Source organism: Pinus tabuliformis, chromosome 2_1, assembly GCF_031772625.1.
Source record: "Pinus tabuliformis cultivar Carrire ecotype Pingquan chromosome 2_1, CPIR1, whole genome shotgun sequence".
NCBI classification, from domain to species: domain Eukaryota; kingdom Viridiplantae; phylum Streptophyta; class Pinopsida; order Pinales; family Pinaceae; genus Pinus; species Pinus tabuliformis.
The window spans coordinates 105,953,265-106,025,353 of record NC_142299.1 but is presented as its reverse complement, the minus strand read 5'-3'; positions in this window follow the sequence as shown (position 1 = coordinate 106,025,353).

Genomic DNA, 72,089 nt, shown 5'->3' with positions numbered 1-72,089 from the left:
ACACGTAGATCAAGAACACTTGAAAATAGAGGATCGAACTATATCGAGTTGTCAAAGCAGGCCAACTCCTTCACCAGGGCAAGTGGCTCACCAGGGACCAAGTTCAGCAGAAGTTTCCTCATCTCATGGAGGAACTCAACGCAATGGGGACCATTTCTTCCTAAGGGGGAGGAATGATCCAGGTGGATATTGGTGCCCACCCACCTATTCCAATTGGTTCCCCACCATTGTTTCTTTTAGTTTTTCAGTTTCCTTATTTATAGCACAATTTACTATTTTTGGCAGTTTTTCGAGTCCTGAACTTCCAGAGCTATTTTGAGGCCCTAAACAACATTTTTTGGGAAAACTAGGAGTAACATGGGTCATAGGCCAATGTTTCTCACTCAAAATTTGTATTCCTTGGATAGATATTTCTAACGAGGTATTGTATGCGTCAAACGAAGATCGTATGCCAATGTTACGACCCCGGGAATTTGATGTACCAATTTATCGAAATGGGGCCCATAGTTTGGCGCTTCATCTCCTAGGGTTAGGTGTTTGGATGTTTAGGGTTTTCCATTATTTCTCAATAATAAATACGTCTTGGAGCCTCATTGTAACACAGTTTGGAGGCATGAAGATGCGACATATCTTCTCAGAGATAAGCTACCATCGCCTGAGCTAGTCTTATTTTCATTCTGTTTGTAAGCCTATTTCAGTGTTTGATATTAATGAAATGAAGTGTTATTTCTACTGCATCTTTGTACTTATGGTTATATCTGTAATCTGTTGCATTCCTGGTTAAATCTGGATCAATGCGCATTTATGGAAGGGAGTTGGGCTAGTTGCCTAGGAGATTTGCGCAATTGCTAGGCAGAGCAACTGTCTGCTACCAAGGATTGTGCAATTCTTGGGTTGATTAGCCCTTCTAGGAAGAATTGTGCAATTTTCTAGATGAAGCGTGACTGGCAGAATTGCATAATTCTGGAGCCCAATAGGCTACTAGACAGAATTGCGCAAATTTTGGAGGGATGTTGGTTTCCCTCCAGAATTGTGCAAATTTTTGAGGGAGTTGCTCAGCCTGCAGCTGGACCAAGTCCGGGAGAACAACCTGTGAGGGAAGTGCAACAAGTTCTAATGGACAAGTTGTCTTTCTGCAAGAAAACCAGTGAAGCTTGTGTACTTGACAAAGCAAGACATGCTACTGCGAAAGGTTGGTAGGGAGGCTCCAAAACGAAGTTAAGGAAAAATTTTAGAGAGTGGTTGTAGCCGCTACAACACTTGGCGACACACTGGTAGAACTCTAGCTCTCTGAATGGACCTTGTACATGAAAAGAAATTCTAACACCTCTGGAAGTATTGTTCAGTTCTCAGTTCGTCTTGGTTTCCACACTTTCTTGATTGTAAGATGTAGCATCTGCCAAGCTCTTGGTTGATTGCCACACACTCCTAGCCAAGTAAAAATGGTTGTGTCGATTGGGGTTGAGGAGTATATTGGTGCACAAGATAAATATAGTCGTCAGAGTCTTAGTTTCATCTCTGGTGTTGCTCTGTTGCCAGCAGGCCTCAAGAGTACCCCGACGGAGTCATATAGGAACACAAGCATGGCTCTGCTTCCAGCGAGCCTAGTCAGTACCCATGGAGTTACTCGCATCACCTCTCTACGCAGGAAGCCTTTCACTTCTTTTACCTCATTCATTTTCATTTTTTTTAACTTTTCTAACTTTTTCATTTTTTTCTTTTTTCATCTTCATAACTGTTCATAGCATTTATTCATTTCAGAGGAGGAAGAGGGATCTCGAATTATTGAGAGAAGAAGAGGTTGTTCCTACAGAGAAGTAATTTAATATACCTCTGACGTTACTAAAGACAACAAGTTCTTTCATAAGAGAGCGGACAATAGATAACCAAATATTGATAACTGTACAAGTCCTCTTGTACATTACCTAGCTTGTTTCAAGAATCACACACGGTCCATGTGAAACTAACCTATGGACAATAACAAGCAAACAAAGCAAAAAGCAAAGCAAGAATCAGAACCAAATGCGGAAGCAAAGCGAGTAAGCAAACAAACAAACATGGAAAGCAAGAAAGCAAACAAGCATGCAAGCAAGCAAACACTATTCCTACTCCTAAGATAATGGTGCATGGGCCTAATCACGTGAAGTGATACTTCCAATGCAGCCACCGGCACATTGGTTGACCCATGTTGGTGAAGGCATGGTCCGCAAGAAACACGGTTTTACAGACCAGCAGCTGTGAAAGATAGAGCAATGAAGACAGACACACTCTGAGCTTACTAGTGTCAACAGAACAAAAATGAGTGAAAGTGCATGACATGTAGTCCATGGACATACCATGATGTTGTGTGACACTACATGCAGATGTTAAGCATACGCACACTCTTGACTATGATATGCAAGCATACGTGAGAAAGGTAGACCACTTACGTTGTGCAAGTGTGCTTGTTGAGTAAGATTCCTCCAATGCATGAGCAATGGGATTGTGTACTTTGAGTGGAGGAAGTGAAATATGAGTGTTATATTAATCTTTAATGCATACAAACAAGTGATGAGGAACCTTGAGTGTTTGAACAATTTCCTGGTCAGCAGTGAAACCAACCTCAGGAAATCGAGGGCCTAACATAACCATAAGTATGATGAGCAGGGTTTGAGCTTGAAATTATTCTTGGGATTGAGATATTGGACAAAGTGGTACTTGAATCTGTCAATGAGATACTGGAATTTCATCTGACTTTTCAGGGCTTCAAACATGAATAGAAAAAAGCACTCCAAAAACTCCATAGGTGATTCGTGCGTGGCCTTCCATTGTTTTAAAAAAAATTTATCAAACACTTCAGGATCAAAATGGTGGAAAATAGATTCGATAGATCGTTGAACTACTTGAATGGGTGGACAGAGTTATGAGGTAGTGTGCCACACCATTGTGATGGGTGGTCGCGAAGTGCGTGTGCGAGCAGTGAACAAATCTATATTTCATTAAAACCTTCCATGCCTTGCATGAGTGCATGGAAGTCGTATAAGTGCTCAGGCCAGGCCACTTCGCCTTCACCATCATACGTGAGTTGTGACAAGTGATTCCAAAACTCCTTCTCGACGTGGAAGATATTTCCGTTGGACAGACATTTCGGAGGGCAAGCTATAATAAACTCCAAGATAGATGTGCAAAGATTCAAAACAGATGATGAGGGCTCAGCTTGTCATCTCGCCCTCCTTCTATCACAAAAATGTGGACAGTGTTGGACCCGCCAACATGTAAGGGGATCTCCCCAATAATAAGTCCCAATTAGACCTCAGACCGTTTGGTGTAGGAGTCCCAACAGTGGGTCGTACGGTAATGCCTTAACCATGATTTCACACAAAGGAAAGTAATATAACTCTATAGGTAGCAAGGGTGTGACAGCTGCAATGAGTCAAGGAAGGTGCATGAGAGGTTTTAACACATGGGGGTTGAGATGAGTGCACCCCTTGAAAACCTGTGATTGCACGCAGTTAAGAAGGGAACACGCGAGCAAAGATGCATCACAACATGGAAGTCAAATTAGCTAGCAATCCAAAGTGATGGTTAAACCAACAACACATTCTAAAAGGCTTCATACATACATGCATACATACATAGTTATACATGCATGTGTAAGTAAACATATACATATATCATTTAGAGTAAGCCAGATATCATATAATACAATAAAACATATGCATGAAACATGTTGGCTCTATTATATTAAGAAGTGCAAGTTCCATTCATACAATACATCCATGTCTAACCACTATTTCTGATAGAGGAACATTACAGCCACAACCGCTTGCTCCTCTAAAGAGATATACTAGCTCTACGTAGTGGAGAAGCCAAGGCTCGTTACAATATTGTCCAAGCTCTCTCCAATATAGTCTTATCAGAAGCTTGGCTAACCAAAAGCCTTTACAATGAGTTATGAGGTTCTATTTATAGCAAAGGGTGAGGTGACCCTTGACATTCCCTTTTGTGATAGTTCATCTACCCTCATGACTCTTCATCTACTCTATGACTATTACATCCAACTATCGACACTTGAACTTCCACTTGACAAGACATTACATTACAATGCACATGTGCTCTTGTGAGACAAAATGGCTTGAGCAAGCCATGCAAGACATCACTGACACTCGGTTTATTGTGGTAAGACCAACTCTTTGACATGCTTGTGATGGTGAAGGTGCTGAGTTGATGACAAGCTTGGTCGTTCGTGATGGTGTGCATGGGTTCCATGGTGAAATCTTGTTGAAGCGAACTATTGCCTCTGTTGCATCCGAGCGCATTGGTGTGGCTCCTCTGCCCAACTCATCTACTAGCATGTTCATGGTCTTCTTGGGTGCGTTCGAACTAGCAACACACTGATGCATAGTGTCCGTGTTGATATTCGAGTGTGTGTTGGTGGTCATGCACATCAACTGTCAACTACATGTTCATCTCTAGTTGGACTTGATTCTTGTCATTGCCTCAGTGAGTGTGCTAATGGGTGGGATCGCATGTGTGCGCATAATGACATGCATGTTGTTGAATTCCCTTACAATTAACAACACTTCTCACCATGTCTACTCGCACCAGCTATTGAGATGGATCTATAACTTGTATGGGTGCAGTTTCATCCATGAGTGCACGTTGCACCCACTGCTGTACCTATTCCTGCTGCAACTTGTTCTCTCATCTATGCAACTCTTGTTCTTCCTTGAGTTGTTGCTTTAGCACATGCAACTCCTTTGTTTGTTCTCTATCTTTGCACGATCTTCATGTCGTGTCGTCACTTGATAGCCTAGGTCTCCAAAATTGCTTTCATCACAAGTGGATTGGCTTGAGCTTGCAACTTTGTTCCGCCTCTGTGTTGTCAACAACCTTCCTCTTGTGTTCGTTGCATTTGGTAAGCTGCCTTTAGTTTTTGTTCATGGTGCTCCTTGTTGTGATGTTGCTGTCATCATATCTTGATGTCCTTGTCTATGAACAACTTGATGTCTTCGTGGGTAGGCAAGTCCATAGACACTCAATTGACTGCATCCCCAAGTGTGCTCTGAACAATGTCTTCGACTCTGCTCTAATAGAAACCATTGTACCTGTACTCCTAAGAGGCAAATGAACACTTTCTATACCCGGAGACATGGAAACACTCATGGCAAGAAATATCTCAGTCAAAAACCAAAATGAACTTGAGAACTGACTTGCAACATACCTGTGTGACTCATCATGAAGGTTGCGCAATTTCCATCGGGAGGTCGGGAGACTGACTGCCAAGACTAAGCAAAGCACAGTCCAGGCTGTCAGGAGGTTGACTGACCACTAGAACTATGCAATTCATAGTCCATCCTGGCTGCTAACTGCTGGAATTTCACAATGCGTAATCTCAACTAGCAATGGTTGCAGGCTCAGTGACTGCATTGCGCTATTTTTTGGGCTAATAGTCACTGTCGCTCATAATTACGCAATGGAAGACTGGAGGACAGTCACTGGGCAGAAATGCACATTTCCTGAGAGGAAGGCAGAGCCTTCCCTCTCAGGATTGCGCAATGACGTCTTGGTGAGGCAGAGTCTGGGCCAAGGCTGCCCAGACCCACCGACAGGAAACTGAAAGTGAATGTGAATGTGAATACATGGCGATATTGAGTATAAGAATAAGCTAACGATTGTGCATGCAAACAGTGGATGAAAGATTCAAAAAATGGAACAACATGCATGTGGGTGAGGCAAGTCGCCAAATCAGAGACCATTCGTGAAAAACATTTTCATGCATGCGAAAGGAGTGAGATGTTAATGAAAATTAAAATGGTGCTAGCACAAGCTAGTATGTATCAAAATGATAGCAAGTGCTCACTGAAATCAAGCAGACAGCATTCATACGAAACGAAACGCCAAAAGGGCCAGAAATGCAACACAAGACATGGAAAGTGGGCTTACCCCAAAACAACTGAGCTGAATGTGCCGACGACTCGTAGATGCGATGTGGGATGTCAGAGCTGCAAGGTCGATGTGAGGAATGAGCTCTGCAGCATCCGATTCATGAGTTTTGATCACATCAAAGATGTGACACACATGCCACAAATCTAGGAACAGCGACACTTGGTGTGAGGTTTCTGAGATGATCCTTGGATGCAGCCTCCTACTGCTAAAAGTAGATCCCTGAATCAAGGGATGCCTTTGCATGCTGCCTTCGGAGAAGAAACCCATGCATGCAAGTCAGTTTTGCTCGGTCCTGGAGGGAACCGGTCAACTCAACTGCACATGCAAGAGGCTACTCAACTACTGGGAGAAAATGCGCATTTCTAGAAGGGAGCTGGGCTGAGTGCCCAAGAGATTTGTGCTATTTCTAGGCAAAGCAACTGATTGTTGTCTAGGATTGCACAATTCCTGTGCTAAGCAACCCTACTGGGAAGAATTGCGCAATTTTCTGGATGAAGCCTGACTGGCAGAATTGCGCAATTCTGGAGCGCAGTAGGCTGCCAGAAATAATTGTGTAAATTTTGGAGGGAAGTCTGGTTTCCCTCCAGAATTGCACAAGTTTTTGAGGGAGCTGCTCAACCTGTAACTAGACCAAGTCCAGGAGAACAACTTGTGAGGGGAGTGCAACGAGTTCTGATGGACAGGCTATCTTTCTGTAAGAAAATTACTGAAGCTTTTGTACTTGACAAAGCAAGACATGCTGATGTGAAAGGTTGGTAGGAAGGCTCCAAAACGAAGCTAAGGCAAAATTTTGGAGGGTGGTTGTAGCCGCTACAACGGAAAGGATGCACTAGTTTGTTCAATTTTTTGCTACATCCTCTCATAGGACTAGAGAGATCGCTTATGTTCGCAGAAGGGATTGTCTTCACAATAATATGTTTTGTAGATTTCGTTCATATGAAGAATTTTTCTAGAAAGCTTGAAAAAATTCCCATGAACAACACCATTTTTTTCTTACATTTAAAGAGGAAACAAGAGCATCCTTACCTTTGATTTTGCAACAACTAATGGGAGAATCCAACACCACACAAGCCTCCACATCTGAGGTGTTGGTTACTATTCCTGACAAAGACCCATGTTTGAGAAAATTATTACATAATTCACTGATGAACTTCTTAATGAGGACATTGAAAAAGGGCTGCAACTTTAATTAATATACATGAACAATGGGAGGAATTCTCGAAGATGAAAACATATGTTTCTCAAACAAAATATCTCCCAGAGGTTCCTCCTCCAACTTCTACTCATGTGTAGAATATAAAAAAATACTAGATAGGAAAACATCAATTATATGTTCCTCCTTTCAATGTTGATGCTTGCAATGGAACTTGTTTGTCTATTCACAAGTTCCTGATGAAATCTCCCATATGTTCCCTCCTTATTAGTAGTTTACAGATAGAAATATTGGCAACCTCCTTACCCACAATTGATATGCAATATATTCCCCTACATTATGTCTTTTATAGTTCTCAAAATAAGGTCAATATGAGGAATAGAATAAAGAAGATAAAAAATGAAGATGACAGAGAAGAAACGAATAGGGGAATTTTTTCAGAGAAAACTATTTACACTGTTGTAGGGGGATTTTTCTATAGAATTAGTTTTAGACTTAGATCTAAGTTTCAATATACTTTTTGGATTCTTAATTTCGATAATAAAGGGGAGATTTTGCATTAATGTAGATAGACCCTTTGAAGGAAGAGTTCATATTCAAGATGATGGTTTCAAGGATTTGGTAGCAAGAAGAATTATTTGGTGATTTGAGGTGTATGCTTTGTATTTAAATTTGAATGTTATCATTAATTTAAATATAGTATTAATTCTCAGTGTTTTCTATATCATTTCCAAAATTTGTCTACTATGCATTGATGTTATTTGGATGAGTTTTTTTCCATATGATCAACTACTTGCCATAGGGTTGAATTTATTTGTCATTAGTTTTTTAATGTGATTATATCGGTTAATGGAGGTCCAATAACTATTTTTTTTAGAAATTAACTATTGTATATATGTTTTAATGGTTATCGAATTACGAATTTCGTTACAAATAGTTTGAGATATCTCCCAAATTAAGGAGGATCAAATAGTTCAGGAGTTCTAAGATTATTTTATTGGGGATTATGCAAATTCCAGCATTGACCATGTCACCAAATTGAAGGAATTTTTGAAGTGGAAGGATGATAAAATCCCATAGTTGGAACAACAACAGTCTGAACAGGGAAATCATCTCCAAGCTTAGTTGAAATTTTGAGAAGAAGTCCAAAAAAAATTGATTGAATTGTAGGTTACAAATTGAAATAAAGATGCTCAATTGACTAGACAAGAGAAATTCTCTAACAACTTAAGTCTCTCTCAACTCAGCAGAGACACACTAAAACATTCTTCAACGATATGATTGCCAACGAGATAGAGTATGAAGAAGCGAAAGGGAAACTGAATGAGCTAATTTCTTTGAAAAATGATGAAAGATAAATCCTTACTGACTTACCCCAGCTCGATGTGATGCAAAAGAAGGCAGTCCTAAAATCCTGGAAGGCTAATTTTCATAATTCTAACGAGTTTATCAAGACGGCACAACAATTTTTTTCTCCATTAAGGAAATCCATTATGTAGGTAATCATGGAAACAGAGTTAGAACTCGAGGTTTCAAAAGAAAATATACCAGAAGTAGATGAAATAAGGAGGAAGGTGCACGTTAGTAGACGGGAACATTGAAATGGGATTGAACAAATTCAAAAGGTTGACCTACATTCCATTTGGAAATATTTGGTGATGCGATGAAGCCATGTTCTGATGACCAAATTAGCTAATGTCAAAATTGCACAAGATTTGTCAGTGATGGAAACAAATATATTTGACTTTCAAGTTAATAGTCAACTTCATCGTCCTATAGAGCTCACAAATATTCTATTTAAATGAATTATTATTTTATTTCCAGTTGATTTATTACTATTGATGAATTGGTAGATCTATGTCTCATGTTTATTTTTTTATTTTATATTTCATATACGTATTTATTTTATATTTCACATACATATCACATACATAAAGTACTCAAGATATATGTATATATTAGTTTAATGATAGAAATAGTTTTAGATTAATATGTCTTGTTTTCATTAGATTATAATTACATTGTACTTTACCTTATTTCCTTTAAAAATATTTAATTCATCATCTACAACAAGTTTCCATTTGTTGGATAAAATGCCCATAGTTGTAACCAAAACCATTTAATCAGTTGAAGTCACTATCCCAAACGCAAAAGGGTCTAAATGAGATCCTAGTGAGATGATTTCCTAACTGTTGATTTGTTCAATTGTGGCCATCAAATGACTACAAAAGCTTAGATAAGGAGCTCCATTGTATCAAACACAATCAAAAGTATTGACACCGAGGGTCCATAGCATAAACTCAAGGTCATGTAACACCAACTCCAAGTGACAAGCTCAATAATGAGCTCTAGCGTTGCCCAGTTAGCTATATCATGTCCAATAACTACACACTTCCTAGAATTAGTCTTGAATTCTTCTTGATACAAAATAGAACTAATGTGAGCCAATGAGATAACTAGCTAAACATAGTGAGGTAGAGAACGTGAGAGAGTTTGATCATATCCTTTTCTCCCTGTGTCTATTTATGCTACTAGGATAACTTGACTTGGCTCTTTAATGGACACCACTTTCTCTTCCACTACCCCAATCCAATCTCTTAATGACTATTAATAAACTCTAGCAACTCCAATTTGAACCTAATGAAATCACTATGAAATCTTGTGAGGAAATGGTTTCGCGAGTTTGTAATCAACTATGCCATTAAATTTGGAGGGTATGTGTCATGACTTTCCAAAATAGGTGAGAAAGCATGCTTCCCTCAGACCAAGGATCCATAAGGTTTTCCAACCTTTAGTTGCTTTAATTACTTAATCTTAAATATTAACTATCATATGCTTAATTTGGTTTCTACATGTCATGGTTCTCCATACTAGTGTTACATTCACAATTATTATTACAAGGAATTGGAGTATAACAAGGGGATGTTACATCTATGCATTTTCCAAATGATTTTAAAATTAATATTCTAACACTACGTTTTTTAAAATAAATGTTAACTTTATATATTTATATATACTCAAAATTGATATTGCAAATTAATCTGTGTCCACTGAAATTGAAAATTATATCCATTTAATTAAGCATGTGAAGCACTACATTCCTTCCCTTATCTTTAACTAAAGTGGTAACTATTGTGCTATGAAGGATCACATTCAAATATGTACAAAAAATTAGTCATATATGAACATGTGACATTCCAGTGGCAATGTCCCCATCAATAAAATTTTTGCATGAGTTGAATTGTACCTTCAGAAATAATTTTAAGAAAATGTGAAATGCTCCAAAATTGCAATAGTAAGTTGCAGGACCAAGTAGCCAACAAACAACCTTGCTATATAATTTGAAATACTTAATGCATGCTATAAATTAGATAAATACTCAAGTGGCATATCATGTATCTATAGAAAAAAACGAAATTTGATAACTATATGTCTATAAATGCAATTTAGAACAATATTAATGTTACAACATTATACATTTAATCTAGATATTAATCTAAAAATGTCTTAATGATGATTCAACTCACATGAATTATAAAGTAATATCATCATGTGCAATTCAACATCCTTTCCATACTTGACTTAAGTCAAGGGCTTATAAATTCCTTGTCATGCCTTTTCACACATATATTATTCTTTGAACTTCTTTGCTTGATTGAGCAAAGTTTTGTTAGTAAACTTCATCTTGGACTAGGCTTCCTTTTAGAAAGAATTGTTTTATTGGACTAGTAGAGTGACTATAATATTGTATAATTCTATTTTGGGTTACAAAATTCAATAGAAGGCATGATATATCAAAGTTTAGTGGACAAACAAATGTTTTTACTAGTATCACAGTGTTATGGATTAAATTTCCCTATACCGGGTCAGGCCATATTGTAAGTTTTGTTTTATTAGATATCCCTAAATACTGATACTCAATACTAAAAGTTTCATTTGATAGGAGAAAGTAGCTTATATAAAATTTATGTCATTATTACGATAGAAATGTATAGACACTTTTAGAGAAAGGTGTCTTTCTTGATTTCCTAAAACTTTGAAATATTGAATTGCTAACTACCAAGATTATTGACATTTGATTATTGAATTCTCGATCACCTAGTATCCAAATCTCTAAAAAGCTTGACATTTCAAGGTTCCACATATCAAAATGGGATGAGACTTTGCTAGGAATTACGGGAATTTTGAGGTATAAAATGGGCCTCCTAAAGAAATTATAAAATAATAGTGGAAATAATAAAATAAGATTAGGTTACATCATCAAATTTTAGAGAGAAAAAAGAAAAAAATATTTTTCAACTCGTATTTTGAACTTATCTCCCTATGGGTTTACTCAAATTTTGAGTGGCAACACTCGTTGGATGCAAAATTTGATTCTTAATCCAAGGAGTACCCATGTTTCATACTTTCGATGGACCCTACTACACGAAAAATGAGAAATACATGAAAAACGTCATTGCAATCACGTTTCCATGTATTTCTCATTTTTTGTGTAGAAGGGTCCATCGAAAGTATGTAACGTGGGTACTCCTTGGATGAGTAATCAAGTTCTCCATCCAATGAGTGTTTCCACTCGAAATGTTAGTAAACCCATAGGGAGATAAGTTGAAAATACGAGTTGAAAAAGTAGTCTTATTATCTTATTATTTTTTAATTTTTTTACTTTTTTACTCCAAAAATGGCGAATTGTTCCCCATGGTTGACATCATCATCTTGAATCTTATTGGTTCTTATAAAGTTTAATTTGGATGTACATTTTTCTTAAGAGGCCCATAAAACAATATTGGTATGACCTAACACATTAGGTGGCACCCGAAATTGCAATATTATGTGGAATATGGTATTGACATGGAGGTTAGCATGTCATGCTAATGTGGAACAAAGATGTCATTGATGACATGGATTCACATAAAGAGTTCATAGATGATGTGGCATGCAAATTTGGTGTGGACATGACATTTTGATGTGGACCCTTACGTGGCCTTCTTGATCTTGGATATTGGTTATTGGGATATTGAGACTCATGATATTAGGATATACATATATCGAGAGATTGAGATGTTGAGTGTAACAGAGTTATGTTTGGGTTATGGACGTTGGTGGCAAGGTGTGTGGTGACTGGACTGTTGACATATAACATGGTTCACATATCGAGAGATCAAATCTCCTCTCTATTATCAAATTGTTAGTGATTGAGGTGTTAGGCTATTCAAAAACTCGAGTCTCCTTTTCATAGCTAGATAACTCGATGACCTAGTATGCCTATGTGGGTTGACTGCCATGCTGACATGGTCCATTAGGATGGGAACATGTGGACAGTACAACTAACAACATGGAATATAAGGAAAAACCTTCTAATGGGCATAACATGGTGTCTAAGGCCTAGACTGCAGGTAACATCTATATCATTGGAAATCTCTTGATGAGTAAAAGACAATGCTAGACTTAAAAAATAAATTAAGATGGTTATAGTAGGAGGAGGAATTTTATAAACACACTTCATTAAGGTGATATATGAGGTTAGAAATAGATATCCCACAACCTTTGTTAGGAATTAAGGGACTACTTTTGTTTCAAGATTCCAAATTGAGATATAAATATACCTAGGAAGAGGAAATTTTATCGTGATGGAGGCAATGGCAGGGGTTTTGGTTGTGGTATTGAAAATGGTAGTTGTGGCATATTATCTCACAATATCAAGTTTCTACTAAGACTTATTTTAAAAAGTAAAGTCTAAGAAATACCTCCTCACAGTCTCCATGTGTGATATCTCAAATTCTTCCACATGGAATGAAGATTATAATTGCGTGAAAATATAGTCTAGGACCTTTCAATTAATTGTAGATTATTGTTAACATATTTTAACATATTTAAGGTGTAAGTGCATCACATTCTTCAATTTTTTGTGTATAAATGAGATAAGACTCAATGTATTTTCAGTAGTACAAAGTTTATAAATTATTAAATTAATTTTAAACATCGAAACATGTGAAGGATGTAAAAAGACTTCAAAAAACTCTTGATGCTGAAATATTTTAACATGATCATCAATTAAGAGGATAAGATGATGACAGTTAACAATAAGGAATTTGGCCTTAGAAGAAGGGATATCCAATTATCCATGTATCAGTGTCTCAAGCCCTAGTTATTAGGTTAATCATCCACCTCTTCTTGCAAATCGCTTGACGCTAATGGTTCCGTAATAGTTTTTCCATGAGTGGGAACACCTCCCCATCATCCATTGGATATCAATTATTATCTATGAAGCGCTCCCCCAAGGTCTCACAAGTGTGAACTTCAGTGCTAATGAACTACAAAGTCCTTTGTAACCATTATCTAACTACAATGGAATTGGGACATCACAATTATGTATAGAAGATGTTGGAAGATGAGATGGGAGAATAGTATGAATTCATCGATCATTTCCACCTAATACTATCAAGCCCAATATTGGTCTAATGTGGCATGTTGGGTGGCACTTGATCCTCAAGATATGGAATAGGCCAATGATATGGAAATTAATGTGTCATAATGATGTGGTGTTGATAAGGAATACTGACATGGACTCTAACATGGCCTTCCATATCTTGAGGATCGAGTATTGGGAGATCGAGGGATCAATATTTTAGATGTCAGATATTGGGAAAAACCAAATTGTGTTTGGATTATGGGTACAAGTGGTTGAGGTATCAATGAGTCGACTATAAATGTATTGGATTGTTTACATATTGGGATGTCAAATCTCATCTCAAGTATCAAACTATTGGGGATCAATGTGTCAAGTCGTTCACAAACTCAAGTCCCCTCTTGATAGCTAGATAACTCAATAACCTTATATGCTTATGTGGGTGCAAAGTGAGCATGAAATGGTATGTTAGGATGGTGACATGTTACAACATGAATAATGACATGGTAGAGGATGGAAAACCTTCCAATGGGCATAATTTGGTGTTCGCGACTCAAATTAAGATAAAATTTATATGATTGGAAAGATCTTGATGCATAGAAGATGATAGTAGACTCAAAAATGAGTTTTAATATGATTGCAACATAAGGAATGTTTTATAGCCACACTTCCTTAAGGTGACCTACGAGGTTGGGTCAGGATAACCTACACCCTTAATCAGGCATTAAGGGGCCAAGTTTTTATTGCAAATTGATATGTAAACATACTTAGGAAAAAGGAATATTTTACAAAAGTAGAGTCCATGGTAGGCTTCTGGTTTTTAGTCATGCAAGTGTTAGCAATGGTGTATTAATGCATGAGATCAACATTATACTAAGACTTGTTTAAAAATATAAAACCTAAAAAATGTCTCTTCATAGTATCCATGCATCATGATTGAAATCTCACATGGAATGGACATGAAGCTTTCATGCATCATGAATGAAACTCCACATGGAATGGACATCACCTTTGCATGCAAATACAATACCATACCTTTCACCTTTCAACATCTCGAAGGTGGAAAATACGACGTTTTTTTAATTTTTTTTTATGTACAGATTAGATAACATTCAATATGTTTATATTAAAAACTAAAAATTTAATTAATTTTGAAATTAATGTTCAACATCAAACCATGTAAAATTTGTAATAAATCTTGAAATATATTCATCAATCAAAGTAAAAAATAAAAATTAACAATATTAAAATATATATGTATTCGTTAAACATCAAAATTTCCACATAAATATAAAGTAAAGCACAAAATAACATAAAATAAAAAACAAAATCATTGTTTACATTTCTAGCATTTTAATAGGACCAATAAAAAAGTAGGCATTGTCTAATTAAAAGATAAAATGGATTTAGAATGGATTTTCTTTCTAAATCCATCGACAAGTGAGATTGTGAATTTTTGTTACTTATTTAAAATGAGTTTTTGAATGCATCAATGGATTTAGAACCTTGAAAAAACCCATGGGACTCAAAATATTGCAAATGAGAAACCGCGCGACAATTAAACCATTGCAAATAAGACAACTGAAAGTTATGCTGGTAAAAAATATTTATATGATTTTGAAAAAATTCCTATAAAATGTGCCCTTTATTTAAGGAGCCCTTATTTTTACCATGGTAAATTGGTAGCTCATTATAATAATTTGGCTGAGGCCCAAGATCAAACCTAGTGACAAAATAATAGAAAATCCTGGTAAAGAAGTTTTTTTTCCTTTTTTACCATGATGAATGAGTAACTCATTGAAGATCAAACCTGACAATTGCCACTATAACAACAAGAGTATATCCAAAATATCTAAAAATATTCCTACAAAAAAATCTATTTATTTTTACCGTGGTGAATTTGTAATGCATTGGAGTAATCTGACCTAGGCCAAAGAAAACCTAGCCAATGACATTACAAGTAACAAAATTAATGGAAAAAAAATGCCTGGAAAAGAAGCCATTACTTTTTACCGTGGAGAATATGTAACTCGTTGAAGATAAAACCTAGTAGCTGCCACTATAGCGCCAACTACATACAATAACTCACAAGCTAGGTATACCAGTAATTTACGACTCAAGAGTGTATCCAGTAACCCACAAGCTAGGTATACCAGTAATTTAGGACTCAAGATTATATCCAATAATGCACAAGCTAGAAATAAAAGTAATTTATGACTTAGCAAGAGCCTATAACGTGAGGGTGGGGGAGCCTGCTTCTTGAGCCTTATCATAATGGGCCAAATATATCTCTCGTGAGATTTGAAACTAAGTGAAGGGGACAACATCCCATCATATCAACCACTCGGTCATAGCTAGAATACTTTATAAGGTAGATATAAATGAATATTTAGGTGACCCTTTATTGGTCATAAGATGTTGAAAATCTTTGGAAATGTAGTGATGTGGCTCTAAATTCTAACTATTAGAGAAATTGTGAGGTCTAAAATGAGCCTCAAAACAAAAATGTACAACCAAAATAAACTTTATATGAACCAATCAGATTAAATATGATTATGCCAATCATGTGCAATGATTCACCATTTTTGGAGTAAAAGGGTAAAAATATAAAAAAAATATAAAAATAAAAGCTATTTTTTCAACTTATCTCCTCACGGTTTTACTCAAATTTCGAGCGGGAGCACTTGTTGGATTGCAATCACAATTTTTCATTTATTTCTATTTTTCATGTAGCAGGGTCCATAAAAATTATGCAACATGGGTAATCCTTGGACAAGGAATTAAATTTTGAATCCAACAAGTGCCCCCACTCGAAATTTGAGTAAAATCGTGGGGAGATATCTTGAAAAGACGAATTCAAAATGTAGTTTTTTCTTTTTTTCCTTAAAAAGTTTGATGATTTCATCTAATCTTATTTTATTATTTCCAATACTATTTTATAATACTCCTTAGGAGGCTTAGACATCAAAATTTCTCTAATGAAAGTAACATGTGAAGATGACTATTTATTATGTCTTATTTGGATTTGCCACTTAGCAGTGCAACTTCATACATAATTTCTGCTTTGATTTTAGAAGCATCTACATAATTGAGACTAGTAGCTGAGAAGGAAAGGAATGCAATTACAGTTTACGTGATATTACCTATTATCTCTATATTTGTAGAATCCAACATTTGAATGAATGATGTGATTCGAGAGGGGAAAAAAGGGTTTCCTTTTACATTTTCTTCCTTGCTCCATATGTCCTCGAGTCCATAGAACTTGGTTTGAGTTTATCCCAAGTTTTCCACGATGGCCTCTATTCATGACTTGGGGGTAGGGCATGATAGTTCCCCCTCTGATAAAATTTCACATGTAATTTGTTTTGGCTCTTATTAGGGGACCACTTACTTACAAATTTAGAAGGAAGCGAACTTGAATTTTTGCAGCATAAATCGACTGTGGACATGGATCCACGTACCATAAAATCATCCTTCTTTCCTTTGCATTATTTTTGCATAAGTCCTAAATCTAGAAAGAATGTCACCATAAGAAAGAAGCAGGGGACAAAACTTAAGAAAGGTTCTTCTGGTGATTGTTGGGTGCAATATTTAAGGATATTTCAAGCATCCTTTCACCCATTTTTGGTAATTTTCCATCATTTGAACCTACAATCTCCCTGATACAATGTCACCCCCTCTGATAGAGAAGCAATCTTTTCTTTGACGTGTTATTATGTTATTTTCTACTAAGTATTGAATGAAACGATGCTCCTTTCAGATGACTAACTAGGGTATATTTGGAAAAGTTCTTTGCAATGTTTTTCTTTTAGGTGCTGACATAGCTACTGATAGCCATGGATGAATGATTGTTGTTATTTCTTGTTGTTACACAGTTTGAGTTTCTATTACACCTCAAGTTTGTCCTTTTCTGTTGTACACGGTTCGGGTTGTTGTTACACTATGAATTGTCAAGATGATAGCTAATATTTTCAAATACAACTATCAGGGGCCGCATAAAGTAATTCCACACAGACACTTAAGAAGATCTGAGTAGTTACAATTGTGTCTAAAACAAGAGTGATGTAACCACAACAAATCTTTATTGAAACAACTTTTAATAGTTTAGATCTTTTTATTATTTATGTTAGCTTAGTCAGCATGAGAATCACAGAATCTCATGATTGATTTGTTTTCCTGATTTTGGGACTCTGTAAAGACTTTATAAAAGTATCTTAGTCTCATGTGAAGGGGACGAACAGAATGGAGACAATACCGACATTTTGATCTTGTACTCTTCAACTATTTTGAATATAAGCTTATCTGGTGATGTTCCTGCACCCTGCTAGGGAGGAAGGGCCCTCCTCTTTATCAGTGATCACAGTGTTGTTAGGATATTTATTTCTTTCATGTGTTAAGCATGGATTTCTTATTATCATTGTGAATGTTTATTGTGGGATAGATACACTTTTGCTTCTAGATTTATTGTGTGTTGTTACACAGACTAATCAATTCCATGTTATTTAGTTCATGTTATATATTTAGTTGATAGTGTACGGTGCGCCTATATTTATTCTAAAGCTTTTATGAAGTGTGGATTCCTTCCTTGCCGAGTGTGTTTCATTTTTGCAGTGTGCCTTTTTATTCACGCTAGTTTGTATTTCCATTATGAAAGAGTATTTTAATTTCTGCAAGCATGTTCAATGACATCTTTTCTATTTTACCTAGTTGTTACAAGTATTCAGCACAGAAAGTGCAAACACCTTTGAAATAAAAATACCAACCCTCGGTGATAATTAATGATTGTCATTTAGCTACTTTAATAACTGATAAAACTGACCAAACATTTTAGCATCGTTGTCGGGGAAGGTTGTCAATTGATATAGTCAGCCAACACTTTCTTTTGAATTTCTTTTTGATAAAGTGTTTCTAATTTTGTAGGCATTGGGCGGTAAGAAGAGAGATAAGAATATGCACATCCCTCTAATATACATGAGCGGCCTCACCACTGTAATGATTAGAACACTTAGGGTATGTAAATTTTTGAATTGCCTTTTGATAGTGTGGCTTTAATTTTATAGGCGTTGGGCAGTAAGACGAGAGGTAAGAAACTGCGCATTGCTCTAATATACCTGAGTGAGCTCACCACTATAATAATTAAGACACTTAGGGTGTGGAAACAATTACACATGGGTTCCATGTGTAGAATGTATGAGTGAAGAAGAAGCAAAATGTAGAGACTCTAATAAATCTACAGGAAAAAGGGGTCATAAAAAGAACAAGAAAAATATTAATCAAGGGAGAAAAACATTTATTCAAGAATTGATCTGAAAAGAAGAGAGAGAGTAGTCAACACCACATAGGGACATAAGACAAAAAAACCCACAAAAATATGCTACTTCTACATATAAAACATGAGTATCTGCTTCCTCTATTTTAGGACCCCATTTTACTCAAACTGACCTACAAACTCCCAAATTTGTAAACTCAACCTAGGAACAACAAGGGGAACTAGTGTCATGATTTTGGATTAGAAGGAGAAGGGGAAACCAGTGGGAAACATCAAGAACCAGAATCAGAAGAACATTCTTTTACTTTCCAATACCCAAACTCAGGCAGTGTAATAAAACAACGAGTCCCAGAAAAATCTAAATCATTATCAAAAGAGTCTCTATCTAGAGAAAATTTGTTTGGACAATGTTTAGGAGGATACTCACCATAACAAGAACCAGGAGAAATTCCAATGGGGGATAACAACAACAATAACAAGTTAGAGGCCATTGTTACCAATTTTTAGTTTCCAATAAGTGATTTAAGGGGAGAATCCCCTATGAAAAATGACCCTCTATCAACCCTTCCATCTTTCCAGGAATTGACTGTAAAAGATTCTGATAATTTCTAATTGAGCTTTATGTTATGTGTAGGAGTTATGACTACACTTCATATCCTCAGAAGCTAAAACCATTTCCTGCCACTCTGAAATGAGGGGTGTTAAGATGGTTTAAGGGACTAGATTTTGCCACTATGCGAACATGGGGAGATATGAAGACTACGTTTCTAGAAAAATACCAGGACTATTGCTAGACTAGAGATCTAAGAGAGGATATATTTAGAATGTGTTGTAGTGGCTACAACCACCCTCCAAAATTTTGCCTTAGATTCGTTTTGGAGCCTCCCTACCAACCATCCTAACAGAATGTCTTGCAAATTCAAGTACATAGGCTTCATTGGTTTTTCAGTAGCTTGTCAGCCTGTGTATGATATTTTGTTTCACCCCCTCATAGGCTACCTTTCCGGTCTAGGACCAGTTGTTGGCTAAGCAACTCCCTCAGAAAAATGAGAAATTCTAGAGGGGAGCCAACCTTCCCTCCAAAAATTGTGAAAATCTGTTGGGAAACCTGTTGGCCCCAGAAATTGCGCAATCCAGTCAAAAAACCTTCCTCAAGAAAACTTGACAATCTGTCCCAGTAGTGTAGATCAGCCCAAAAATTGAGCAATTATGGGCAGCAATCAACTTCTCCTCCGAGAAATTGCACAATCCCTCCAGACAACTAGCCCAACGCCTCCCATAAATTGTGCAAAAATCCCTCTCAGTCAATCAGGTTGTTTCATGTGCCTTTAGGTTGACCAGTTCCACCTGGGACCTAGAAAACTTGACTTGCATGCATGGGATTCTTTTTCCAGAAATAGAGAAAAGCTACATGCAAAGATCGTTTTAGAAACTTTCGTCCAAGTGTCACTTTTTCCTAGATTTGTGGCATGCGTGTCATGAGCCTCAAACTTATTTACTCGACGCTTCAGAGCTCATTCTTCACATTGATCTTTGAGATCTAACATCCCACATCACATCCAAGAGTCTTTGGCACATCCAACTTAGCTATTTCCATCTTAGTCCGCTTTACTTGTCTTTTGCGTCATTTCTGCCGCTTTTTGTGTTTTGGCTTATGTGAGTGTTGTCTGCTTGATTTTTGTTAATGCTTGTTGTCGTTTGCATGCATGTTAACTTGTAAAAGAACCATTTCATTTTTCGTTTGCATCTCACTGTTGTCGCATGCATGACACTATTTTGCATGAGCGATCGCCGATTCAGCAACTCGTTTCACACACATGCATGTTGTTCTATTTTCTGAATCTTGCACTCAATGTTTGCATGCATGATCATTCACTCCTGCCTACACTCAACATCACCATGCATTCACATCTTCATATGCTTTTAGTTCCCTGTCGGCGAGTCTGAGCAACCTTGGCCCAGACTCTCCCTTACCCGAATAACATTACACAATTCTGAGAGGGAAGGCTCTGCCTTCCTCCAATAAGAGGTGAAAATATGGCCAGATAGTGTCCTCTAGTCTTACTCGTGCAATTTTGAGAGGCAGTGTCTGCTAGCCCAGAAAATTGCGCAATGAAGTACCTGAGCCTACATCACTTTCCAAGTGAAATTGCGCATTGCACAATCTCAACATCCAGCAAGGCAGTCTGGATTGTGCATTGCGTAATTCCAGTAGTCAACCAACCTCCCAACAATCTGGGCTACCTTTTGCGCAGTTCCAACAGCGAGTCTCCCGCCTCCCAGTGAAATTTGCACAATCCTTGCTAGCAATTCCACAAGTATGTTCTATGTCAGTCCTCAAGTTTTCTTTGGTTTTAACTGACAAATTTCTTTCCCTGCATGTTGCCATGTCTCCAGATATAGTAGGTGTTCTTCCGTCTCTTAGAAATCCAAGATAAATGGCCTCCACGAGAGAAGGGTCAAAGGACATCGATAGAAGCACAATTGGAGAAGTAGTTGAGTGAGTATCTATGAGTTTGTCGATATATGCAGACACCAAGCTGATCGTAGACAAAGAGATCAAGCGAAAATGGAAAGAGGTCAATGATGCATTCTGAGGCATAGTTGGGGAAGATCTTGAAGACTACCAAGTCTATGTGAACATTCACAAGTCTAGCCTATACCAGATTGCATGTAGATACCCTACGTTCCCATGCGCGAACATGATACATTAGATCATCTTGCACGTTGATCTTGAGATGATGGCATTAAGCAGTGTCAGCGGGAAAGGGATTTCTACCTTCATGGCACACGATTATCAGTAGATGTACCACTTACTGAAGCTAGTGATCACCATGGAGACCCCCTTCAACATACCCAGCAATACCAACTCCAGGGATATCTTGAAGAACTGGGTGAAGGAGCCAGCCAAATTCAGGATGACACCCAAGAAGATTTATAAGACGAAGATACTGCAGAAGGTGTATTAGTAGTTGGTCTTCTTTTCATGTCACTTGTATGGCCAAGAGAGCACAGAGACCTTCCCATATAGTTGGGTGATCGCATTGGACCAACTAGCTAGTGAAGGAAAAGCGTGCAACTAGTCTGCCATGTTGGCTCACAAGCTGAAGGAATAGGTAACAGGAGCTCGCCAGCCACCCAATCGTCAGTAATAAGAAATCTACATGTCTGTTACATCTTGGATGCAATCTGTGCCCATCAGGAGTTGCCGAGATTGAAGTGGGTATGGACATCAATGGAAACCTCTGTGAACACTTAATGTAAAAAAATTTCTGAATGAAGCTTCCACAGAGTCATCACATAGTTGTTAGATCATTGTTTCACTCTCGTGTACAAGATGATATTTGAGCAAGATCCACCTTTCATGTTGAAGGAAGTAATGGAGGAAATGATTGACATAGCGAATTGGTATGCCTCACCTCTTTGCACCTTCATACGGATGTATAGCGTGGGGAAGCCTCTGCATGTTTTGTTGAAGTTTTCCATGGACAAGCTCATCATGCAAGAATTGTCATACCACATCTCGACAAGACCATCACCTAGGTTGCACCGGAAGAAGAAGGCACCTTGGCCTACTCTTCCATTGTGGATCAGGTTGTACGAGATAAAAAATCTCAAGCATGCATATTCCGAGATAGAAGAGTTCAAGAAATTTACTTTTGACACCCAAAGCTTCAATCCATATGACCCGCATTGTTTATGAAGAATCACTGCACGAGATTACGGTTTCCGTGGATCCACGGGGCGTGTCATTGGGCTGAGGAAGACCCATGGATATATTGTCACATCTTCTCTATGCCCAATGAACCGGTAGGCATCACTATGGAATGGTTAGCAAAGCAACATGAAGTAGCATCCAGGAGAGCACCAGCAGCAGAGGTAAATATATCGGTGCCTGACAAAGACAAGGGAAAGATTGTCGACAGCACAAAGGCATAAAAAATATGTAAATTTAGAGCAGACCCACTTGTGCAGAAAGTAGCTTTGGCAATAGAGGCGAAGAGCCAACAACGCAATATGAGGATCATGAAAAGGTAGAGAGAAAAACAGAGGATGGAGGAAACAGTGAAGGAGTTGCATGAGTTGAAGGAGAAACTTTGGAATGAACAGGAGTTGCACAGACTGGAGTAGGAAGTGCAGTTAGGACAGATACAGTCAGGGGTGCAGCATGCACTGATTGATGAAATTACGCCGGTAAAGGTGGTAGACTCATCTGAGCAGCTGTCACAAAGCAGGCAGGGTGAGTCGTCGCAAGATTATGACTTTTCTCAAGAGATTGAACAACCACTTGAGCAAATGGATACAGGGATGGAGTAGCTAGAGTTAGAGCAGGACATCAACCTCATGCCTTACCACCAAGAGGTCGACCAACCGGCTTCACCGAATCTGGAAGCAGAGAAGGTCCCAAGCGACCAAGGAGATACTGAGATCCTTGGCAACAATCTAGAAGAAGAGATGCACAACATATCATTCGATGAGTCACAACATAGAGTTGTGTAATCACGCGGAGTGTCTAGTCTAGATGACCAAACATCTCCTGTGTAGTTTGAGGAACGAGTGGTCGTATCTGACGTGTGCAAGCATCCAACATTGGCTAGTGATACCAGAGCATATGCTAAAGCCACTAGCTCGAGTGTTCACTTCTTGATAGTAGAGAACAAGCGAATGGCTAAGCAGTTACAGATGACCAAGCAAGGAGGAGAACTAGTTACAGCATTCGCCCGAGCAGAGTTGAATAAGGTGATACTGGATGGAGTATTTTCCCTTGAGATAGTCATTCGGGCATTGTATTCCAGATTTGGTACCATGCATAAGGCAGTTTTCCATCTCAATAGTTGGCAGCAGTGATGTGCTAGTAGAGCACGTATCTTTTCAAACGTGCATACTGATGTTGACCATATGCAAACATGGACAATGAGATACAAGGGAGCACTGTTACACTTGCCTACGATGATTAAGCCCAGAGCGGTCGAGTTGAAGGCACATATCTGGAGTTAGATCCAAAACTATGAAGAACTCTCACAGCTCATCACCAGTTTGCAGGCTTCCCATGGACGAGTGTTCGGAAGCATGGATGTTATTGTGCATGCACATGCGATCCCATCTATTGCGACACTCACCGAGGAAAATACAAAGGCACAAATCTGAATGGAGCTAGACTCATACTTTGATGAGTTAATGCACATAGCCACTAGCGCGGACTTGGTGATTAGTGAAAACACTATGCATTGGTATGTCACTGGTCCGGTCTCACTCAAGACAATGATGCACATGTTATTAGACAAGTTGGACAAAGGAGCCAAAGCAGTGTACCCAGATGTAATAGAGGCAAGAGTTCGTTCCCAGAAAGATGTCACCATAGAGGACACGGAAACCATCATAGAGTACCAAGCTTGGCATCAATTTGCCACCGTCAAACATCATGAGGATGTCGAAGATTTGGTCTTCCCATAGTTTTCCGAGTCATAGTGATGTCTTGTATGGTTTACTCAAGCCTATTTTGTCTCACATGGGTACATGTGCATATTATATGTAACGTCTTGTCAAGTGGAATTTCAAGTGCCAATAGCTGAATGTAACAGTCATAGAGTAGTTGAAGAGTCATGAGAGTAGATGAACATTCACAATGGGGAATGTCAAGGGTCACCCTACCCTTTGTTATATATAGTATGTCATAACTCATTATATAGGATTTTGGTCAGCCAAGCTTCCAATAGGAGTATCTTAGAGAAAGCTTGGAGAGTATTGTAACAAGCCTTGGCTTCTGCACAATGCAAAGTTAGTACATCTCTTTGGAGGAGCAAGCAGCAGTGATTGTAACATTCCGCTATCGGAACTAGTGGTCGGCTATGATTGTACTGCATGATTGGAACTTTCACTTCTTAATATAACAAAGCCAGCACATTTCATGCATATGTTGTTATTGTATTTCAGCTATCTTGTTTACTCTAATGATATATGTATATGTTTTCTTACTCATACATGTATGGACTCTTTCTGTATAAGTATGTATGAATCTTATTGAGATGTGTTGTTGGTTTAACCATCACTTTGTATTTTTAGCTTACTTTCTTTCCATTTTGTGATGTATCTTCGCTTGTGTGTTCCCTTCAAGCCACATGCTTTCACAGGTTTCCAAGGGGTGCACTCACCCCACTTTCCATGCGTTAGAACTATTTAGGCACCTTCCTTCGCTTGTTGTGCATTTCACACCCTTTCTACCAACAAGGACATCTTACTTTCCTCTGTGGGCAACCGCAATCAAGGCGATACTATATGATCCACTGCTGAGACTCCTACACCAAACGGTTTGAGGTCTAGTTAGGACTTCTTACCAAGGAGATCCCATGACATGTTGGCGGGTCTAGCACCATACAAAAAATTACACGTAAGGAAGAATAAAATTTGCAAGATTACGTGGAACAGTTCCATTATAATCTACAAAGGTCCAAACATGGTGATAGATATTTAGAGTTTTTGAAAATAATATTGATTCGAGGAATGAGAGATGATTGCCTTGATATGTTGAACTTATTAGGAAAAGGATATATATCTCAAGAGCCATACGATGATAAAAAGAAAAAAAATTCTTAAGGTGTTCATGAGGATCATCATGAGGGAGAAGTATGGCATAGGATGCCTCTGTTAAAATACATAAATTTGCAAATGGAGGTGTGACCAGAGTTGAGATTGGAAACCTGTTTGAGAATCTCAAGATTGATCTTCTCAGTACCTTGTCTTCTCAGTTGACGATAGCACAAGTGAAAAAGACATAGGATGAAGCTGATAAGGCCTTGGTCGTGTTCTACCCAAAATGTAAAGAGAAACATTCCCTGAAGGAATGCAGAGTCAACAACATTAACTTGTGTAATCTTTGTGACCTGGAGCATTCTACATGCTACTGTCCAGAACTCCCAAGACTGAAGGCAACACTCAAGGAATCAGGTGAGGAGAGTCTTTCTTCCTACTTCATCAGGTCTAGGAAGCCTTGGAAACCATGACCACCAGGTATGTCTCAAGATTCTTCTTTCAATCCATGGAATAATGTATATAATTCTCATAAATTTCCATGGAAGTATCCCACTCCTCCTCCAACTCAATTTCCTTCACCATGGAACCAATGGTATCCTTCTCCACATTTTCATTACCCTCCATCTCAACCATATTCTTGGCCCTAGAATTGGAGGGCAAACTCTTTAGGCCTAGTCACTAATGTGTTACCAGTGCAACAGTAATTGCAACTTTCACCTCTCACATCATCTGCTACTACTCCGTTCATATGCCCCCAATTACCTGTACAGTCTAACCCTAAGCAAAATAATCAGGCAACTTAGAATATAGAAGGCCCCACTTCTTTCCAAACTTACTACATTACCCTTATTGGATGCAATGAGATCCACCTTCGATTAGTAAAAGTAGTAGACTCAAACACCTCCCTTGTTACTACTGAAGAGGAATGTGAATCACGTAGGGATGATCCTTTGGATTTTGACCAAACTGATACACGTGTAACAATTGATTCAAATAATGATGACACATCTGTAACAACCAATCCAACTGTTATAGTAAACAAGGATCCTCCATATCCGCAAATACTAGCTAAAACTAGGATGATTCCACAACCCGAATCTGATTTTCTCTAGCAGTTATAAAATCTACGCATAAGGATTCTCTTGGTGCAAGCCATTAAGGATGTCCCCATCTATGCGGAAACAGTAAGAGACCTATGTGTTAAGAAACCTGGAAGGAAGACCAAAGATCCTGTTACCATCCATGTCTTGGGAAAATTGTCGAAACCAATGATTGGTTTGCCTCGTTTGGCCAAATACAATGACCTAGGGAATCCTACAGTGGTTTTTTATATTCATGGGAAGCCCATTCTGATTACATTATTTACTTACGGGCAGCAATCAATGTAACGATTAAAGAAATATCCACCACTTTAGGAATGCACGGGCTAAGACAAACACCTATAGTGCTAGAACTAGCAGATAGGTCATGTGTTAAACCTGAAGGAGTGGTAGAGGATGTAGTCATCATGGTATATTCCTGGAGGTATCGAGAAGAATTTCTTATTTTCAAACCAATTCAAATATGAGGGGACATCCCCTAATATTAGGAAGGCCTTGGTTGGCCACTGCAAATGCATTCATAGGTTGTAGGTCGGGCTTCATGACGATTTAAGATGGAAAAGCCAAAAAGAACCTTAGCCTTTATGCTCTTGCAAAACCAAGTAAGGATTTGACAAATCCCTTATGGGATGAATTTGAAACTGATTCAGATCATTCTCAGCCACTCCTCACTCTTGGCAAAGCCTAGTATTTTAAGGATGAAACCGAGGATGATAGTTTCAATGGATTTATCAGTGATTCCGTTGTTGTTACTTCTATTGATGATTATGGGGTAGAAGATACCATGGAAGACTTGAGACTAGAACATATGAAAATCACCCCTAATCTCAATAGAATTCTAGTCAAAATAGAGTGAGGCAAAAGTTTGAATATTAATCCTAATCTGACTTGCAAATAGAACAAGATTTTATTATAACTGTTATAAAGTCATAAAAAGGCGTTTTCATGGGATCATACAAACATGAAAGGAATTCGCCCTAACCTGTGTACCCACCACATCTACTTGAAGGGAGGTCGCAATCAAGTTAGGCAGCCACAGCGACACATGAACCCAACACTTAAAGAAGTAGTAAAAGAATAATTACAAAATCTTCTAAAGGCCAACTTCATTTATCCAATTTCTGACAACCAATGGGTATCTCCACTTGTTGTTGTTCTAAAAAGAAGAACAAGTGGAGTATCTTTGTAGATTATAGAGAACTTAACAAAGCCACTCAAAAGGACCATTTCCCCTTTCCATTATTGATCAGGTCCTTGACACCTTATCTGGAAAAAAAACTTTTCATGTCTATATGGGTTTAGTGGTTATAATCAGATACAGATTGTCCTAGAGGATCGGGATAAAACCACCATTACTTTCCCTTGGGGGATTTTTTCATATAGAGTTCTCCCCTTTGGACTCTATAATGTGCTAGTAACCTTCCAGAGGTAAATATTAGGGATATTTGCGTATTTTCTATATGATTATTTAGAAGTATTCATGGATGAATTTACACCTTATGGTGATTATTTTGAATCAGCATTAACCAATCTCGAAAAAGTGCTAGAGCAATGTGAACAAACTAATGTTGCTTTAAACACTGAAAAATGTCACATGATGATGAATGAAGGAATTGTTCTTGGGAATTATATTTACGTTGCAGGAATAAAAGTAGACCCTACTAAGATAGAAGTAATTCTGAAAATTCCAAGTCCCAAAACATAGAAGGAGGTACGTAGTGTTAGAGTCGGTTTGGCCAGCCCTCCATCAGAGATCAAAACTCTTTGTGCATTTCAATTTTAGGTGTCCCGCTCCATTCACTCTGCTGTATTTCGCTAGGGGCATGCCATGATCTGATGGAGAAATTCATACTAATCATTTTCCCTCATGTCTGGCTCCTGCTGGCTCAGGTCTTTGTCTATAATCACCGAAAGTTCATGACAGTCAAGGTCTGATCCTTTACAGGACCAAGTCAATTTTATGTTTGGGTCTAGGAATTCATAAATTTAGTCTTTGAAACAATGTTCAGAACAAGCCATGCAGGCCAGAGGGAGGCCCTTATACAACTATGGTTCAGAGAGCTTCATCGTCACTTGGCTAGACATCGACTCTTCTTCAAAACACTCTTTTGAAGAAAAGTCAAACAAGGTCATTTATGACAAATATTTTCTAAAAAATCACCAGTTTACTTTTGAGATGCAGTTATGATTTACATGGCCAAATTCTCTATCATACAGTCCCTACAAAGAGGTGCCAAAAATTTCATCATTTGAGCCAAAATGTCAAAGGGAAAGTGAAAATCAGTGTGTTTAAATGTCAATGAAAAAGTGCAAAACCCAACATTAGAAAAGGGGTTTTCAAAGAGGCAAAAATCAAACCCATCTCCTCCAAGGCTATAAATACAAGTTTTGACCCAAAGAAAAGGCATTGTGCAGCTACAAGACTTGGAGAAGACATTTGCAAAGGCGTGAGGGTGAGATTGGAGAGTTTGAGTGATTGGGAGCAGGTTCTAGAGCGCGCGGCGCAGCGCACTCACCGGGCGCGGCGCACTCATCGGGCACGGCGCACACGCAGCCAACCCATTGTTGAAAGATTGCACAGGCGCAGCGCATACAAGGCGCGCGGCGCACACAGTCCAGCGACCAAGAAACAGTGCCAAATCACTTCAAACTTTGGTGAAGGCTATCAAATTGAGAGGTAAGCCTTATGACATCACCTGCTCATCAAATGTTTTCAAGGATATGGTGTTTCTGAAGAGGTTTGAATGTCACCCAAAATGCATAATGTCAACCATGTGAAAATCACCAAGAAAACGATGGATGGGGTTGTAAATTTATGTTGATATTGCCAAGGTTTCACTCCACCCACTTATTCCCCTCACCTATCATTTTTTCCCCATCCTCCCTTGTCATTTTTCCTAAACCCCTGCCCTAAGTCACTACCAAACCCTCTCCCTTTTCCTCCACTATTTAATTAATGAAAAATCACCATAGGACCAGCTTATTGGGCAAGCAAAGCTTTGGGAAAGGGATGCATGGTCAAAGTGTCAAAGAGTTAAAGATTAAGAGAAAATTTGAGTGTTTTCATAGCGCGCAGCACACACACCAAAGAGCGCGGTGCACTCATTGTGTGCGGCGCACACAGGGCCCGTCCACTGTGTAAATATAACACTGGCGCGACGCATACCCTACGCGCGGTGCACTGGGCAGAGCACGCGGTGCACAGAAATGCAAGGCCCAGAAACTATCCAATCTGCCTAAAAACTTTTGGATGCTCAACAATTTTGAAAGGTAGGCCACCTACCTCCATTCTTGCACCAAAATTGAAAGGGATAGCATGGTTGTAGAGGTAGAAATCAAATGCAAAAAAAATTTGTAAAGCCAACAAAAGGGAAAGAAAGAAATCATTGATCCTAGGGTTTATGCTACAGTGATAGTGCTGCCAATATATTTCAAACCCTACCCCATCAACCCTATACCCAAAATAGTCCCAAATCCCTGATAAATCTCTCCCTTTAAACCCCTATTCCCATTTCATCATTCCCCTCGTAATACTCCCTGTTTTATTGTACCCTTGGTGGAAAATTTTCAGAGAAACTACCAGCTTCATTGGAATTCAAGTGCAGCATAAAACTCAGGGTACAAACAGCAGTAATGGCATCCGAAGTTTCATCAGAGTATGAGGAGGAGACCCACAGTGACATAGCTTCGGGAGAAAGGGCCCAAAGGAGACATCACTGGAGTGGCAGACATCTTCGAGACGAGCCAAACAACCTCACCAAGTTGCAGGCATGCCCTCTTGCTTTGTCTTGCTTCCATCACTTAGCATGTTTCGAATTTTGTCAGAGGGTGGCAAATGTCAGAGTTCATCATGAGTTGGCCCGACTTTTTGCACTTCACCTACATGGAGGACAATCTATCTTGGCTGGGGTCACTTTCACATTGACACCCGAGACCATATCAGTGGCAACAGGCATACCAAACATTGGAGAGAAGTGGCATAAGAAGAAAAAGGTGGAGAGGCACCATTATGAGCCTTACATCAAAAACAGATATTTGAGCCACCTCACGAGAGTTTTTCCATTCAGATTTTTGAAAGATGAGTATGCCCTGCTCATTAAATTGATCATGAAGTACTTCAGTTGTGAGGGGAGGTTTTCTCGCCTTTATGCCTATCACGTCAGGTTGCTCATACACTTTACCAGGGTGTGGATGATGAACCTCCCATTTTTTATCTGTGGGAACATAGAGAGGATGAGAAATTTCATGCAGCACAAGACCCCTCGACAGCAACTCAACAGTGTGTATCACTTTGCCCTTATCCGGATTTTGGTAGACCATCAGTTGGGATTGCAAGGTATTGCTTGGGAGGAATTCATCTCCCGTGACTTCTTCAGTGCTCCACAAGTGGTTGCAGAGGCAGAGCATGAGGTAGGGGGACCATCTCATCAGTATGAGCGACATGAGACTGCCACTATGCCAGTATATATCACCTATCAGAAAGGCAGTAGACCCTTATTTGCAGCAGCAAAGCGAGTGTTATCTCCACCCAGGGTGGAAGGGGCCTCGCTTCTGACATTAGCATCATAGGAGCAAGATAAGGGTAAGGAGCCAGTGCAGGAGGAAGGGCCATCAGGTGAGCGAGAGACCGAGTTTGTTCTTCTCCAGGACGATGAGACAAATGCAGAACCAACAAATGAGGAGCTCACAGAGATCATCAAGGAGCAGCAGTCAGTGATTGACTACTTGTCCCTTGACTTGGAGAGGTCCAAATGGAACATGAACTACCTGGAGTAGAGAAAGAAACAGCTTGAGGACCAACAGACGATCATGGAGCTACAGAACATCTGTGAGCATCGCCAAGCTGCTCAAGGAAGAAGGGTTGCGCTCACATCTTTGGAGCAAGCAATCAATGAGGATCGGGAGGCCAACCTTGAGAGGGTCAATATGCATTTGGAGAGGCTTCTAGATAAATCCAACCAAGACCTTGCTCTATTGAGACATATGGCTTTCCGTTACAGGGTGCGAAACATGAGTGCACAGGCCCGATAAGGAACTTGAAAGCAAAATTGAGGAAAGCAACAAGAAGGGCAAAACGAGAAAAAGAGAAAGATAGGCTTAGAATCTTGGTTGAGGCTTCCTTGGCTCACCATGGCACCCCATAGAGAACTTCCAGCCAAAATTTCAAAAACATTTGGGCAATTTTTGGTCACAGGGAAATTTTTTGGGCAAAAAACAAGGATTTTCTCCCTGTGCGCCATGCCACTGGCGCGACGCTAAAATTCTAGGGCTCCGATTGAGAAATGGCTTGCAGATTTGGATTCAACATTGAAAATTACAACTACTGGTGTTCAAGCAAGAGATTTGGGCAAGATCTGGGTCTCCTAAAGGTCAAAAAACACCCAAAAATGGCCTCTCTACCACTCTTTTGACACACAAAAAGCAGTCTTAGGCGAATGAAGATTTGGAGGGGAAAATGAGCACCAAATTCAGAAATTCCATTTGGGTTAGGAAGTAGACAGGACAGGCTTTCCAAAAATCCCATTTGGGAACATTTTGGACACCTGCAAGTGCCCCAAAATAGGCCCCAAAGTAGCGCGATGCATAGAAAAAATGGCGCGGTGCACAGAGGAAAAAATTGCCAATTTGCTTCCATTTCGCGAAATTTCGGTTCGCAACTTCTCCAAGTGGGCCCGGTCATCTACACTTCGGTTTTTTTGCACCAAAGGCAGAATTTAAAGTGTTTTTCCTCTAGATTTGCTTCTATCCAAGTGGCGAAGGAAGGCAAACGGTCACCCCAATGCCAAATGTCATGTTTGCAGCGCTGCACCTGTAGCTGATGGTTGGCTCTCCATCTCCATTTTGTAATGATTTGAGTAACTTCCCAACCCTTAGGTATTCTATCTCTTCCTCACACATTCTATATATTGTATTCAAGTTATTTTCAAAGGGTTGGTTGGCTTGTAACTTCTGGGAGACTGTGGGAAAGAAACTTTGTTTCTTCACTATGTATTTTTGACAGAGAATTAATGAAAGGCAACGGCTCTGTTTCATGAGATTCTTGTGGTTGAGTGTAGAAAATGTGTCTCTTCTGTTTTCATATGTATTTCGTTATGTTTCATAATTCAATTCATGTTCATTTCCAGTGAAATTTTCTAAGTGAGATTAAGTAGAATTCAATTTTATTGCTCTGCCTATGGGAAATTTCATGTTCCATGTTATTCTTTTGTTGAAAAGGATTCATGTCACTATGCCCTTTTCACTTTCTTCAGCAATCTATTCATGTTGCGGTACCTCAAAATAAGTTGTTACATTTTCCACCTACCTTGCCTCACGGAATAATTTGTGCCTTTGTGTTAAATTCTCTGTTCTTTGCTGAGTGCGAGTCCCATAACATCCCAGAAGCTCGGTTATTCATAAAATTGTTTCCAAAATCCCTATTCACTTACTAGCCTAAGGTAAATATTGCATTGTAAGTCATCTCAGACTGTTTTCGATTATCTATTCACTGAGCGTGACTCAGAGAGAGCCCTCTCCTGTTCTGGTAGGGCTAGCTACCAGACTGAGCGCGGTTTGTGGTTACCCTGAATTTTGCCTTTCTTTAGCCTAGGGCAGATTTAGGTGCTAACATAGTGGCGACTCCACTGGGGACTAAGTTGAAATCAAATCCCCTTGTTTCATAATAATTCTGAGTTTCCGGATGATGAGCTTAGGATTGGAAAGGCTGAGTAAGTTGGTTGTGTCCTGCGATTTTTCTCAATAGCACGTTGGCTTCGAGACGATATACTAGAGCCAATCTAGACCCAGATCCTCCTCATATTTACGAAGACCCCACTTTGATCCCAAGACTACTTCGTCAAGAAAGCACCATAACTCCCGTGTTCAAATCCCATTCATGTCCCGACATTTTTTAGTATCTTGAAGAGCTTGAGTTTGACGAACGATTTGAGATATCACTGTTTGAGTCTAAATCCGAAAGGGCTGTTGATTATATTGTCCCCAATCCGCAATTTATTATAGACCTCGAAACAGAAAGAGCTAATAGATTAATTGATAATTCCATTGCAACATAGCCCCAAACTCCAATTGCAAGCCCCTTGCAAACTGTGCACACTCCTCCAACACCTCCAAGGCCAAATCCACCGAGAATGATGGTTGCCTGTTTCGCACCCCTTGTTCTACCCCAAGTTCTAGATGATATGCCAACAGATTATCAAAGTAAAATCCCATTTTTTTATGGCACTCCTAACAGCATTACTACTTAGCAACATGTAGACAAAATGGTAGACTTCTATGAACTTCATGAGATTGATGCAGAGAACGTGGCAATGAGGCTCTTTGTACAGACATTTGCAGGTGATGTGAGGAAATGGTTCAGAGGTTTGCCGGCAGCAAGTATCACTACCTTGGCTGAACTGCAAAGACAATTTTTGAACTGGTGGGAAGTGAAAAAGGATCCCCTTCAAATTCTGGCCGAATATGAACAAATTAAATGGAACGCTGGTGAGTCAGTCCAGGACTATTGTGTTAGATTTAATGCAGTCTATAACGAAATTCCAGATCATCTAAAGCCACCTGTGGGACTAGCAATGATGAAGTTTCCAGATGGTTTTGATGCTGACATGGCATACCAATTAAGAGAAAGAGAATTGGACACAATGGAAGATATGCATAAAATTGCGGTCAGCGTTGAGGCAAATCTGCTATCCAAAAGAGCTAGAGCGAAGGCAGAGAAGAAAACCACGGTGAAAGAAGAATATTCTTCAATGGATCAGCTTCTCAAAAAGGTAGAGCAGATGCTTGAAAGGAAAAAACATGACAAGCCAGAGCCACAAGTTAGGAATCCTAACTTTCGTGGTCAACAACAGCCACAATATAGAATAAGACAGAGAGATCAGCGAACTCAAGAGCAGACAGCACAACAACCGGTACAAACACCTTTGCAGCAGAATTTTATGCATGGACCGGAGTCAGATGAGGACGGGAATCTAATAGGCGAGGAAAACCACCTCTTTACTCCAGATGAGCTGCCTACTTACATCACCGAAGAGGAAGAATGTGCAATGAATTCAGCTACACACCAAGACATTAATTTTATTCTAGCTAGCGACACTGTGTTGGAAGAAGAATCGGAAGAATATCAAAGGGGGTATATGAATTCTTTGTCTGCACAACAGCAACAATATTCTCTTAGAAACAGAGATGTGCCAGCCAAACCAATTCAGAAAAAGAAGGAGGGTGAAACAACAAAAAAATGATTCATCAACTACACAAGAAAAGGAAAGGAGGCGGTTGTTCCGGAGAGCAACAAATCAAAATCAGCAAAACAATCACAGCAACCAGCCACATCAAAAGAAAAGGAAAGGAAAGAGATCCCAGTCAAAGAGGTAGAAAAGACTCCCACTTTTAGCCTAGAGAATAAGATTTCTAAGTTAAAGGTATCCATCCCCTTAACTAAAATAATGAAGAACAGCAAGTATAGAGGACGGATTTCTAAAATGTTGAATTTGGACCCATTGTCCGACATGGTAAATGTAGAAGATGATCAGCCTGAAATGATTTTTGGACCAACAACGAATGTGAGTCTCCCGATAGCGATGTGCCACCCTTCTATATCAGTTTACGATTGCATGATTTTGTGTTACACAATGCCATGTTTGATTCCGGAGCTTTTCACAATCTCATGGCCAAGGCTATCATGGATAAGCTTGGTCTGGACATCACCCGGAAATATCATGATCTCTATTCATTTGATTTCAGCAAAGTAAGGTGTATAGGACTCATCAAAGACTTAGTTGTGAGTTTGGATCAGCTTCCTATGAAAAATGTATTGATGGATGTGGCAGTAGCAGATATTCCTCCAAGGTTTGGCATGCTTCTTTCTAGGTCTTGGGTAGCAAAATTGAAAGGGACATTATAGCTAGATTTCTCCTATGCAACAATCTCAGAGTTTGGACAAATGAGGAAGTTATATCGGGAACAAAAAATTAAATATATGATCACAAGCAAGGAGAAACCTATAAATCATCCTATTAGTTATGTACATACAGATTTAGAGTCTTTTGTTTTGTTTTTAGATAGTTTAAATGGGATAGATAGTCAGATAGTAGAAGCAGATGACATACCAGAAATAGCAGAAAATTTCAGAGAAATTTTGAAGAAAGAAAGCCAAGAAAAGCAGGAAAATGTTGGGCAATCAGCTGAAAGTGATGGACAACAAGCAGACAAGGCACGACAAATAGATTTCCAGCACTTACAAGAGGAGGAAGAAGGCTTTTGGACCATGGATTTCGATGGAGCAGTGGGTAATAATGGCGCTGGAATTGGAATTTGGGTACGCAGTCCTTTCTTCGCCCCAAACAAAGTGCCTAGCAGCGTGAGAGTTTTCTCTTACAAGCTAGCCTTTGAATGTTCAAATAATGAAGTTGAGTATGAAGCTCTGATTGCTGGCCTGAAGATTCTTAGAAAGCTAAAGGCAAAAAGGATTTCAGTATATGGCGACTCCGAGTTGGTAATAAAACAGGTCAGAGGTGAGTATCAAGCAAAACATCCTAGGATGCGGGCCTATCGTAATGCAGTTTTAGACATCTTGAAGTTATTTTCAAAATACACCTTGACATGTGTGCCTCATATACAAAATAGTATTGTTGATGCTCTTGCCAAGGCAACGAGCAGCTTGAAGATCCCCATGAACTCCAGCAATAAATTTGAAATTCATGTCAAGCATCGTCCAACCATTCCAGACAAATCAACAATATTGGCAAGTGTTTCAAGATGATGAGGAGATTAAATATTTTTTGCTGAACAAAGGCAAGTTCAAAGAAATATCAATTGATGTAGAAAACGATGAAGGCAAAGGGAATTGTACAAATGAAGTGCAGATCAATCAAATGGACGTATTGCAGCTGAAGAATAACATCATTCCTAAAGGCTTGATACCTCTAGAGGAAATTTTTGATCAGGATGATGTAGCCCGCAAGCCAACATTGCAGCCGACAGAGAAGGGTGTAGAAGAAGTCAACATCGATACAACTGCCAATCCAAAGTTGGTGAAATTGTCCAAAGCATTACTGCCAAAGATCAAGGACAAATACATCAGTTTGATGGCTTCATTTGCAGATGTGTTTGCTTGGGATTATTCTGATTTAAAGACCTATGATACAAATATTATTCAGCACACAATACCCATCAAGCCCAACCAAAAACCATTTAGACAGAAGCTGAGAAGGATAAATCCAAAGTTTCTGCCATCTATCGAAAAGGAGGTAAATAGGTTGTACAAGTCAGGTATCATTGTGCCCATCAGATTTTCAGATTAGATATCTAACTTAGTGACTGTACGCAAGAAGACCGGTGAGATCCACCTATGCATTGATTTCAGAAATCTAAATAAGGTCTCATTGAAGGACAACTATCCACTGCCCAAGATGGACCATATACTTCAGCGAGTAGTGGGGGCATCTCGTATGTCACTGCTTGATGGTTATTCCAGATATAACCAAATTTCCGTCCATGAAGATGATAGAGGCAAGACAGAATTCACCACTCCATGGGGAACCTTTCACTATGCCAAAATGCCTTTCGGTTTAAAGAATGCAGGTGTCACATTTCAGCGGGCAATGAACGTGGCTTTTGCAAATGAGAAAGATGTGTTTTTGGTGGTGGACTTGGATGATTTGATGGTATTTTCCAAATCTAATGAAGAGCACATGCATCACCTAAAAATTGTCTTTCAAAAGTGCAAGAAATATGGTCTATCATTGAATCCTAAGAAGAGCTTGTTCACCATGGAGGAAGGCAAATTACTTGGGCACATCATTTCAAAGGATGGTATTCGTATAGACCCAGCACGTGTGCAAGCAATTCAACAAATCGATCTGCCTAGGAACAAAAAGGAGATACAATCATTCAATGGTAAGATGAATTTTCTGTGTCGCTTTGTGCCTAATCTTGCAGAACACTTAAGAGAAATGACCAGCATGCTTAAGAAGGACAGCCAGGTGAAATGGATAGAGGAGGCTATAAAATCTTTCAACTTGGTCAAATTGGCCCTTTCTTCAGCTCCAGTTCTAGTCAGCACGGACTACACTCAAGCTTTCATATTTTTCATTTGCTTCTGAGCACACTATGGCAGCAGTATTATTACAGAAGAGAGATGATCATGAAAGACCCATTGCATTCTTCAGCAGGGCTATAAGTGACGCAGCTTTGAAGTACAACATCATTGAGAAGCAGGCCCTGCCATTGGTGAAGGCATTGAAGGATTTCCGGGTATATATCCTACATTCTCACACTCTGGCCTATGTTCCTAATACTGTTGTAAAAGATGTTTTAGTCCAGACCGATCCGGAAGGGAGAAGAGGCAAATGGATTACAGCCTTGCTGGAATATGATGTGGAAATAAAGCCTACAAATTTGGTCAAAGGACAGGGGTTGGTGAAGCTAATGGCCGAATCAAACTTGCATGCATTGGACATAAATCTGATCGTTGCCATGTCCGATGAGAATGAGGAAGGAACATCAATTCAGGTGTTTGAAATGTTTGCTTTGTCCCCATGGTATTCAGATATAATATATGTACTGAAAAATCTATCACCACCGCCCGGCATGACTAGAAACAAAGCGAGAACACTCAAATTGAAGGCTACCAAGTTTTGTATCTTGAATTCTGCACTGTATTGGAAAGATCCCGGCGGCATTTTGTTAAATTTTTTGGTGGAAGAGGAGGCAAAGAAAGTCATGGAGGATTTCCACGGAGGAGAATGCGGTGGTCATCTTTTTTGGAAGTCAACAGCGAACAAAATTTTGAGAGCAGGATACTACTGGCCTACTTTGTTTGCTGATGTGCATAATATGGTCAAGCACTGTCATAAATGTCAGATTTTCGAAGGAAAATAGAAATTATAGCCTTTGCCACTTAAGCCTATTGAAGTGAGCGCTCGCTTCCAGCAGTGGGGGTTGGATTTCATTGGGGAAATTCATCCTGCCTCTTCTGGACAGCATAGATGGATCCTTACAGCGACAGACTATTTCACAAAATGGATTGAGCTAGCCCCTACCAGACAAGCCACGGACACGGTAATCATTTCATTTCTCAAAAATAACATCTTGTCTTGCTTTGTTTGTCCAAAAAAATTAATCACTCATAATGCAGCGACTTTCAAATCGAAAAGGATGGTAGAATTTTTTCATAAGTATTACATAATTTTGGGTCATTCAACCGCCTATCATCCGCAAGGTAATGGATTGGCGGAATCTTCAAATAAATCATTGGTCAACATCATCAAGAAGTTGTTGGAAATAAATAAAAGGAGCTGGAATAAGAGGTTGGTCCATGCGCTTTGGGAAGATCGGATCAGTCAGAAAAAGTCTATTGGTATGTCACCATTTGAGCTTGTTTATGGAGTTGACACAGTATTCCCCGCATCTGTTGCTGCCCCGGTGGTCAGACTTCTTCAGGAGGCCGGCAATGAAGAAGATCCCATGCAAAGAAGGTTGAATCAAATGATACACTTGCAGCAAACAAGAGAAGAAGTTTTCAAGAACACATCCAAGTTACAGGAGAAGATAAAGAAAATATATGACAGAAAAGCAAAAGAAGATAAATTTTAGTTAGAGGATGTGGTGCTGAAGTGGGATGCAAGGAATGAAGAGAAAGGAAAGCACGGAAAGTTTGAAAATCTTTGGAAAGGTCCTTTCAAGATTGCAGCCTATACGGGTCAGAATGCCTTTCTTCTGAAGGAAATGAATGGGGAAGATTGTCCTGGAGGGCCGATCAATGGTCAGCTACTCAAGCGATATCATTGCTGATCTATCAACACTAGTTCCATTGTCATTGTAAATACCATTTTTATTTTAGTTTGGTTTCAGTCTGTAAAGTTAGTTTTTGAGTTATTTCAATGTCAAGTAGAGCCAATTTCTTGGTCATTTCAGTTTCATAAATAATTCAAAGTCCTATGCTGTTTATTGAAATGATGACTCCATGGCCCAATGGAAAAAAGGCACTGTCTAGCTCCTCCAGAGATCTGTTGTTCTTGGCACCTCCAAGGAGCTACCATCCCCCATTGGAGCCAATGTTAGAGTCGATCTAGTCAGCCCTCCGTCAGAGATCAAAACTCTTTGTGCATTTCAATTTTAGGTGTCCCGCTCCATTCACTCAGCTGCATTTCACTAGGGGCATGCCATGATCTGACGGAGAAAGTCATGCTAATAATTTTCCCTCATGTCTGGCTCCTGCTGGCTCAGGTCTTTGTCCATAATCACCGAAAGTTCATGACAGTCAAGGTCTGATCCTTTACAGGACAAAGTCATTTTTATGTTTGGGTCTAGGAATTCATCAATTTGGTCTTTGAAAACATGTCCAGAACAAGCCATGCAGGCCAGAGGGAGGCCCTTATACAACTATGTTTCAGAGAGCTTCATCGTCACTTGGATAGACATCGACTCTTCTTCAAAAATCTGTTTTGACGAAAAGTCAAGCAAGATCATTTATGACAAATATTTTCCAAAAAATCACCAGTTGAATTTTCAGATGTAGTTATGATTTACATGGCCAAATGCTCTGCCATACAGTCCCTGCAAAGAGGTGCCAAATATTTCATCATTTGAGCCAAAATGTCAAAGCGAAAGTGAAAATCAGTGTGTTTAAAGGTCAATGAAAAAGTGCAAAACCCAACATTAGAAAAGGGGTTTTCACAGAGGCAAAAATAAAACCCATCTCCTCCAAGGCTATAAATACATGTTTTGACCCAAAGCAAAGGCATTGTGCAGCTACAAGACTTGGAGAAGACATTTTCAAAGGCGTGAGGGTGAGATTGGAGAGTTTGAGTGATTGGGAGCAGGTTCTAGAGCGCATGGCACATATAACCAGGGGTGCGGCGCACTCACCGAGTGTGGCGCACACGCAGCCAGCCCGCCGTTGAAAGATTGCACAGGCGCGGTGCATACAAGGCGTGCGGCGCACTGGGAATTGCGCGTCGCGCACACAGTCCAGCGACCAAGAAATAGTGCCAAATCACTTCAAACTTTGGTGAAGGCTATCAAATTGAGAGGTAAGCCTTATGACATCACCTGCTCATCAAATTTTGTCAAGGATATGGTGTTTGTGAAGAGGTTTGAATGTCATCCAAAATGCATAATGTCAACCATGTGAAAATCACCAAGAAAACGATGGATGTGGTTGCAAATTTGTGTTGATATTGCCAACGTTTCACTCCACCCACTTATTCCCCTCACCTATCATTTTTTCCCCATCCTCCCTTGTCATTTTTCCTAAACCCCTGCCCTCAGTCACTACCAAACCCTCTCCCTTTTCCTCCACTGTTTGGTTAATGCAAAATCACCATAGGACCAGCTTATTGGGCAAGAAAAGCTTTGGGAAAGGGATGCATGGTCAAAGGGTCGAAGAGTTAAAGATTAAGAGAAAATTTGAGTGTTTTCATAGCGCGCGGCGCACACACCAAAGGGCGCGACGCACTCTTTATGCATGGGTCACAGAGGGCCCATCCACTGTGTAAGTATAACACTGGCGCGGCGCATACCCGGCGCGCGGCGCACTGGTCAGAGGGCGCGGTGCACAGAAATACAAGGCCCAGAAATTATCCAATCTGCCTAAAAACTTTTGGATGCTCACCAAATTTGAAAGGTAGGCCACCTATCTCCATTCTTGCACCAAAATTGAAAGGGATAGCATGGTTGTAGAGGTAGAAATCAAATGAAAAAAAAAATGTAAAGCCAACAAAAGGGAAACAAAGAAATCATTTATCCTAGGGTTTATGCTAAAGTGACAGTGCTGCCAATATATTTCAAACCCTACCCAATCAACCCTATACCCAAACTACTCCCAAATCCCTGATAAATCTCTCCCTTTAAACCCCTATTCCCATTTCATCATTCCCCTCCTAATACTTCCTATTTTATTGTCCCCTTGGTGGCAGATTTTCAGAGCAACTACCAGCTTCATTGGAATTCAAGGGTAGCATAAAACTCAGGGTACAAACAGCAGTAATCACATCCGAAGTGTCATCAAAGTATGAGGAGGAGACCCACAGTGACACAGCTTCGGGAGAAAGGGCCCAAAGGAGACATCATCGGAGTGGCAAACATCTTAGAGATATGCCAAACACCCTCACCGAGTTGCAGGCATGCCATCGTGCTATGTCTTGCTTCCAGTACTTAGCATGTTTCGAATTTTGTCAGAGAGTGGCAAATGTCAGAGTTCATCATGAGTTGGCCCGACTTTTTGCACTTCACCTACATGGAGGACAGTCTGTCTTGGCTGGGGTCACTTTCACATTGACACTCGAGACCATATCAGTGGCAACAGGCATACCAAACATTCGAGAGCAATGGCATAAGAAGAAAAAGGTGGAGAGGCATCATTATGAGCCTTACATCAAAAACAGCTATTTGAGCCACCTCACGAGAGTTTTTCCATTTAGATTTTTGAAATATGAGTATGCCCCGCTCATGAAATTGATCATGAAGTACTTCAATTGCGAGTGGAGGCTTTCCTGCCTTTATGCCTATCACGTCAGGTTGCTCATACACTTTACCAGGGTGCAGATGATGAACCTCCCATTTTTTATCTGCGGGAACATAGAGAGGATGAGAAATTTCATGCAACACAAGATCCCTCGACAGTAGCTCAACAGTGTGTATCACTTTGCCCTTATCCCGATTTTGGTAGACCATCAGTTGGGATTGAAGGGTGTTGCTTGGGAGGACTTCATCTCCCGTGACTTCTTCAACGCTCCACATGTGGTTTCAGAGGTAGAGCATGAGGTAGGGGGCCCATATCATCAGTATGAGCGACATGAGACTGCCACTATGCTAGTATATATCACCTATCCGAAAGGCAGTAGACCCTTATTTGCAGCAGAAAACGAGTGTTATCTCCACCCGGGGTGGAAGGGGCCTCGCTTCTGACATCACAGGAGCAGGATAAGGGTAAGGAGCCAGTGTAGGAGGAAGGGCCATTACGTGAGCGAGAGACCGAGTTTTTTCTCCTCCAGGACGATGAGACAGATGCAGAACCAACAAATGAGGAGCTCACAGAGATCATCAAGGACCAATAGTCAGTGATTGACTCCTTGTCCCTTGACTTGGAGAGGGCCAAATGGAACACGAACTACCTAGAGCGGAGAAACAAATAGCTTGAGGACCAACAAACGATCATGGAGCTACAGAACATCCGTGAGCATCACCAAGCTGCTCAAGGAAGAAGGGTTGCACTCACATCTTTGGAGCAAGCAATCAATGAGGATCGGGAGGGCAACCTTGAGAGGGTCAATATGCATTTGGAGAGGCTGTTGGATAAAGCCGACCGGGACCTTGCTCTATTGAGACATATGGCTTTCCGTTACAGGGTGCAAAACATGAGTGCACAGGCCCGGATAAGGAACTTGAAAGCAAAATTGAGGAAAGCAACAAGAAGGGAAAAATGGGAAAAAGAGCAAGATAGGATTAGAATCTTAGCTGAGGCTTCCTTGGCTTAGCATGGCACCCCATAGAGAACTTCCAGCCCAAATTTCAAAAAATTTGGGCAATTTTTGGTCACAGGGAAATTTTTTGGGCAAAAAAGAGGGATTTTCTCCCTATGCGCCGCGCCACTGGCGTGACGCTAAAATTCTAGGGCTCCAATTGAGAAATGGCTTGCAGATTTGAATTCAACATCGAAAATTACGACTACTGGTGTCCAGGCAAGAGATTTGGGCAAGATCTGGGTCTCCTAAAGGTAAAAAAACACCCAAAAATGGCCTCTCTGCCACTTTTTTGACACACGGAAAGCAGTCTTGGGAGAATGAAGATTTGGAGGGGAAAATGAGCACCAAATTCAGAAATTCCAATTGGGTTAGGAAGTAGACAGGACAGGATTTCCAGCAAGCCCACTTGGGCACATTTTAGACACCTGAAAGTGCCCCAAAACAGGCCCCAAAGTAGCACGACACACAGAAAAAATGGCGCGGCGCAGAGAGGAAAAAATTGCCAATTTGCTTCCGTTTCGTGAAATTTCGGTTCTCGCCTTCTCCAAGTGGGCCCGGTCATCTAAAATTCGGTTTTTTGGCACCAAAGGCGGCATTTAAAGTGTTTTTTCTCTAGATTTGCTTCTATCCAAGTGGCGAAGGAAGGCAAACGGTCACCCCAATGCCAAATGTCATGTTTGCAGCGCTGCACCTGTAGCTGATGGTTGGCTCTCCATCTCCATTTTGTAATGATTCAAGTAACTTCCCAACCCCTGGGCGTTCTATCTCTTCCTCACACATTCTATATATTGTATGCAAGTTATTTGCAAAGGGTTGGTTGGCTTGTAACTTCTGGGAGACTGTGGGAAAGAAACTTTGTTTCTTCACTGTGTATTTTTGACAAAGAATTAATGAAAGGCAGCGGCTCTGTTTCATGAGATTCTTGTGGTTGTGAGTGTAGAAAATGTGTCTCTTCTACTTTCATATGTATTTCGTTATGTTTCATAATTCAATTCATGTTCATTTCCAATGAAATTTTCTGAGTGAGATTAGGTAGAATTCAATTTTATTGCTCTTCCTATGGGAAAATTTCATGTTCAGTGTTATTCTTCTGTTGAAAAGGATTCATGTCACTATGCCCTTTTCACTTTCTTCAGCAATCTATTCATGCCGCGGTACCTCAAACTAAGTTGTCACATTTTCCACCTACCTTGACTCACGGAATAATCTGTGCCTTTGTGTTAAATTCTCTGTTCTTTGCTGAGCGCCAGTCCCATAACATCCCAGAAGCTCGGTCATTCATAAAATTGTTTCCAGAATCCCTATTCACTTACTAGCCTAAGGTAAATATTGCATTGTAAGTCATCTCAGACCATTTTCGATTATCTATTCACCTAGCGTGACTCAGAGAGATCCCTCTCCTGCTCTGGTAGGGCTAGCTACCAGACTAATAGTGGTTTGTGGTTACCCTAATTTTTTCCTTCCTTCAGCCTGAAGAAGATTTAGGTGCTAACACGTAGTTTTTTGGGACATGCAAGGTATTACAGTAGGTTTATAGAAAAACTCCAAAGGTTGCATCTCCATTATTTTCTCTTCTTACTAAATACATGTAATTTTTTTGGATAGGGAAATTTGAATGTGTCTTTACAGAGTTAAATAAGTGTGTATCAGGAGCCCCTGTTTTGAGAGGACCGAAATGGGACCTGTTGTTTCACATAGCAATAGATGCATCTGATACTATTGTGGGAGCTGTGTGAGGCCAACTAGAAGACAAGAAGCCATATGAAATCTATTACATCAGCAAGAATCTCACTCTGGAAGAGTTAAATTATACAGTTACAGAAAAATAGTTTCTTGCAGTAGTGCATGCCATTAATAAATTTAGACACTACATTACATGTTATCAAGTTTTTGTGCACACTAACCACTTTTTCATTCATTTCTTATTGAATAAACATGTTACTAATGGTAGGGTTACACATTGGTTTCTGTTGTTACAAGAATTTGATATAATGATATTAGATAAATCTCAAAAAGATTGTGTAGTGGTTGATTTTCTTTCTAGGCTAACTGTCAATAATGATTGCATGCTCGTTGAAGATTCTTTTCAAGGTGAATATATTTTTTATATTTCAACTCACTCACCATGGTATGCAAACATAACTAACTACCTTACTAAAGAGAGATTTCCACAACATCTACCCTCATAAGAAAATAATAATATTGTTCAGTAGAGTGCAAGATACTCTTGGGTAGAGGGATACCTCTACTACATAGTGTCAGATCATCAGATTAGGGGTTGTGTGAGAGAGGATGAGATTTTTACATCCTCAAAGCCTTCCATGAAGAACCTTCTAGATGACACTTTTCTAAAAATAGGATAGGGCATAAAGTGCTATCAACAAGATATTATTGGCCTACCATATTCGAGGAGGAAAAGAAATTTTTAAAGTGATGTGATAGTTGTCATAGAATGAGTCAACCACTCTGGTCAGATGAAATTCCTTTACAACTTCAAATATTCTTGGAACCATTTGAGAAGTGGGTCTTAGACTTTGTAGGACCAATCAATCCTTCACCTCAGCAGAAGTCCTACATTATATTCTATACAAACTTTGTCACAAAATTGGTTGAAGCGAAGGCACTAACCAGGGCAACTGAACAGGTTGTTTCAGATTTCTTATTTGAAGAAATTTTTGTTCACTTTCGGGTACCTAGAGAAATAGTGACAGATGGAGGACCACAGTTCACATCACATTTGATCCAGAGGTTAGATGAGAAATTAAAGATATGTCACAGAATTACTTCACCATATCATCCTTAGGAAACTGTTCAAGTGGAGAGCACTAATAAGGTTATAGAAGGAATTCTCACTAAGATTGTAGCCAGCCACTGGAGAAATTTGGTTGATAAACATCTAGAAGCACTATGGATATAGAACGACATGGAGAAATACTACTGGATTTTCACAATATGAATTGGTGTATGGTAAAAACCCAATATTTTGCCATTGAGTTCGAAATAAAAACACTCAGAACAACATTGCAAGTGTACCTGGATTTGACTACAGCTCAAAAACATTAGTTGAACTAGTTAAATGAACTAGATGAAAAGAGATTGGTTGTCATCTAGCAAACAGACATCATCGAGCAATAAAGAGATAAGTGGCACGACAAGTTTATCAAAAGGAAGATGTTTTAGAAAGGTGATTGGGCTCTACTATACGATTCACAATTCAAAGACTTCAAGGGGAAGCTCTACACCAGGTGGCTAGGTCCTTATGAGGTAGATACAATATTTGACAATAGGATAGTGAGATTAGTTACCACAGACAATGCCAAAGTGTCATTGCTTGCCAATGGGCATAGTCTTCGGTTATATGATAAACCAACCTCAAAGGATTCATTTGTTAACATTGTCTCAAGATCTAATCTCCAAGTGATGAGAGCAAGGGGAAATTCTCCTGTGCATTCAAATTCTTAAATTACAATAAGTTTAGCAACTGAAAACCAACTTCTGTTGGAATTTGATACACCAAAAGAGAGAGAAAAATAATAAAAAGAAAAAAAATATAAATAAATAAATCTACTTGCGAAAACTCCTTATGGGAAGGTAGATAATTGTACCTGCTGAAAAGCACTTTGTGGCAGCTGATACACATTTTTCCTTTCAATAAGTTCTATAACAACATGACATCTATAATATATCTATAAAAACATGCTTGTTACAAGGCCGCTTTTTTATTTTCATTGTATATTTTGAGAATTCTTTTGTAGGCACAAAATTGTAATGCCTCAAAGGAATACACTATTGTAATAAAGCACTGCTCCAAACATTATTCAATCATCATGGAGAAATTATTTTCTTGTTACACCTATAATAGCTAGTCCGATGAAGATAGCTATCACATGAAACCAGTTGCAACTGTCCTATTCAATAATCAACATCACCAGCACTCTGTTGTCAGCATCAATCAAATCACCCTCCAATAATTCATTTGAAAGACGAATATTGTTTTTTCCTTTATTTAAAAATAATGGCAGTTATACGCCATTTCATTTTGATGGCCGAGGAAGACCTTTTGATTTAAGTTGGGGGGGGATGCGTAACAAATCATTTTGTGACATGTGACATAACCCGGTTTAAAGTGACAGTACCCATTAATAATTACCACCCTGCATGATTGATTACCTCATTAATTCTAACTATATCCAAGTCAATTTTTCACACCTTTGAAATTCTGACTTGATATCCTTTCCTATCGCCTTGATTTCTACCCTGACGTAGCTCTGCACCCTCATTGCACAGACTTTTTAGGAATTGTGATGGTCAGCCGAACAAAATTCATAATGATTGTGAAGGGTCTGTAATAGTGAAGGATGGGGGGAGAAATGGTAAGGCATGAACCAGATTCCATAGAGACTTTTGGAAAAATGCCTAAAAGCATATCAATTCTTCAGAGAAGCGGGGTGGATCGAATTCTTCGAGTGACTCAGGGCGTTGGATGAAAATGTTCCTCTAGAATTTGCCAAAAATTTGAACAGGAATCAAACAAAGGTTAGAGACCTAAAACTGGAGATTACAAAGGAAATAATATCCAAAGTAAGAGCACTTTGACCCGAAGGGAAGAGGAAGTTCAATCGGAAAATTAATGATCGAAGTCTTAAAGTTGAATTCTTGCAGGGAGAAGAAAACTTGGTTAAGAAGGGAAGAGGAATTGATCGTATTTCACTTCCTCAACTACAGAACGACGTTTCCCTTTTAATTATTACGTACATTACATGTCAGGGGTGCTCAATGATAGTCTTCAACTATAATTTTCTGTTGCTAAGACATATTCAACATGGAAAATTGGTCAATCTTCCCTATTTCCTATTAGAAAATTTGAAACATATGGCTGTGGTGGTAAAAGTAGCCTCACATCTAGATAGATGCATTACCAATCATGGCCTCATAAATTTGATCATGATCAAAGCTCTGGAGCAACAAGGAAGAAGTTGGGAAAATTTTATCAATGAAATTCCTACATATGCTCTGGGGGAAGCTGATACAGTTAAGGAGCGGGGACGCTATCCGAGAGTTAGAGTCAAGAAAAGGTCACTTGAGAAATTAGTGGGTGGCAGAGTACCAAAGAAAAGGGATAAGGTTGTTGCTCAACCAGAACCCTCACCACCAAAGAAGAAATCAGAATCCTCATCACTAAAGAACAAACCAGAACCCTCGCTATCAAAGAAGAATCCAGAACCCTCACCACCATCCAAGAAGAGATCAAGAGAGAAAAAAGAAAAAAAGGAGCAGCATAAGAAGAGGAAACAAACTAAGCAGGAAGACGCTTTTTCACATGGTAAGAACAAAACCAGAACCTTGCTGCTTAAAATTGAGAAATTAGAAGCATAAAAAAAGAAATTAAAGAAACAACTAGGAGGTATAAAAATGAAAATGAAGGTTCCAAGTCTTAATACATTGGCTGAGGTTGTTGATAAATTAGGATCAAAAACCACCAAGGGGCCTTTATTTATAGCATGTGTAGAAGGTTTGGCAACAACAGAGTATAAAATTTGTGTTGCAGAAACCATCTCAGAAGAAACCCAAACGAAACCATGGGAGGCTGACACACAAGAACCCATTGATGATGCTTCTAATACACAAGAACCAGTAATTGAAATGGAGCACCCCATGAACTTTAACTTAGAAATCGTCACACAAGAGCTTGTCAACAATGTTTCTCATACACAAGAACCAACAGTTAAGACAGAGGTTTTTAAGGAAGAAGAATTGAGAGTTTTCCACAAGAACCTTTAAATGAGGTTGTTGATGCACAAGAACCATAAGCTAAGGTAGAGCAGCACAAAACACAAGATCTTATTACACCCTCTACTACTATTAAACATTAAATTGCGCAAGACCCTAAGCAGGGTGGCATTTAGAAAAAATGGTGTTCGTATCGGAACTACAAAATTGGAAGCAAATGGAACTTTCCCTAAAAAAGGGAATGATTTCTTTGGAAGGACATAAGAAAGTTATTCATAACCTGAAGGATCAATGGGCTAAGGAATTATTGACATAAAATTTGATAAAGTGGGAAACAAGGAAAGCTGAGATGGAGAAGGAAAAATAGAGACAACAACTACAACAAGAGGTCAAGAAGCTGATTGAAGAGAAAGGTAAAATGTATGAGTTAGCCCTAAACCTTTTGGGTTGCAGGTCGCCATCTCCATCCTACCCGATCTTCTTGTGGGAAATTTTTCATTTTTTCCAATTGAAAACCATTTATGAGAACAAAACCTACAAGAGAAATTCCACTAAACCTCTTCTAGAGGTATTTCACTCATGTGATTTCGATGGAAATTTTTTTTATGTGAACTCTTTTTACATAATATATTTATTGAGAATTCTAGTTTACAGATGGCTGTAAATATCTCCCCCTATGTTGGAGATTTGAAACTACGGGATTTCATATCTTTTATGAGAAATCAAATTGATTGGAACCTTGTCATATAATCATCTTCTATGAATGAAGAAAAGGCAACCTTGACGGTAAGATCAGATCCTGGTATGAATACTACTATGAGGCGGGAATTCAAGAAGTTTCTCAGTAACCCTAGCATGATAAAACAATTGTCCCTCTATAGGAGAAGGATTGTTGGGTTTTGTTTTAATATTCATCAACAATTGAAAAGTAGAGCATTGGCTGGGAGCCTAAAACAATGGGAAGTTTATAGTGACACATTACAAGCAGGGGATCCCTTTGGATACCACAATTTCATGATTTTTGTTACTCAAGTCCTCGAGTGTGTACGAATTGTCAAAATGATGGGAGCTTTCTGGATGGGTATCAAATTCAAGTTTCCTTTGATTTGGCTCCCTGTTGAGAAATACCAGCCTCACATCCACTTGAACAGATATGTATGTTCATGGACAACTTATCTTGTGTCTACCCAGGGGTAAAGGAAAGACAAAGAAGACATTGTTGGCACCTATGATTTCACAAGACTACATAAGCAACATGGCAGCGTACAATAGACGAGGACCCTAAATATTCTGAAGAGTCCACTTAAGGAGATCCAGTGACTTCAGTTGGGGGGAGATGTTGGGTTCAACATTTAAGGATATTTCAAGCATCCTTTTCCCCATTTTTGGCCATTTTCTCTCTTTTGAACTTAGAATCTCCTTAGTACAATGTCACTCCCTCTGATAAAGAAGCAATTTTTTCTTTGACATATTATTACGTTATTTTCTGCTAAGTATTGAATGAAACAATGCTTTCTTTGGGATGACTAACTATGGTATCTTTGGGAGAGTTCATTAGAATTTTTTTCTTTCAGGTATTTCGATAGCTATTGATAGCCATGGATGAACAATTATTGCTATTCCTTGCTCGTACACAATTCAAGTTGTTGTTACACCTCTGGTTTGTAGTTTTCTGTTGTACACGGTTCAAGTTGTTATTACACCATGAAGATGTTGTTATGCCACAAATTTTCAAGACTATAGATCTTATTTTCAAAGAAAAATGTCAAGGGTCACATAGAGTAATTCCACATGGATATTTAAGAAGATTTTCACATTTACAATTCTGTCTAAAACAATGGTGGTGTAACCACAACAAATCTCTACTGAATCAACTTGTAACGGTTTATATCTTTTTTTTCTGTATTTAGGCTTTTGTGATCCATAATGAATTAAGTAAAGTCTTTCAGTAGAGATCACATAAGAGAGATTTTTGGCCGACGCGTTTCAAACCAACAAGCCTTTTTATTATTTATGTTAGCTTAATCAGCGTGAGAGTCACATATTCTCATGACTAATTCGTTTTCCTAATTTTGGGACTCTGTAAATACTTTATAAAAATAGCTTAGTCTCCTGTGAAGGGGACGGAGAGAATGGAGACAATACCGACATTTTGATCGTGTACTCTTCAAATATTTTGAATATAAGCTTATCTGGTGATCTTACTACAATTTCTATGTTGAGTTCTTAACTAAGTTTTCATTTTCTTCCTTCACCCTACTAGGGAGGAAGGGCCCTCCTCTTTAGTAGGGATCGCAATGTTGTTAGGATATTTATTTATTTCATGTGTTAAGTGTGGATTTCTTATTATTGTCGTATGTTTATTGTGGGTGATCCAGGTCTAGGTGTGAAGAAGGACCCTTCCAAGAGCTTTTACTTTCATGATGTGTTAAAATTGATTTTTAAAAGAACATTAACAAATACAGCTGCAGACTGTAAAGAAGAGGAACATAACCATCATGAGCACATGAAAACATAAGCCGTTGTTAACGGAGTTCGTCCAGGAGGGACTACGTCTCCGGGCCCCAATCAAGGTGGTGTAGGCTGTTGCATTAGGTGTTGTCAAAAGAAGTGATGTACATAAGAGATGATGTCTCGATCATACAAGGAAGAAGGCCCTCACGCAGGAGTGGCTCTAAGAGATGTTCTACAACTAGAACTCTCAATCAAAAGACTCCTATCAATATGATACAAAAACATGCATGGTGTGCATCCTGCCAACAAGGCACAAAAGGGATGTCAAAGCAAAACACATGCAAAACAACAACAAGAGTATCCCAGCAACATACAACAAGGGATCTCAAAGCATAAAGTACATCATATGAAGATTCCTCATAACATGAAGCAAGGAATCATGACAACAAGAAATAAAGAAGATCCCGCATCAATATCAATCAAGGATTTGCAACATAATGTAAAAGAAGAAATATATGAATAAATCATATACCTCACACCAACCATGGGCCATCTGAAGATATGAATGAAGAAGTGGATAAAATGATCCACAGTGAACATCTGTTCACATCATCAATGTGTAGGCACAGTCTGCTCCCAATCTATCATGGTCTCACTACGACTAGCCATATGAAGAAGCGGGCATCTGAAGCAAACTGTCAAAGTTCTGAAGCTCGCTGAAACACCGATCTCGAAGCATTCGGGTCTTCTTGTTCTGTAGCTCTCGGGCTATTTGGTGTTTTGCAACGCTCTGGCTACATTCCTGCAGATCTGCGGCTCTGCCTGTCGTTCTGGTTCTTGGTTTCCTTCTCACACTGCTTCGATCACGCTCTGTGGCACTCAGGCCCTGCGGTGCTCTGACTGGCAAGCTTTCCAGCTTCTCTAAGTGAACACGACACCATCTAGCTACCTCTAGCTATCTGATACTCTCATGCTGTTGCTCTCCATCGGCATGGCCTCCTCATTGAGGTGATTTTGGCACTCAGCATAAGCTCTCAGGCTCTCTCTCTCCCTCTGGTACGCAGGCTCTCTGTAGCACAGGCTCTCTCTGGCCTTTTTCTTCCTCTGGCACGCAGCTTCCTGGGCTTTCTGTCATACCACTGCTACACAGCCTTCCATGCTCCCCCTCGGCTCTGTATCACCCATCATGTTTTATACACATTTGGGACAAGGCCGCATACAAATCGAAGGTCTATTGTTTATAATGGAAGTCGTTTGCATAGAAGCATCGACTGTTGCAACAAAACCATGAAAATAGCCTTCTTTCTGTTTAAACAGAAAATACTCTAAAAACTGATAAATCTGACAAAATCCCTTTAAAGCCAGACTTCAAAACAATTTAAATCGGCCCTACAAACCTTATCGGGTCTGCTTTAATCGCTTATCGCATCGCATAGTGGATTTGGCCGAAACCACAAATATACGGGAATACACTGAAAAGTCTGAATCCCCGGATTTCAAATTTTATCAAATCGGATCTATAGTTTCGTTGGGTTCGCGCCTAATCACAAGTCAAGATCATAGATCGTCGATCGTTCTGATCGCCGAAACTGGTGATCGCTAATTGTAGGGGTCTCGGTCCTCGGCCTTTGGGTTTCGTCGACGCCGATCCTCCATCGCCAGTTCGCAAGCCTGTATAGCACCAATATCGCAACTATCATGCCCCAACTCCGATATCGGATATCGTTGATTGGGGATTCTAAAGGCCCACCTTAAGTCCACCCTTTGGATTATGCCGATTGCAATTTTCCTTTAAGCCCAAAAAAACCCATTTTTATGAGAAAATGTCTCATTTTCTTAAGGAACAGAGCCACCTTCTTTTCGCGATAACTTCATCATTTGGATTCAAATTTATGAACCATTCGCACCTCCACGATCAGGAAGATGAGCTCTTCGATCTGGTCCTGGTTCGATATCATTTTTATCACTTTGATTTTTTTAGCATTTCCATGCCATGGTGTCTAAAGATCCCACCTGGATCAGTGGGATAGATACACTTCTCCTTCCAGATTTATTGTGCGTTGTTACACATATTAATCAATTCCATGTTATTTAGTTCTTTTTATATCTTTAGATGATAGTGTATGGTGCACCTATCTTTATTCTGAAGTTTTTATGAAGTGTGGATTCCTTCCTTGCCGAGTGTGTTTCATTTTTGCAATGTTCCTTTTAATTCACACAAGTTTGTATTTCCATTCTGCGAGAGTATTTTAATTTTTGCAAGCATGTTCAACGACATATTTTCTATTTTACCTGGTTGTTACATGTATCAACATAGATAGTGGAGGCACCTTTTAAATAAAAAGAGTTTATCCATGCGACATCTAATTAGGGTTCTTTGGCTAGTGGAAGAGGTTATCCCTGTGACATCTAATTAGAGTTCATAAACCCATGATCATGCTTGTATAGGAGAGTATGGTGGCTTGGGAAAAGTCATGGACCTATTTATTATAAATTTTCCCATGATGGAGGGTCTAAGTGATGGATGCCTCTAGACAATCTGAAGGTTTGGTTGCGTTATGAGATCCACATCTCATTAATTTTTGGTCACATAAATATTTTGCAGTGATATACTTTCAAGTTTTTTTGAGGGATCTAGTTCACGCCTCCATATATTAAATATATATGCTAGATATACATCCATAATAGAATTATGGAATCATATGGATTTTGGGAATGTTACATATTCGGATTATTAACCACATTGGCCATTTTTGTGTCGATGTTTCAAGTCCATAACAAGACTCATCATCAGGACAAATCCATAGAGAAGAGAAAGGTTGAAAGTTAATAAATATGGAATGCAGGATGAGAAATGAAAAAGAACTCACCAGATAACCCACTAATTAATTAGAGGAAAGATTGTTTTTTTCTCTTGAATTTGGCTACTCCTATATTAATACAAAATATGATTACAGAGAGGCTGTGGCCTCAAGAGTTCTAGCCCAAGAGAAGGCATGCTTACAAAATATCGCTTGAAAAACTGACCAGAAAACCTGCATAATGACTTGCTTTAAAACTTGATGTATCTGGAGACTGTAACTGAAAACCGGGACAGAGTGTTTGGAACCAAACAAAAACTCAGTACTGCGCAACCCTTTTTTGACCGAAAGTTGACCCAAGACATTAGCCAGAAAGAGAGTGACCAAGACAATGACCAAAAGACTGGAGAGTGCCGCCCACGCAGGGGAAACCGGCAAGTCAAAATTTGCAAAAGACCTGATTCTGAGAATTGTAAAACAAGAAATGACTTTGGAACCAGAAGGGATTGGGCGTCTTCTTACAGCAACTGAACAAAACCAGAAGGTGCAGACCTGTTTAATCTTCATGCGAGGTTGGAGGCGTCTCTTCAACAATGCGGCAGCCGAATTGGTCAGGGTCTTCGAACTCAGAGGGTTGGCCCTCTTTACTTGAAGAACCACCACCTGCAGGAGCGCTCAGACCGGCGTGAATTGTCGTTTCCTGTGTTGCTGAGCCACCTTGGTCCTTTCGCTGAGTAATCTCAATCTGCGAGGATTCGTTCTTGTCTGCCTTACTCAGCGCCAAGGGAGCCCCTGGGCCAACAGCCCCCGGACCGACAGTGTCTTCACACAGCTCAACGGTGACTGACACAATGAAGGAGGAATTGCCCAGAGAGCAGGGGAAGCGAAAGCGAGCCGTGTGAGATTGGGAGTGGTGAGAGCACGCTTCTGTGATGAATTGCCCTCATCCCCTGCCCCGACCACTTCTAGTCACAGGGTATCTATCAAAGCCAAAGTCCGAAGCTTCAGACGAAGGGTCCGAGGTCGTGGAGGAAGGCTGGCAGGAGACATGACCATGGGAGCTACCTCTTCTGCTACTCATCCTTGAGCGCACTCTGGGCATTTTGAAGTTTGCAGGAGGAGCGGAACAAACAACAGCGAAGGAGACTGAGAGGGGGCGACGGAGGAAGATGCCAAACTGATTATTAGAAGCATGAAAGCACTGATGGATAGCAACGCCTTGATCCCGAGCCAGACAGTATCCTGATCTGTCTCGAGAGCGAGGAGCTTCAGTCTCGCTAGACCAGCTTGAGCGCAAGGGAGGAGCAGGAGTGAAAAACAAGCAGAGCGCCATTACAGTTAAACTATCAAACTGGAGGGAGGACAGGAGCTGCGTTAATACATCAATTAAGTTTTTGTACTGAGTCATTAACTCATACCCCATGCGAGGCCGACTGGCAATGGTGATTAGCCACGCGCCCACCCTCCACGCCGTCGTCGTGCTGCTCGCCAGATTATCCACCCGCATCCGGGAGGGATAGATCTTGTTGCACCAGGAGAGTGCAGTCACGTTTGAGTTGTATATCATTGGAACTATTCAATGGACCAGAGAAGAATGGGAGCTGCTGATCGGCCCCTTGATTAGCCAGTCTGTCTGTTGCCTTATTGGTTGTTCACCGAATGTGCTTGAAGGATATGCTGCGAGGAGTTTTGAGCCATTCTTCAATTTGTTCCAGTCTACTTAGAAGCCTCCAACTCGAAGCAACCTTTGCAGATGAGGATCCTGATTGTATCCGGATAGCAGCCTCTATTAGAATTTGTGAATCACCTTCTACCTCTAGAGGGAGCAAGTTTTCGGTTTCTGCTATGCGTATACCTTGCCATAAGCTTTCCAGCTCAGTAGCGTTGTTGGTATCTCTGCCCAGCGATCCGTGATAAATATGCAAAACTGAGCCTTCCGCATTTCTAAAGATGCCACCATAGCCAGCCAGCCCAGGATTTCCCTTAGCCGCTCCATCAAAGTTCAGCTTGTAAGGGTGGATGGCAGGAGGTGACCAAAATTGTGCAGACTTAGAGTGAATTGAAGTGTTGGGCTTGATATGATCTACAGAGGTGAGATCTAGGTTCCAATTGGCGAGAATGAGACATTCCTGGGGTGAGACTGGCATATCTGAGTCTTGCCATTGTCTGAGAGCTAAAGTTTCTTGAAGATTCTGCTTGAGAAGGAACCAAAGAGTATCAAGAGGCGAACTGTGATTTTTGAAGATCCTGTTGTTTCTTTCCTTCCAGATGATCCAGTAGATGAAGCCTGGAAGGAGGTGCCAGAGGGCATTAAGAAGAGGACTTTGAAAAGGGTTCCGAGGCCAGTTCCTGATGGTATTTACTATGTCTCCCTCTCTTCTACCTGTTCTTCTATTGCACTGAGCTGTTCTTTCCCACATTTGAGCTGCTAATGGGCAAGTATCCAAGAGATGTTTAATGTTCTCTGAGTGAAGATTGCAGTTGGAACATCTGGAAGGCCCAATGAATCCTCACTTTTGTAGATTAGAGGAAAGATTGTTATGAAAATAAAGATTTCAAATTAATTATTATAGGGGATTTCATATTAAGAATTAAGATTAATATTAATAATAATTATATCTAGGAAAATTGGAGTTAATAATCTTATATTATTATAAGTATTAATTATTATCATTATTAGTAATAATTATTATTATTATTATTATTAATGAAGTTTAATTAATAATATGATAATTTCATTGTTAATTTTGTGGATGAATGATTAATAAATTTGAATGATTGTTTATATTATAAATGTTTATAAATATTGATAATAATGTTTTTATTTACTAGGGCTTATAAAGTTAGGGTTTAATTATTAATAATTTTTTATGATTTATGTTATAATTGTTATTATATTTTAATATTAAATCGAAGAATAGAGTTAATAGTCATTGTTAATGAACTATCAACTTATATCTTATAATAGGATCTTAGAATTATTTTATTATTTTACTTATTAGTTAGGATGTTAGGGAGGGAAGACAGAAGGGATTGGAGTGAAAAGATTTTCAAGGGGAAGAATGTGAGGGAAGGAGGAAGAGGATTAATAGGGAAGAAAGGAAAGTGGAGAAGGGAATTGGTTTAGTCACAGATGCAAGCTATGGGGCCTTCAGTGAGTAAGGGGATACAACTCCTACTTACGTCCAAACGACTATCTCTATTACGATTGTGAGGATGCTTAATAATTTCAAGGGATTCAAAGATCTTTCGTTTGTACTCATGCTTTTCATTAGTGATTCTCTTGGTTTCTTCAAGGCACATATGTTGACATGTCTTTGCTGAGTGGTTTGTAAGTGTTGAAGACTAAGTTCTACCATTTTTAATGTTAGCACCATGTTCTTCGAGTCTTATCATGAAGGATCTTCTCGTTTCTCCAATGTAACATTCCCCACATGAACACATGACTTTATAAAGATGCTTTTGTTGTAGGCAATCCCGATTGTATTTAGCCGATCTCATCTTCTATCTTATGGTTAACAAGGGTTTAAAATAAGTTTCAATATCTTTCTTTCTGAGAAACTTGGCTATTTTATCAGTGACTCCTTGAATTTATGGTAGATAAGTCTTATTGTAAGAAGCTTGGGAGCTTGTTGTTAGAGGTCTTACTCCCTTTCTAGTTCTAGTTATTTTGATGGTCTTACTGATGTCTTTATTCGTATGCCCAATGTTGAAAAAGACCTTTCTTAAATACTCAATTTCTTCATCAACATGATTAGTGTTTGATATTCTTAAATCTCTTGTGAAGAGGGTTTTTAGCATGCACATATTTTGTGCCCGGTAATGGTGTGACTCGGCATGAAGGCAGTTATCAGGGTGTGCTTTCTTTCTGAACACCTTATGCCTAAGTTATCCATTATCATTCCTAAGAAGGAGGATCTACGAGAATGGGATGTTGCTATTTTCTTCAAATTCCATCATGAATTGAATGTCTTTAGATAAATTGTTAAGGTGGTCTAGGAAGTTACTTAACTCCATGTCCCCATGAGGCCAATTTATAGTGGTGTCATCAACGAACCTAATCCATAATTTTAGTTTCAGTGAGAAGGAATCAAGGGATTTCTTATCAAATTTTTCCATGAAGAGGTTGGCTACTATAGGTGAAATCGAGAACCCCATTACTATTCCAGATGTCTCCTCAAAGAATTCACCTTGGAAGGTGAAGAAAGTAGAACACAAACATATTTATGCACGATTCGCAGTCTCGGGGACTGTGACCTCTTTTACCACTTGGACAACTTCATCCAAAGGAATATTAGTGAAGAGATGGAAAACATCAAAGCTTAAAATCTTATGAGTTGGATCTAACGTTTTGTTTTTAATAAGATCTATATATTGGTTGGAGTCTTTAATGTAAGAGATGGTCTTACCAAACAGAGGGGCTAAGGTGCTAGCAACTTATTTTTCTAATTCATAAGTGGATTGTTGTGGTTTGTTGAGGATAGGATCTCTTATTTTGGCAATGAACCTAAACTTGATACTGGATGAAAACAAAATATGGGGCACAAAATGTAAAATGGACCAGTGGGGGGGATTCTTAAAAGTAATTTTTGGAAAAAAACTATTTGTGGACATCATTTTGGATCCAAAAATATCTACTTCGAGGAACGAACGATTCGATCTGGATGCGACTTCAAAGCATTTGGACTATTTCTTAGTCTGTGAAAATCTGGTGGATCATCTTGGCTTGTTGTGATCATGGGTTTCCCCAAAATTATTATTAAATCATAATAATATATTCCTACAACGTTGTGGGGAATGTTATTGGAAGGGCATACCTTTTAAATTCAATCATTCATGGCTCAAGGAAATGAAATTTGTAAAATTTGTTTGGGATTCATGGCAAAATTCAATTACTAATTTGGAGAGCTCTTAAATGGACTAGTTATCTTAGAAGATTTTTTTCTAAAAAATGTCATGTGACATTAGGAACAAGAAAAAAAGAAGTCCAGCATTAAAGAATTAATTACCATTCACAAAATACTCATGGAATTATCTGATCCCTCTGTGTTAGACTACTTCTCAAAAGCACAAATACAAGTGGCCCTAGAGGTTGAAGGTCATAAATGAAACATTTTAAGCCTACAAGATGAATAACAATGACTCAAAATCCCTGCAATCTGAACTATAAGGGGAGACAAAAATATGAAACTTTTCCATAATTTTGCCACAAAAGGGAGAAGAGAGAATACTATTTGGGGTTTTGAGAATAATGAGGGAATATTTATTACATCAGAAAAAGAACTTTATCATGAAGCTGTAGAATCTTTTGGCAACCAATATCATGCTAGTGTAGGGTTGGATATAGAGAATCTGTTGGAGTACATTCAATTATATCCAAAAATGTGCAGTGATGTTGAAAGTGATTATATAGGGAGGTTAATATCTCCTTATGAATTGGCTTCGGTTCTGAATTTTGTATCCAGGGACAAGAGCCCGTGACTAGACAGATGCTATGTTGAGTTATTTCTCAGTTTCTTGGATATCACAAGACCATATCTACTATCAATGGTGGAGGAATCTAGAACCCTTTGTTCTATCTTTGGTGCTTCAAATGCAACCTTCATCGCACTTATCCCCATAGTTTCAAATGCTACAAATTTCTCATATTATAGACCCATCTATATTTGCAATACAATTTATAAACGGATTTCTATAATCATCAAGTCTCGAATAAAAGTGACTCTGTCAAAACTTTTTTCTCCTGAATAATTTGTTTTCCTCACTAATTGAATGATATAGGATGCAGTGGCTATTGCATAAGAATGTTTGCACTCCATCAAGGTAAAAAATAAGAATGTGTGTTTATTGAAGTTAGACTTGATTAAAGCTTATGATTGTGATGAATAGGAATTTTTAAGAATGATTTTTCACAAGATTAGTCTTTCTATGCGAATAGTTGGTTGGATTATGGCATGCATCACTTCTGTAAATTTTATGGTATTAATAAATGGGGTTCCTTCATATTTCATTAAGGCCTAAATAGGATTAAGGAAAGGTTGTTCACTCTCCCCTCTCTTATTCTTGTTGGTCATTATTGGTTTGAATAGGAGGCTTTTATAGTTTCATTCTTGTGGCTTTACATTGGGGTGCAATCTCACAAAATATATATCCATCACACACCTTATTTGTGTATATGATGTTATTATATTAGGGGAGGTGTCTATTTATGAATGGAATATTTTACATCATATTATTTTCTCCTTTGGTGATGCTAGTGGTCTCTATATGAGCAAGATAAAATCATGTTTGATTGCAATGACTCTCAATGAGGTATTGGTATTGGAGATTTCAAAAAAATTGTTGTGGAGGCTACTCCAATGGACAGTGGCTTCAAGTGCCTTGGTTTCACTTTGAAACCAATCAAATATGGTATTAGAGGTTGGGAGTGGTTGTTCGATAAATTTGAAAAGAGGTCGTCATTGTGGTCTCATAAACGGATAACTATGGGGGAAAGATTGGTATTGGTTTAGTTAGTTCGACAAAGTATCTAAATCCACTGGTTGGATCTTTATATGATTCCAAAGAATATTATTAAGTGGATAAACTCTTAGATAATAAGATTTATTTATGCAGGGTCCGGGGAAGCCAAATTGTTCCATCTTGTGTATTTGGAGGAAATATCTCTGAGGAAGGAGGATGGGAGATGGTATTTAAAAAACACTAAACAATTTGGGTGGGCTTTGTTAGTAAAGAGGTTGTGGTGTGCCTTAAATGGTAATGGAATATGGAAGATGATCATCAAAGAAAAGTACCTATAATCATTCTTGGTGTGGATTAGATAAGCGACTCAGATTCCATACTTAGTTTCATATATATGAAAAAATATGATGAAGATTAAGCATTAGTTGATCGAGAATTTGAAGTAGGAGATTGGAACAAGCACAATTGTTGAGATTGGTTTGGATCCCATTAAAGGTTTTAATGGGGATCATTCTTTGGCTACTCCACTTATCAAGTATATTCATAATATGGGCATCTATTATTTAAATCAAATTTATATCTGTCATGATCCTATCACACCGACACCATCCTAGACTCGTGCATGGGATATTGGTTTCTTTGGTGACCTAGTAGTATCTTGGGAACTTAGCAGGGATCACTTCGACAAAAAGTGATGATATCCTATCATGGGATGGAAAAAATATACAAGGATAAATCACGGTGAAGGAGGCATTAGTTATATCTCTCATGCACAACTTTCTTTTTGGGATCAATGTTGGTTCCGAAAAATAAAGAAGTGGAACCTCCCCCTCAAACTCAAAGTTTTTAGTTCGTTGGCATGACAAAACAAAATTCGAACATGGGACAACTTATGTAAGAGAGGCTACATAGGACCTTGAGATTTGTCATGTCTAAATTAAAGCTTGAAGACATGTTACACCTTTTCCTCAATTTTCATTTTGCGACTTCCATTTGGTTTGGTGTGTTTATTTTTCTCCATATTACTACTGAGTGGGTTCATACTTATGTGGAGGTTTGTTTGTTAGAATGGTTTTTTATTTATAAAAAATTTCACACACTTCATTTTTACATCTTATGGGGCACATGGAGGTATTGATTTTTTTTTTTTTATATTTGAGGATGTTTCAACAGACATCATGAATACTTATATGAAGGTTGTTGCATTTTACAATGAAATTGGGCCTATATCTGAGAAGGGATCTTTAAGATGTATAAAATTCATGGAAATATGGTGCACATATATGATTTGTTTATTCGATGAGCGAATTGCAATAATACTTCTGGTTGTGGGGCATATAGTCATATAGATAGGTACTTCTTATCATTTTTGTTGGAAGGGTGGGGCGGGTTCCAATACCCGTGCAAAGAACATCGATCTTTGGGGGGTTCTTTTATGTGCAAAATGGTTTTCCATCAAGTCTATCGATGCCTATGGAGAGTCTAAAGTGGTTATCGACTGGGGTTGATAAGAACTATGTTTGCACTTCTCATGCTTATAAACTGTATGAAACATATTAAAATGTTAACTGGTGTCTTTCAAGGACAAACCTTTGATCATATTTACAGGTAGCAGAATGCCATAGTTGATGCCTTATCCAAACAGGGGTGCAACAAACTTTATGGGGATATCACTTTCTCTTCTTTTACTATGATACTCTTTTTAGACAAGGGAAAATACCTATTACATATACACTTTTATTAAAATATGTTACACAATTGATATTTCTGATAATTGTTGTTGTTTGATTAAGGTGATGTTGGCCAACGTAATATGTGAACATAAAAGATTTTTTTTTGACATTTCATAAGAAAATTTGGACCATGTAAATTTGATTATACATAGACACTATTGTATGTGGTTGTCTTTTATTATTTAAATGCAGATTTAAATTAAATTAAATATGAGATATATTTGGAAACATTTTACATATATTAAAAGCTTTTTAATAATAGAATATTTGTTGATTTCATTTTATTAATAAAAAGTTAATTGGTTTTTTCTCTTTCACAGAGGAATCAAAGCCCAAAAACCTTGTAATTTGATGGAAACTACATCTCACCTACCAAATGAAATGAAGAAAGGTCCACATATTCGTGTTGATGGAAACCGCCGTGACCCACGGACTAGATAGTATATGCGCTGCAGACACAGAGTATCTCTTTCTCTGTCAAATTTTTCCAAACCAACGTCAAAACTTACGGGGTAGAAAGAAGGGCGAGGGATGTACTCACATCTGGACTTTGATTGGCTCCACCGCACCATGGGAAAACGTAAACTACAGCGAAGGTGGAAGTTTAACTCATTTGTACGCAAGTTTTGATTTGATATGAGAAGCATCTACACAACGAGACTGAGCAATGAGAACCGCTAGTGTCATTTTTCAATTCCGACAACACTGGTATAAGAAAAAGCGGCGTCGCTGCACTTTACGTGTCAAAATCGATAACGGCCGTGCTCTTATACCGTAATATCACAGAGATGAGGGGGTACCCAAAAGCCCACAAGTATTGTGACCATGTAAAAACCAAACCACCCACGCCAAATGGTATACCCGCCGCGGACAAAAGTATCTCTGTCAATACAGTTCACGACGTGGCCGACTCGCAGCGGTTAGAAAACAAAGGCAAGGGGTGTGCTCAAATTTGGACTTTGACTCGCTCCAACGCCGACCATGGGAATGTTTAATTGAAGAATTTATAGAAAACCCACGTTTAAGTACCTCGGCCTGTTGCCATTGATGTCACATTCTTTGCAGCCGTTGAATACACCACGTAGAAACGTCAAATGTGTTGCGTGACCGTCAAGGTTTCACCCTTCCTCTCGCGTTCTTAAAGTAAACTTTTGCCCGTCCCTGAGTCCCAGCTCTTACAACTTTCCTCTAACCTCATTGCTTTCTGATGAGAAAGCTTGGGCCAAACTCATCACTTCATTATCACCATGGTTGTATCGACCATGGGTACGTTTTAAAGAACTTTCCAAAATCAAGAGGCGCCATCTCATGTCCTCCACACGAAAAAGCACATGCAGATGATATGAAGCGATTTGGAGAGGACTTTGACCCAAAAAATAATTATATGAAGCGATTTGGTCCCGAGAAAAAAATCTTGAGACAGTGGACAAAGAGTATACCAATAAGTGTACTGATTGGGGCATTTTTATTTCGAATGTTTATTCGCAAAATATTAATTAGATGAACATGGGTTCAGTCAATAATTAACATAAACGCAGTCAATTATTTGAGCACGCTCATGTCAATTTCATTGCCAAATATTCTGCCAATTAACAATCAAGATAAGCTCAAGGCACTGACTCTAGCATGTAAAGCTTTTTCACACTTGTTTGCAACTTACTTGAGTTGTGGTACTGGTTCTAAAATGGAATGATTCCATTGTATTGTATTGTATGTAATATGAGTAAGTCGAGAAGCCAATTTTAGAGAACCGGTGGTCTAGAAAACATGGTAGATTGCAAAACCATAGAGATTCACGCTGATGTCAATTTGAATGCTAAATATTTTGCAAATTAGCAATCAAGATAAGCTCAAGGTACTGATTGCAAAACCATAGAGATTCACGCTGATGTCAATTTGAATGCTAAATATTTTGCAAATTAGCAATCAAGATAAGCTCAAGGCACTGACTCTAGCCTTTAAAGATTTTCCACACTTGTTTGCAACTTACATGTTTTAATGTATTGTAATTGAGTTGTGGTATTGGTTCTAAAATGGAATGATTCCATTGTATTGCATGTAATATGAGTAAGTTGAGAAGCCAATTTTAGAGAACCGGTGGTCGAGAGAAAACATGGTAGATTGCAAAACCATAGAGATTCACGCACATGTCAATTTGAATGCTAAATATTTTTCAAATTAGCAATCAAGATAAGCTCAAGGCACTGACTCTAGCATTTAAAGATTTTCCACACTTGTTTGCAACTTACATGTTTTAATGTATTGTAATTGAGTTGTGGTATTGGTTCTAAAATGGAATGATTCCATTGTATTGCATGTAATATGAGTAAGTTGAGAAGCCAATTTTAGAGAACCGGTGGTCGAGAGAAAACATGGTAGATTGCAAAACCATAGAGATTCACGCACATGTCAATTTGAATGCTAAATATTTTGCAAATTAGAAATCAAGATAAGCAAGGCACAGACTCTAGCATTTAAAGATTTTCCACACTGTGTTTGCAACTTACATGTTTTAATGTATTGTAATCGAGTTGTGGTATTGGTTCTAAAATGGAATGATTCCATTGTATTGCATGTAATATGAGTAAGTTGAGAATCCAATTTTAGAGAACCGGTGGTCGAGAGAAAACATGGTAGATTGCAAAACCATAGAGATTCACGCTCATGTCAATTTGATTGCTTTGACATGATTGCTAAATATTATGCAAATTAGCAATCAAGATAAGCTCAAGGCACTGACTCTAGCCTATAAAGATTTTCCACACTTGTTTGCAACGTACATGTTTTAATGTATTGTAATTGAGTTGTGGTATTGGTTCTAAAATGGAATGATTCCATTGTATTGCATGTAATATGAGTAAGTTGAGAAGCCAATTTTAGAGAACCGGTGGTCGAGAGAAAACATGGTAGATTGCAAAACCATAGAGATCATTTCTGTCCATTTACACTATGACGAGAAGGGGTCACAGATACATAGGAAATTACTCGTATCAATGACTTACGTATTCAATGTAAACCCAATGTTGTTTGAATGATGACATATTCAGAAGGTGGTGGCAATTTATATATTTTATTTTAGGAATGGTGATATTTATATTATTATGTTATTAGCATATTAATAAACGCTCTTGATAAAAATGATATTGATTTATTTATCCCAATTATATTTATTGATGTATTTATTGATGTGGTTATATTAGTTGATAATTGATAACATTGATGTGGTTATATTAGTTGATAATTGATAACAAAAATGTATTAGGAGAAATAGTATATTAATAGTATTAATAATTGATGATTATTGTTAATATTATTAATAGCATGTAGTATTGATAAGTTATGTGGTTAATGATATTGTAACAAAGCCTATTTACAAGTGAATGATGATGATGATGGTTAACGTCCGCTGAGACCAAATAATGGTCTATCGGACCTAAAGAAACAAATTATCTATTTTGATTTAAGATTTTATTCCTATGCTCAAAAAGCTTGGAGAGAAGCCTCCCGAGCTCACTATAATTTTGACATTGTAAAAGGCTAGGAAGGTCAGTATTGTAACAAAGATTGTGAATCTGAGATCTAATGTGGTTATACGCGGGGCACTCTAAGAGGAAGTGGTTTTCATCCTCGATGTTCCTATTCTTACATATATGGCAGATCCTTTCCGTCCATGGCGTTTTAGGAACTACCCAACGACCTGTTTCACTATGGAGCTCATGAGAATTCGTTCTAATCTTTCTATATTAATTTTCTTCTTTGAGCTAGTTAAAATAGAGAGATACTTTTGATCTTCTAGGGTGGGGTTGATGACCTTTTTATAATAACTTAATTTTCTTTTATCCGCTAAGTCTTTCTCACACCACATTTTTTCTTTGAACTTAGAAGTAACAATATCTTTAATGTTATTTATGTTTTGCAATGTATCATTTTCGTTGATCTCCCAATAATTTAACCAGGCCCTTGTGTCTTTATGCCACCCTCGATTGAGCCTTAGGTGGTTTTGGCTAGAATTTAAAGCTAGCCTAGGAAGTCTATGATCGTTTATGTTACTGATTTTGTGCTTGTACAACAGAAACCTAAGCATAGCTAGGCTCTCAATAGGGGAAAGACCTGCTTCTATTAGGAGAATAGGATAGGGTGTATTACTTTTAATTTTCAGGTTATAAGTTATAAAACACTTCTGGATTTGCTCAATCTTTCTCCATGATTCTCTGGAGATGCTGCAACCCCAAACCTCACAGCCATATAAGATAACAGGAGTGACTAAAGTTTCAAAGAGGAACTTCTTTTTATCCCACATTACAAGGTTTGCAATTTTACAATTATTTTCAAGACCATAGTAAGCTTTCCACCCCCCATTAATCCTTTTCTCAATGCTATGGTTCCAGTTGAGCTTGTGATGAATATCAATTCCTAGGTACTTGTAAGAATACAATTCCTCCAAGTTATTATTATCATACATAAAATTAGCGTAAGTGTCCTTCTTGGATTTGATAATCATAACTTTTGTTTTGTCAGTGTTAACAGTCATACCCATGGTAGAGCAGAAATCCTTAAGAAGCCTGAGTTGCTTATTAAGATCAGATGGGCACCTTGCCAAAAGAACAATATCGTCAGCATAAAGAAGAAGGATGACGACTATCCGAGCTAAGATCGTGCCATCACATCCTGCTTCCTCTAAATAGCCTTCGAGCTTATCGATGTAAATTCCAAAAAGGGTAGGGGAGAGGGGGCAACCTTGTTTAACTCCGATGTTACACTTAATATCTTTCGACCACCCTTCATTGCTCTTTAGCTTGGCAATTACATTCTCGTATAACCTTATAGCGGTAGCTCTCAACTCGAGAGGAACCTTTAGCTCTTCTAATCTATTCCAAAGGTTGGATCTAGGAACCGTATCGAAAGCCTTTCTAAAGTCCACAAAGCAAAAAAATAAATTGGATTTATCATTACGACATTCCTCCGCAATGATCCTAAGCGTAACAAGGTGGTCTGTTGTTGAGTGATGCCTTCTGAAACCTGCTTGGCCTTTAGCCCGCTTACCTTCACTTTCAAGCCATATGCTTAACTTTTTTTCCAAAATACTACCATATAACTTGGCTAAGAGAGGGCTGATCATAATTGTTCGATAATTAGAGGGGTTATTTGTATCCCCACTTTTAAAAATAGGGATAATGAGGCTCTCAGTCCAAGGTTTAGGGAACCCTTGCTTGACTGCTTGATTGAAAAGCTTGTGGATGTGGGGGATGAGGACAGGACCTCCAATTTTTAAGATTTCCACTTGGTAACCTTCAATATCCTTAGCTTTCCCATTAGCGAGGCGATTAACCCCAAACTTAATGTCTTCTAAAGAGAAAACTTCTTTCGTTGTGAGAAGGGTTTCCAAATTATCCATGACATTTGGAGATTCATAAAGCTTTTTAAGATAGGAATTCCAATCGCAAAGAGCAATTTTATTATTATCCTTAGTCTTCCTAGTTAGAATCTGCCTCCAAAATTTCTTACGAGCTACCTGAGGTGTAAGAGATTTTCCTGTCTTTGACGAATGTACTGCCTCTTTTTCCTTTTAGTTAGGGCTTTGTATATTTTTATCTTGTCCATTTTAAGAGATTCATCAACAGCTTCCTTAATTGCTCTCCTTGCACTTTTACAATCTTTGTCATATCATGGATTGGTTTTTCTATTTCTTTTATTATTTGAAACTTCAATTGAGAACTTGTTAATAGAATATGAGAGGGTTGTAGTAAAATTATGATAGAGGTCTTCTATGTTGTCTATATTAGATAAAGGAAGCAAATTAGTTTTTAATTTATTTAGAAAGAGATCATTTTTATTTCTATCAAATATTAAGTTCTTTTGGCTATAAGTATTATTTTCTATGGGAACTCTATGCATGACAAAATTGAAAGCTATAAGTAAAGGCCTATGATCAGAGTCAGGTTCATGGTCGTTTAAGATGTCAAAATTTATTATTTCATTGTATAGTGGGAGATCGGAAATAACATAGTCTACCACGCTGCTACCAAGCCCATGGATACAGGTCATCTTGCTAGAATTGGGCCACTTCTTTAGACCGTTGTAAATTATGAGATCCTAAGCACTACAGAGCTTGACTAGCTCCGACCCAAACAAATTTTCCCCGAGATTAGCTTGACTAGCACTACAATATATCCATGGTAAAGTGGGGTGAATCCAAAATCATGTTATATTGTAAGTATTAAGTTTTTATTTGCTTATTAATTAAATTTAACTATGGTTCCAAAATCATTATTTTAATTTATATGGTAAAATCAATCTTAATTTGTAGCTACTATTTATATGTAATAATTTTAATGTGATATGTATATTAAGATAATAAAAACAAAATTATAATATAACAAATTGAATTTTATTAAAGTTTTTATTATTAATTCAATCAACATTTAAAGATACAAACACGACAACTTCCTCTACTCTGCTTTTATTTGAGACTACATTTACACCACTACAACATTGGCATGTCTTTTTTCAAAAAGAGCTTCTAGAATTTTTATTTAATTATCAATACATGGTAGGTGGATGGTAGAGTATTTAGAATATTCTTAATAGTGTACACAAATCAAAGTGTAAGATTTGTTTTTGAAACTACTTATCCCTATATTGTATGATGAAGTACGTGTTTTGATTCTTATTATGGATTTTGAAACCATTTAAATTATATGGTTGAACTAATCTTTATGTTGATAAACATGTCTTCTTTAGAATTGGACTTCCAAAATTTTAATTGAAGTATCAACAATAATGAAGTGGATGACAAAGATTTAAGCTTCATAAAATATTCTAGAATATTCTTAGATCAAATGCCAATATTTTTTATTTCCAAAGTAGTTATGCATTTTTTTGTCCTTTCAATTAAATTCAATAATTAAAAAAAAAATCATATAAAAAAGTGTCATATGACATGAGTTATGGTTTTTGGAACATCTAATATTAATAGGCCATGCTATTGGACCATAATATTATAAGAAAATCTATGATCTTCAGTGAAATAAAATTCCAAAGTTAATAATTATGTTACATGTTTTTTAAATAAATATATATATATATATATATATATATATATATATATATATATATATATATATATATATATATTAATATTTAATAATAATAATATATTATTATTATTATTTAAGTTTAATAATTTTAAAAGTATTGAACTCACCTGAGAGCGGGCGATGCTGAAACCTAACCTAGGGTTCCTGCAAATCTGCTCACGGCAGGACTGACTTACTGCGCACAGAGGGCAGAGATTGCAGCGCCGACAAGCAAACAGGGGAGACCATACGGTTCAAGGAAAATGGAAGCCCCGCAGGGGGAGAGCCAGGGGCCTCCCCCCGATACGGAATACAGCGAACGAACAACGGATGACAGGGAAAGGGAACAGGGCAGCAGAGGTTATGCCAAGGACAATGGATAGAAGAAAAGCAATGATATAGAAGCCGATGAACGAAGCAAGGCAAGTTCATCAACATGCAAACCTGTGGCAGTCAATAAACCAAGAGTGGACTTTCCAAGCGAACGCATCAATGCTAGAATACAATACATGAGAGATCATGCGCTAATCGGCAAATTCATAGGAATCTGGCCAACGGAGAGAGCGCTGAGAAGTTGGATAAATACTAAATGGCATCCTAAAGGACATATTTCGCTCCATTTAGGAGCCAAAGGTTTCTTCACTGTAGTTTTTAACTGCCTGGAGGACCGCAACAGGATTCTGGATTAGGGTCTGTATTTCTTCAATTCAGCGGGATTATACTTGAAAGGCTGGGTTGAAAGATTTAACCCAGACAAGGAGGATCTGACCTATGCGCCAGTGTGGATAAGGCTTTATTCACTACCGTGGGAGTACTGGGAGGAAAAGTCTCTGCAAGAAATAGGGAACGCTATAGGCGAGTTTGTCAAGATCGCAGAAGAAACAAAGCGATGCAGCTATACATCCTACGCCCGGATTTGTGTCTATATGGATCTCAAGCAACCACTGCCGGATATGGTAAGCTTCTTTCATGAGGACTCTGAATGGACACAAGTCATAGATTATGAATATGTGCCCTTCAGATGTAGGAAATGCCATGAGATAGGGCATCTTTACAGAGACTGTCCTCAAAACAAAGAATCTGCTCCCCAAAATAGCTCTAATAATCAAGATACCGATGGATATACCAAGGTAACAAATCGTAGAAGAGGAAACAAGAAATCCACAGGCAACAATAAAGCAAATCCAGTCAACAAAACCAAGCCCTCAACTAGCAATAGATTCGAAGCACTGGATAAGGAGGATGAGCAAGAACAGGAGAAGGACAAGGCGCAAGACAAAGAGACCCACCAAGAACAGCCAGGCGAGACATCGAGACAAGGTGAAAAGAAAAACCACAAGCAAGATAAGTTAATCACCCCAGCAAAAACCCTGCCATGGCACACACAAGGTATGGATGTTGAATACCCGCAGACTCATGAGAAATCCTCACAAGAGTGAGAGGATCCCTCGCAAGCACCTCAAATTATGGAAGAAGATCTGGAACCCTTAGACATAGGGGAGCTGGATATCCTGGGCTTGGAACAGGCATGCAAGACAAAGAACTTTGAAAAAATAACAGAAACGCAAGTGGATAACCTAGTTGAAGTGCTGCACAAAGCACAGAAGAAATATTCGCTTGGGGTCCAAATAGGAAGTCCATGGGATGGAAAATTTATCACAAAGGACAATAGGAAAAGAGGTAGGAAATCCACTCTGGAAAGAACAATCAAGGTTGGAGAGATTTTAGTGGAGTGAGGGAGGTATGCTAAACTGACCAGGTATTTTAATCCTCACCCCCAAAGTTCTCAATGAAGTTAATATCATGGAATATCAGAGGGCTCAACAGCCCCAGGAAAGGAAGATTATTAAAAAATATGCTGATGCAAGAAAAACCAAGCATTCTTTTCTTACAGGAAACGAAATGTGGTTCAGACCTTTTGGAAAAAATAGCAATGAAAGCATGGCCTGGGGGACATGTAATAGCAGTTGATGCTCAGGGCGCTTTGGGTGGACTTGCAATCCTCTGGGATGCGCGAGTCATACAGATACATAATATTCAAGCTAACAGAAATTTTATTCAGGCAAACTTTCATCTCTTAGGCTCTAATACACATGGGTTAATAACAAATGTCTATTTTCCTCAGGATACAGCTCAAAAAGCACAGATCCTGAATACACTTTCAGATCTTAGCACAAACAGACCCCATCCACTATGGATTGCGGGAGGTGATTACAATATGACAACGAGCGTGGAAGAAAAACGTGGAGGCAGAACCACGGCAAATAATGAAGGAAATTTATTAAATACCTTTATTCAAAATAACTGGCTGATGGATATCCAAATAGGTAATGGAATCTTCACATGGAGCAATAAACGAGAGGGAGAGCAGCAGATTGCATCGCGCCTTGACCGGTTCCTTATCTCAGACAACACAGTTCATCTTGGGGGGGAATTCACAGCCTCCATACTTCCTGTCTCAGGTTCAGATCATTGGCCCATCGAACTGCAATGGAATAGGCCAGGTAATATTAGTAAACGCCCCTTTCGTTTTGAAGAATTCTGGTTCACTCACCCGGACTTTGAAAGGTTAGTAAGATCCACTTGGCTCCACTTCAATCCATCTGAAGGCACCAGGATGGCGAGATTTCAACAAAAGCTTAAACACCTTAAACGTGTGATAAAAAGATGGAATCACAATACATTTGGTAACATCTTCACGGAACAAGCTTCCCTTAATACAGAAATGAAAAAAATCCAGCAAATCATCATCTCTGAAGGGCGCACAGAGGATTTAACCAAGCAGGAGAAAGTCTTAGAATCCAAAATCATAGAAAGAGCTAAAGAGGAGGAAATACTATGGAGACAGAAATCAAGGATCAGATGGCTAAAAAATGGAGAAAAGAATACTAAATTCTTTCACAAAACGACGGTCCAGCGCAGAATGATCAATCACATCTCTCATATAAAAAATGAACAGGGGAATAAAGTGGAAACGCATGAA